Here is a 72,089-nt window from a genome sequence, read left to right as displayed (position 1 = left end):
CAATTTGTTTTTTGAAACTTTTACTTGAGTTTGACATTGAGATTTTATCTTCTGCAAACTAGAATCACCATGGACACTATTTTATATGTTGTATTTATTATCAATTACTTTTATTTAAAAAGAAGTAATAACAACATCAATGTATTAATAATTTGCATTCAATTTTAAGAAATGTAATCTTAAGCATGATAATAAATTTCTTTTATTTTTGTCTTTTAAAGTAGTGAAATATTATTAGTTACGTAAACAATTTCATTGTATTCAGAGTCCAAAGCTTTAACATATTTTCTATCTTAAGTATTTGTTGCTGTTATAAACGTACAATTAGAACTTTGTTTTGTTGTCCTTTGATTGGTTCATATCTTGACCTTCAGTTCTTTTTTTTTTTAAACACATCTTTGTTTTTTTATTTTTATTACTTTTTTTAATTTTTATTTTTCATTCCATGAGTCTGTATCAGTTGAATTGATGACTTTCATGACACATTGTTTAGAGAAGTTAAGATTGAAAGTTTTCATCAGACCTGCCGCCAGATTATATACAATAGTTCATGAAGGAAAGTCACCAGAGTTTGTCTCTACATTGATTGGAATAATGTCAGTAAACTCTAGGGCTCTCAATAGTGTGTCATTATGTGAGAGGTAGAAAAGTGTTTTATACTGCTGCTTTGTTTCTTCTTGTTTTTGTTTTTTTTTAAGGACAAAAATGAATGTCTAATATTTAATTAAGTCTCAAGAGGCAATGGCTGGCCCTTACAGCTGTTCATGTGGCCTTGTAGAGCTGATTCTATTGATTGGTCTAACTTTTAGAACATGTGTAATTAGATTTTTTTTTCTCAACTCTCGTGAGACATGATGTCATTTTTTGTTTGATATCTCATTAAGTCTGGACTAATTTCATACACAAATACTTTGTACATTTTTGATTGCCGAATCTCCAAATGACCTCAGATTTTATGACATGATCATTTTGTAACACCACCATTTAATAAATATTTTTATTTCAAGAATTTCTAACCCGTGTTATTCCTATTTTGCTGATTACTCAATCTTTTTAGTTTGGCTTTCAAAATCATGTTTATGTGAATTTAAAAAGCCTGATCAATAATATGTTTACTGTAATTCTAAACTATAAGAAAAAAAAGAAATGTAAAAGTTTCATCTATGCAGTAAAAACATTTTTTTAGTAATATGAAAAATTAGTAATATCACTGGAGATGTGTATCAGACTTGTAAAAACAACAGCAATGATAAAATCTAACAAATATGTAGCAATTTTCATTGTTCTATTGACACCCATTGCTTCAGTGATACTAAATGATATTAAAACTCTGACCTCTGAAAGGTTACTTTAACTAGGACATTGTTTAATTAAATTACAAATATAATAATTCAAACACCATGAAGTGTGACTATCACGTTGGGAAATAGTGACTGTGTAGGCCTACCATGAGTTTAAAATAAAACAACAGAACTCTGTCAGGTTCTCCAAAATAAAACAACAGAACTCTGTCAGGTTACCCAAAATAAAACAACAGAACTCTGTCAGGTTCTCCAAAATAAAACAACAGAACTCTGTCAGGTTCTCCAAAATAAAACAACAGAACTCTGTCAGGTTACCCAAAATAAAACAACAGAACTCTGTCAGGTTCTCCAAAATAAAACAACAGAACTCTGTCAGGTTCTCCAAAATAAAACAACAGAACTCTGTCAGGTTCTCCAAAATAAAACAACAGAACTCTGTCAGGTTACCCAAAATAAAACAACAGAACTCTGTCAGGTTCTCCAAAATAAAACAACAGAACTCTGTCAGGTTCTCCAAAATAAAACAACAGAACTCTGTCAGGTTCCCTAAAACTCAATTTAGCCAAACCTATTTTTTTTCCTGGTGTAACTTCATAGTATGCAACTCTTTGGAGACACCCATCTGTTGAAATTGGCCTGGGGGGGGGGCTCTCTTATTGAGTCTGTGCTTCCAGTTTTAAATCACACACAGTATCAATTACACGCCCTCCTTCCAAAGTCACATTAAGACACCCCCCCCCTTTTATTTGTATTGATTAGTTTCAAAATCTCTTGACAGAACCAGAACTGTGCCATCTCTGTGTAACGTTCTCACCTACTGACAGAACCAGAACTGTTTCATCTCTGTGTAACGTTCTCACCTACTGACAGAACCAGAACTGTGTCATCTCTGTGTAACTTTCTCTCCTACTGACAGAACCAGAACTGTGTCATCTCTGTGTAACTTTCTCTCCTACTGACAGAACCAGAACTGTGCCATCTCTATGTAACTTTCCGTCTGACAGAACAGCAGCTGGGCAATAGACCTTGTGTCAGCTTCACAGCTTCCTTGTTTGTTTTGGCCATTAAAATGTGATGAGCCTGTATTGTCATTCCATCATGGCTAATTAGATCGGACATTATTTAAAAAAAAAAAGTGGTAAATCTGAAAGAGTGAACGCCTTCCAAAATCACTTAGAGTCTTGTACAGAAGGCGATAGTTTGTCCAACATAATCTCATTGCGTTCTAAAGACCAAAGCAGGCTCAGAGCGAGTAAACTCCCGGGACAATGTAATTTCTTGACTAGGTCAGTTCTGTGCGACCAACTTGCAATGGAAGTGTTGCTTCATTTAGTGCTGAAGTAATTCACATATTAGTTTTGTACACATCATGTAGGAAGATATTTATTCACTGGGTCGGCCTTTGGCCGATTTGACGGACTGTCCAAATGGGGCCCGCACCATGTCTCTTGTCACAGGCTTTTAAAACCGATGAACCTGAGCGTTTAACAAAGTTAGTGTATTGTACGATTGACGTCACTTTAATTAAGACACTGGCGCCTATTGCGATTGAGTTGCTTCCTAAGCATGTTGTATAATAAATGTTGATATAATGAAATAATGAATAGTAATAGTTGTTATTGTACAAAAAAAATTTGAAGTGGGGCCTCGCAAGCATCCACTAAAATGGGTCCAGAAATTGGTAAGGCCGGCCCTTTTATGTACACAGATTGAAGGTAAATCTAGCCTTTTGAGACGTTTTTAATATTCGATATATCATAAGGTACGCTAAGATCTCTATGCTTATCAATGTTTAATCAAACGTGAGAATTATTGTTATAGCAGGTGGAGCAGAAAGAGGTTTACTGTAGTTTGCACAGACATAAATTATGTGTATAATTAACAAGACGCTCTAATTAGTGTTTAACGTTTAAGGTCAATTTGTTTACAAAAAAACTTCACGTATCGAATTGTTTTCTCGGCCCAGTGGAACAACACCAACAATTGACACAAACATTCTACTACACTGCATTGATTAGCTCTTCACTCTACTAATGCCTGTTATTGGAGTGTCCATTCGACCCTTCACTTTGATTGATACGAAGATTATGTTTACCCCAATGTTACACGACACCGGCTTATCGATGACCTCTGGGACTGGATCACAGAGTCGAACATGATCAGGAGAATCAATTGAGATATCACAGACACCCGCAGTGGACCCGCACACACATACAAACACATTCACTCAAACGCGAGTTATGTTTTATGTTGCAATGGGAATAATTTCTGGGCATGGCGACCTAATAACATCACGGTAAAATATTTGTTTAAAGCAATAGACAGATGGACAAACAAGAAATGAAAATGCTTTAAAAAAAAAAAAAGCTTTTATTAAGTTGTATTTGTATCAATTAGTTTGGATCAGTCCTGTATTTATATTTACCATTGACCTAGGCAGAATAAATCTATGCCATTAGAAATATTTTACCAATTGTTTTTGTTTATCTTAAAGCTTTCTCAGTGCGCAATGATCCTATCACTTGTCAGGACCAGTTGTGAATGGGGGAGGGAAGTAGGGGCTATCTTTGTGACTGTTAACATGATCGTTTTTTTTTTTATGTATTTAAAAAATGTTCAATCAGGGCTCAAGGGGACGAATTCAACTTATACCACCAGATCTGTCAAGTACAATTTCTTTCCCTTGTTCAAGATACCAAACAAAATAATTAATTACCAATAATTAATTTATTAATTGGTCAAGTTTTTTTTTATTAGCGGTCCCTGAAAGGGGAAAAGACGCTATTAGTTTTGTGTGGCATGTCTGTCCGTCCGTCCGCCCGTCCCTGTATAGATCTCAGAAACCTGCCTTTTTTCCTGCCTGGGTGGATCACTTCGGGGGCTGATTTTGAGTTTGTGTTTCCACACAAACTGTCTTTGTAATGTTGTTGATTTTTGTGTTGTCAGATAAAAGAAATAATTGTGCGAAATTCCAGCTTGATCCGAGATTGGGTGTGGGAGAAATAACGTGTACAAACTTTTTACCAGACAGACGGACAGAGTAAGTTGATATAGGCTTTGTAAAAAAAGGGGTCGGTGGTGGTGGGGGTAGTGAGGTAAGTATTGTGCTAAAAGTAAGATTAAAGAAGCTGAGATAAGCCAAGTGTGTAAAAGGTGCCATTTAGGCCAAACTATGAACCACTGAGTGTGTAATCTTGCGTTGCACTAGATACAACAAGTGTGTAACCTGATGACCGCCTGATGTTGAGCATACAATGGTGCAGCAGAAAACAATAGCTCCAAGTAAACATTGTCATTGCGTGCTGAGTTCTAGATCAAAACAACTCATGGCAAGAATCGTTGTTTTTTTTTTAATGAGGATCTTCTATCTATAACAAAATCTGTTTTTGCTAGCCTGATATCATGGGTTAAAATACTATTGATTTCGTTGTATGGACAACAGACCTCACATCACATAGCCCAAGCTTAAAGTTTGAGGTCCCGGAAACTGCCTGGTCGTGCGGTTTGCACGCTGGACTGTCGTTCGGACTTATCGATGGTCCCGGGTTCAAACCCTGCCCGCTCCCATCCCCCGCCGTCCTGCGGGAGGTTTGGACTAGGAAGTAATTATCTTCAACTCTGAAGGAACATCCGAAATAAGTAAAACATTTTACAAACAAACCTAATATATCTCTATTACTTGTCTGAAAGTTGCACGGTTGTAGACCTGACGTGTATTCAGTTTTTTTAGTCTATATGCCATTTTCGAAAGCTGCTAAATGCGATTGCCTTTAAACAAATGCATTCTTGTGCACGAACTGTGGCAAATTATATATATGATGCTTGACTTCGAGTCTGAAGATTAATGAGGAATGCAGTATTTCCCATGGCTACGCAGCCCCAGCTGTGACCTACATATTTTGCCACAATAGTGCAGCCATAACCATTGTGTCGGTGGTCGATTTAGATTTTTCTTTTCGCCGTCTACGTCTGTTCTCGGCAGCGGACTTTCTTTTGGTCTCAAATGTGTATCTCACGGCCTTTGTAAGTGATCTCCAGCTGTCTCGTTCCGAAGCCGCATGCAACCAGGTGCTCTCTTCTATGTTAGTTAAAGCAAGTTAGATTTTTTTTTGAAAAGGGCATAATACATTTAGCTCTATAGATTGATTAAACAAGCTCGTTTTAATGTAGTCTATTTCAAGCAAGAAAAACATGAAAGTATTGGCTAAAACACACAATCATATAGCAACTCAAAGCATCTTGCTCACTTTAAAGGAACTCTCAAAAAAGCTCCACTACAGTTGCCCAGGTCATGTCTGTAAGTTGTCATATATATATATACATCAGATACAGCTTGACTGTCACAAGAATTGTCGGACTAAAATTCACTCTAGTAAACTCTAATTTGATTAATAACATTAGGCTTGTGGAATCGCCTTCACATACAGTCGTGTCTATCAAGTCAGTCTATTCTTCCAGCATCCTCTTAGTGTCTTACTTAATTTAGATTTTAACATCCTAGTCCCGACTTAGTGGGAAGACATTTGAACTTTGCCCTTGAGAGTGATCCAAGAACTTGTCACTAAATCAGGTCAACGAGCATTGAAAACAAATACATAATCAGAGGTTTTTTTTTTACTTGTGAACATTTAAATCACGGTAGGAGTTATTCTAAGAAGAGGAAGGAACATACACCGCCTGGATGAGAAAGGAAAAAAAGTTTGGCAGGGTAGTTTAGTGGTAGAGCGCTTGCTTCCAAGTCTTGGGTCCCGAGTTCGAATTCTTGTGAAAGCTAGAATTTTGAACAAAAGTTATTTTAGGAAGCTTCTGAGTCCATTCCGTTAAAATAGGCTTATAGAAACAGTTGAACTGTACACAATAAATCACAGTCTGAAATGGTACCTTTACCTTTTAGATAGGAAAAAAAATGTAACTGGATAAAATTGTGAAGAAATTTTTTTTAAAAAAAAAGGAAGATCAAAGGAGGATGTCGGTAACATATTGACATTATTTACCACCAATAGTCTATCGTAAGCTGTTAGAGCAGGTAGCAACCAGACACCCAGTGACTGCATTTCAACCTTATATATATATATATAGTGCGTGTGTATGTGAAAGGTACATTGAAGCAAGTTATCGGAATACGTTTTGCAAGATTTTATTTTCCGTTGTATCAACACATTTTTTTTCAGCTCCCCCCCCCCTTTTTTTTTTTAATTGAACACTTTTTTTTTTCTACGACCAATCAGCTGGACATCACATTGACTTAGAAGTGTCCTTTGTTGTGTGTATCACATTGACTTAGAAGTGTCCTTTGTTGTGTGTATCACATTGACTTAGAAGTGTCCTTTGTTGTGTGTATCACATTGACTTAGAAGTGTCCTTTGTTGTGTGTATCACATTGACTTAGAAGTGTCCTTTGTTGTGTGTATCACATTGACTTAGAAGTGTCCTTTGTTGTGTGTATCACATTGACTTAGAAGTGTCCTTTGTTGTGTGTATCACATTGACTTAGAAGAAACTGTCCTTTGTTGTGTGTATCACATTGACTTAGAAGTGTCCTTTGTTGTGTGTATCACATTGACTTAGAAGTGTCCTTTGTTGTGTGTATCACATTGACTTAGAAGAAACTGTCCTTTGTTGTGTGTATCACATTGACTTAGAAGTGTCCTTTGTTGTGTGTATCACATTGACTTAGAAGTGTCCTTTGTTGTGTGTATCACATTGACTTAGAAGTGTCCTTTGTTGTGTGTATCACATTGACTTAGAAGAAACTGTCCTTTGTTGTGTGTATCACATTGACTTAGAAGAAACTGTCCTTTGTTGTGTGTATCACATTGACTTAGAAGAAACTGTCCTTTGTTGTGTGTATCACATTGACTTAGAAGTGTCCTTTGTTGTGTGTATCACATTGACTTAGAAGAAACTGTCCTTTGTTGTGTGTATCACATTGACTTAGAAGTGTCCTTTGTTGTGTGTATCACATTGACTTAGAAGTGTCCTTTGTTGTGTGTATCACATTGACTTAGAAGTGTCCTTTGTTGTGTGTATCACATTGACTTAGAAGAAACTGTCCTTTGTTGTGTGTATCACATTGACTTAGAAGAAACTGTCCTTTGTTGTGTGTATCACATTGACTTAGAAGAAACTGTCCTTTGTTGTGTGTATCACATTGACTTAGAAGAAACTGTCCTTTGTTGTGTGTATCACATTGACTTAGAAGAAACTGTCCTTTGTTGTGTGTATCACATTGACTTAGAAGAAACTGTCCTTTGTTGTGTGTATCACATTGACTTAGAAGAAACTGTCCTTTGTTGTGTGTATCACATTGACTTAGAAGAAACTGTCCTTTGTTGTGTGTATCACATTGACTTAGAAGAAACTGTCCTTTGTTGTGTGTATCACATTGACTTAGAAGAAACTGTCCTTTGTTGTGTGTATCACATTGACTTAGAAGAAACTGTCCTTTGTTGTGTGTATCACATTGACTTAGAAGAAACTGTCCTTTGTTGTGTGTATCACATTGACTTAGAAGTGTCCTTTGTTGTGTGTATCACATTGACTTAGAAGTGTCCTTTGTTGTGTGTATCACATTGACTTAGAAGAAACTGTCCTTTGTTGTGTGTATCACATTGACTTAGAAGAAACTGTCCTTTGTTGTGGGTATCACATTGACTTAGAAGAAACTGTCCTTTGTTGTGTGTATCACATTGACTTAGAAGAAACTGTCCTTTGTTGTGGGTATCACATTGACTTAGAAGAAACTGTCCTTTGTTGTGTGTATCACATTGACTTAGAAGAAACTGTCCTTTGTTGTGGGTATCACATTGACTTAGAAGAAACTGTCCTTTGTTGTGTGTATCACATTGACTTAGAAGAAACTGTCCTTTGTTGTGGGTATCACATTGACTTAGAAGAAACTGTCCTTTGTTGTGTGTATTATTAAAGTGTGACTTTGTGTACAATCAAATGAAAATGTCTTGAAGATAACTAGCACTAGAGTGCAGCGTTTACAGTAACACACACGTGATCATCTTCAACAATTTTAACATGTTCAATGGCTTCAATTAGACTACTGGTACTTCAAATTAAAAAAAGCCTGTTTAATTATGTAAAATTTGCTGATATGTGTTCATGTTGATTTGATGGCTGCCTAGTCGTGTGATATGTGCTCTGGACTGTCGCCTCAAAGTTCCAGGGTTCAAACCCTGCTCGTCCTGTGAGGAGTGTTGACTACGATGCATTTATCTTTAATTCTGGAGGAACATTGCGGCTTTACAAATGCCCTGTGGGTAAAAAAAAAGGTATTGAGGGGTCAGACGCCACGAGCCCGATATCGCCCGCGTGCCTTAGGCTGGCAACAATATTGTACAGTTTTAGAAATAAACTTTGAACTAGATTCTAGATCTATGTATTATTTCACGTCCCACTTGAAGCTTGGAAAATACTAACCACGATCCCACTTTATTTTCAACTTTCCAAAAATAAATTCAAGTTCAGGTGTCGGTAGCAGACGATTTGTTGGTTTGGCGCTAGAACTCGAGCTATTTAAAAGCCTCAACACATATCATTAACCCGAAAACACATTGCAAGATCAATAAATCTTGAGATATTTTAGCAGCACTTGACCTCATTAGTTGGCACTTTCAGGGCGACACCGTACACTATTCAGAGGTGTGCCAGGTATTAGATCCACTACCGGATATTGACTCTAAAATTCCAAACACAATCATTGTGTTAGCTTCATTCTTGGGACAGACTTTAAAAAAAAAAAGACTTCGCTAAAACAATTTTGCTCAAGCGACAACGAAAAATAACTTTTTTTTTTCTACCGAAGATGAAATGTGTGACTTGTGCGATGGTATAACATCATTTCTGGCCGTTATTACAAAAACAATTTTCATCTCTCTATTATTTATTTTTTATTTATTTTATTTATCTATCGTCTCTTGTTTGTTGTCCATGACGAGTAGCCTACTTTGTTCATCTGTACAGCATTCTAACAAGTTCAGTCTAAAAAATAGCGTTCACATTTTAGAGTGCTTGTTTTTCTCCCAACTCATTGTCAGTCTCGTAAGGATTGACCAAGTTGTCATCACGTTATCCTCGAAGACGTAAGAATTATGTAAATCTTCAACACATAAAGCCCTCCATCCCCCCTTTTTTTTTTTATCTAGTTGTATGTCAATAACTTCACTGAAAAAAGCAAACTTTTATAATACGATTATTTTATTTTATAGTTTTCTGATCTGTCATAACTGATGCTAAGAACGGCAAACGATCTACTAGAGACATACGTGTTGTTGGTGTGAGATTTTGTTTCAATATCAAATCATTTAATTTCTATTAGATCTCTATCTCATTTCAAGTAAAATCTGTGAATATTGTAATATAAGTTATATTGAGTTTTTGTTCACAAGACAAGCTTGTTCAAGCTATTTTAAATTTATGTATTAACAATCTAATACGTACATCGATTTAGTAGTACTAGAGTAGCTATAATTTAATTTTTCAGTTTGACTAGTTTGGAGCTACAAACCGATGGCTGCCTGGTCGTGCGGTTTGCGCGCTGGACTGTCGTTCACATTTATCGATGGTCGAGGGTTCAAACCCTGCCCGCTCCCATCCCCCGTCGTCCTGCGGGAGGTTTGGACTAGGAAGTAATTATCTTCAACTCTGAAGGAACATCCGAAACATGTAAAACATTTTACAAAACATTTTACAAACATTTTTTTCTCTTGCACTGTGGCTACTTCTGTCAGATTGTCCAATTCCTTGTCGACGCGATGAAGTCCAATAAAAAAAAAAAGGTATTTCATTAGTTAAGTGACAGATCTATTTGAAAGGTCGGTGGGCTCAAGTGTCCCGTAGGGAGTCGACCAAGTGACTTTCAATAATGTATTGTCACTGTTTCAACCAGTCTTGTAAGACTAAGATTGAACGATTGCCTTTAGACTTGCAATGTTTCACAAACCTTTTGTTCGTCCTGGCTCCTGCAAAAGACTTTACTAGCTTTCGAATCAAAAAGAATAATTAAAAATAATAATTTTTAGCTGGCCCCGGAAGAGGAAAATCACTATTAGTTGTGTGTCTGTCCATCCGTCCGTCCCATTTAGATCGCAGAAACTAGAGAAGATATTAAAAATTTAACATCTTGATATTTTAGATTTTAAATGTTACTAAGTTCTGATGCGACGGATACTTTTTGTTATCTAAAAGCAAACCGTTTAATTTTAACGAATTAACTTTGCAAGCAGTTTTTTTTTTCATACAAAATACACCATTTTTACAACTATTCACTATTAATACTGTTATGACTCCGCCATGCGCACCGCCATCCAGGCTAGTGCAGAGGTGCGCACTTCTAGTAACAAGACTAGAAAATGATGTTGACATTAGGAGAAAACGATTTCCTCCCAAGTTGAAAGCCTAGATAAAGATGTTTTGATCAATAGATGTTGCTCTACATGTATTTGTGATGTCCTGTAAATAAACATCGATGTGCCTCGTTGAGTTGCCTCACTTAAGTTATTACAATACTATAAAATACGGGAGACTATGTTAATAAGGAAAGTACATTTATAGTATATTTTTAAAATCTTCAAGCAAACGTTTTATTTTTTTCAAAATTATGTCGTAAGATATTTTATTTATAAGTTTATAGCTTTCTGTAATACAAGCTACTTACTTTTTCAATGATTTATTTCATTTTGATTTAAAAGAGAAAGAATGCATTTAGTGTTTGTATTGAAGTCAAACGTAATTTAAAACCACAAATCATAAGCAGTGTTTCATAGTATTCAAGTAAAGTGCAAATGTAATAGGCAAATATAGAAATTACACATTTAACGAATGGGAAAAGTTTCTTCCTTGAGGCCTTGAATTAGAGATAGGCCCTTTGTATAAGCATATAGTAGATGATTATTTAATAAAATTAGTTTGGCCAGGCTCACAATGAACAGTATCTTCATAACAATGAGTTCATGGTATACATACAAATACACATTGTAATAAAAATAAAAACATCAATATATCTCCGCACCCTATGGCATCATGCCGTCAAGAATAGCGTCAACATTGTCGACATTTTCAACATCCGCTATATAGAGTTAGCAGGTTTAACTCTCCAGGTTAAGAAACAGTAATATCTGCCTGTCTGCACATATTTAGACAGCTATTAATGATTGAAACGAAGAGGGAAAGGGCCAGACATGGATACAGATTGTGCTTGCTGTTATGACCACTGGAAAGAAAAATAAAAGGGCCGATCTTGTATTGCACGAAAACTGCCCTATTAGCCATATAGACTCGTACATTGACAGACAGGACATATAGACTCGTACATTGACAGACAGGAAATATAGACTGATACAGTGACAGACAGGACATATAGACTGATACATTGACAGACAGGACATATAGACTGATACATTGACAGACAGGACATATAGACTGGTACAGTGACAGACAGGACATATAGACTGGTACAGTGACAGACAGGACATATAGACTGGTACAGTGGCAGACAGGACATATAGACTGATACATTGACAGACAGGACATATAGACTGATACATTGACAGACAGGACATATAGACTGGTACAGTGACAGACAGGACATATAGACTCGTACATTGACAGACAGGACATATAGACTGATACAGTGACAGACAGGACATATAGACTGGTACATTGACAGACAGGACATATAGACTCGTACATTGACAGACAGGACATATAGACTGATACAGTGACAGACAGGACATATAGACTGGTACAGTGACAGATAGGACATATAGACTGATACAGTGACAGACAGGACATATAGACTGGTACATTGACAGACAGGACATATAGACTGATACATTGACAGACAGGACATATAGACTCGTACATTGACAGACAGAACATATAGACTGGTACATTGACAGACAGGACATATAGACTGATACATTGACAGACAGGACATATAGACTCGTACATTGACAGACAGGACATATAGACTGATACAGTGACAGACAGGACATATAGACTCGTACATTGACAGACAGGACATATAGACTGATACAGTGACAGACAGGACATATAGACTCGTACATTGACAGACAGGACATATAGACTGATACAGTGACAGACAGGACATATAGACTCGTACATTGACAGACAGGACATATAGACTGATACAGTGACAGACAGGACATATAGACTGGTACAGTGACAGACAGGACATATAGACTGGTACAGTGACAGACAGGACATATAGACTGGTACAGTGACAGACAGGACATATAGACTGGTACAGTGACAGACAGGACATATAGACTGATACATTGACAGACAGGACATATAGACTGGTACAGTGACAGACAGGACATATAGACTGGTACAGTGACAGACAGGACATATAGACTGGTACAGTGACAGACAGGACATATAGACTGATACATTGACAGACAGGAGATGCCAAAGACTGTTGATTGCTTAACGTTCCAAAGGTTGATTCTGAAACAATTTTCTGACATTGTAAAATGTTCTGCTCTTTTGATTCTAATCTAAGAGGGACAGGAGTTCTTTCTGCAAAACTGGTTTAATGGACCATTTGTTATTTCAAAAATAACATTCCAGTTTAAAACAATTTTCACCTTTCGATCTCAGCATGTCGCTCTGACATTTCCCTAACTGTACACATCCTTTAAACTGCCCAATCCATCACCACCCCCAGTGTCTCCGAGCTGGGTCAGACCAGACAGAAGACAGAATGACATGTACGATTTCTTGGGACTAAACATTGCACTTAGAAAGAAGCCATATTGTGAATAGATACCACGTGACACAAGCGCGTGTTTAGCTGACGTGTTACAAAGTTATCAGTTTTCTTAGTTTATTTTTTTTTCTTTCTTCGAATGTGGCAACGATTACAAGGAATTCAGACTTTACGAATACATGCACTAGAACACATTTTCTCTTCATGATTACAGGCTGTTTTTTTTTTTTTTGGTCTTTTTTTTGTGTGTCTTTTTTATGATTTGGTCAAAAAGACAAAATGACCTTGAATTGTGGTTCATTATGAAATGTGGCAAGCCTTTATAACTGAGGTCAGTGTGACAATACAAATGAATGTCAAACACACATATTTATATTGCAAAGTCCATGAGAGGATCCAAGCCCGAGTTCTAACCATTCCAGCAGTCATCCCTTGCTGTCCTGGAGGTTTGGGCTAGGATATAACAGTCTTTGTTTCCGAAGGATCGTTTGAGAAGTTAAAACGAAATCACTTGATGATTCGACATCGTGACCAAATAGTTTGTGGCCGCTGTGCGACGATCGAAGGCTTAGTTTACAATTTGGACATGCTGCTCGTTTCTGTAACAAAAAGCAAAGTGTTTCCTTTAGCACCAAGCTCTGGACGTGTTGCAAGTAGCAGGATCTATCAAGCTAAGAGAATAAAGGACGTCAAACTAATGACAAGAGAGAAGGAGGTAGAAGTAGTAACACAACAACATAGTGGCTCAATGAAATGTAGACAGAAATATGTGGAAAGATGTTGAACTGAAAGGAAATTGTACAAAATATTCGGCGTTCGGCTGTTTCTTAGTCTCGGCATCTATTTCAGTATCTGCCTTTCTTATCTCTTTCTTCTCTCAATAGCCTATCTTACTGTGATCATGTCAGCCGCTTTCAAAGTCTTTCTATCTATCTATCTATCTATCTATCTATCTATCTATCTATCTATCTATCTATCTATCTATCTATCTATCTGTCTATCTATCTATCTTATCTATCAATCAATCAATCAATCAATCAATCAATCAATCAATCTATCTATCTATCTATCTATCTATCTATCTATCTATCTATCTCTGTCACCGTATGTGCCCCTCCCTACCTATCCCTACCTTCTCTATCTCGCACTCTCCACAGTTTCATTTCTTCCACTAAGACCTCAATTCATTAGTAGATCTACATGAAACTAAGACCTCAATTCATTAGTAGATCTACATGAATCTAAGATCTCAATTCATTAGTAGATCTACATGAATCTAAGATCTCAATTCATTAGTAGATCTACATGAAACTAACATCTCAATTCATTGGTAGATCTACATGAATCTAAGATCTCAATTCATTAGTAGATCTACATGAAACTAACATCTCAATTCATTAGTAGATCTACATGAAACTAACATCTCAATTCATTAGTAGATCTACATGAATCTAACATCTCAATTCATTAGTAGATCTACATGAATCTAACATCTCAATTCATTAGTAGATCTACATGAATCTAACATCTCAATTCATTAGTAGATCTAGGCCTACATGAATCTAAGATCTCAATTCATTAGTAGATCTACATGAATCTAAGATCTCAATTCATTAGTAGATCTACATGAAACTAACATCTCAATTCATTAGTAGATCTACATGAAACTAACATCTCAATTCATTAGTAGATCTACATGAATTTAAGATCTCAATTCATTAGTAGATCTACATGAATCTAAGATCTCAATTCATTACTAGATCTACATGAATCTAAGATCTCAATTCATTAGTAGATCTACATGAATCTAAGATCTCAATTCATTAGTAGATCTACATGAATCTAAGATCTCAATTCATTAGTAGATCTACATGAATCTAAGATCTCAATTCATTAGTAGATCTACATGAATCTAACATCTCAATTCATTAGTACAGTGATGCCCAAACTACGGCCCGCGGGCCATATCCGGCCCGCGACGTGGTTTTATCCGGCCCGCCGAACATGGGAACAAAGTGTAGAGAATGAAAATGAAAAGGGTGAAACATTTATTTTCCCTACGTTAGAGATGAATGGATTTCATTCGAATCTAATATAGTTTAATAGTCATATTAGTTTTCTAAAGAACATAACGGTTTTTTTTTCGGCGATAATAGTTGACAGTTATTTGTATTCTTGGACAATGCCGCTGCTGTTGAGCTGGACGTGCCCTTGACATTTTGGGTGTGTAAAAGAGGGCATCATTAATGCCTTTTGGTTTATGTTCGTTTGGTGTAAATGCGAAAAGACTCTAATTGTTGAAGATTCAAGATAAAGTGGACAGATCTTTTCTTTTTTAAAATAAAAATCCAACATGTTCGAATTTGTTTTTAATTTTCTGGCTGCTTTTTAAGAGCATAACATAAAAAATCATTGTAAACCATAACATAAAAAATTATGCAGACATTGTTGGCTTGAGCCGCAGAGAAAAAGATTGACGCCTAGTTGCGTGATTTGAGCCATTGACGAAACTATTTAGCAAAAAAAGACAAGAAAATGAGTTGGTCGTAAGGGCAAACTACAGAGCTGTTCGCATCAGAGTTCAGAAATGAAGTGTCCAAGAAGTGCTTGCTAGCAGTGATAAAAGAACTTAATGCTAAAAGAAGTGCAGTTAAAGCCGTCAGTCTTTCTCGCATGACTATTGCAAAACGAATGGAAGACATGGTACAAATCGCCATTCCAAACTAAATGAGACAACGCTTGTTCCGACAGAGAAGCAGATTTTGAAATGTTTTTTACTGACTCTGAGGAGTGCCCCGACAGATCTCCAACTGAAACTGATTGACATACAAAGCCAGACACTTCTGCTTGAGAAATTTCGAGCGATGCAGACAGTTGTTTTCTACGTTGCGCTGCCTACTAGAGCCACGGGTTTGTAATAAGCTATTTAAAATAGTTTATTTCATTTTTTTATAATCTTTTTATTGATGTGGCCCGCGACACGAGTATCGGAAATTAAAATGGCCCGCTGACTGTACAAGGTTGGGCATCACTGCATTAGTAGATCTACATGAAACTAAGATGACAAGGATGCTATGTGTTTTCACACACACACACACACACATAAGCACACAAGCACACACACCCTCAATGTAAGCACAGACCTGACCAACTGACCCCACCCTTTATACCCACTCTAGAAATGAGTAAGTTTTCTCTCATTAAGAATATGTTATTTGCTCAATTCTCCTTAATGTCTAGCCAGAATTTGGAGCACTGAACATATTCCAGTAACCTACTGGTAACAAAATAATACGAAAAAAAAGGGCCAGGATAAAAAAAAAAATTGGGAGTTGAGCCAAAGGCTATTCTCGGGATGCACTAGACGGCTATCATGACCTTAAAACAAGCCGGTGGAAGGAAGAGGGGGGAATTCCATTGAAAAAAATAACTGCGTTGACATTCTCGTTCGTTCCAACGAGTTGAAGTCTCGGTTATCTAATGATAAAAAATGGATTTAGATTATTGCAGATTTTAATTGAAAAACACATTGTGACAAATAATTCTATACTGTATATTGAAAAAGCTAGGACTGCACAGCCTCGTGAAATACTGTACTCCTTCTAAATCTGTCAACTGGAAGACCAGCCTTAGTATTATCTAGTGTTGAAGATAGGGACAACATGCAAGTGGATCAATGCTCTGCAATTTCCTCTTTTCCCTGAATACAAATTAAAGAAACTTAGGGAACAAAAGAAAGTCTTGAGAGTTTAGAAATAACAATGACTCTTGTCAACAGGGGTAATTATTGAAAGAGCTTGTTTCTTCTTCTAGATTCTTGAAGTCTGACTTTATATTCCTTCATTTATAAAATGAATCCATCGTAAATCGTTACGGCTATATACAGGTGACTAGTTTCCTTCGGGCTTTAGTATTTCTTATTGGACAAATTAAAAAAAGGCTTCAGTTCTTTTTAGCGATTAAGATTTTCTTATATTATTTATTTTTAGTCGAAATACCCAGCGCGAAACGTGTTTCAAAGGTTGCTACCAATGTCACTTTTAGACCTTTGACTTCTGAAAGATACGGAAAATATTTTTTCTATCGAGATTTCTTTGTTGAGAGATAATAGTAAATTATTTCCCCTTAATTTAATTTCAAGAAAACCTCAGCTTCCTCAAACAAAGGCTTTCAACAATTTCTCTCTCTCTCTCTCTCTCTGACTCTCTCTCTCTCTCTCTCTTTCTTCTTAGATTGACACTTCGAATGTTTTTCTCTTCTCTTCAACTCTTTCTTTTTCTCACTTTTCGCTCTTTCAATCCTCAAACTATTTTGTTTTATTATTTATCAAACTTCACTTTCGAAAGTTTTAGCTTTTACTTTCTTTCGTTCCTTTTGTTGTTTTTTTTTTGTGTTTTTTTTTTTGTTAATCCAACTCTTGTTTTTGATTCTATCCTTGATGAGTTCATCTGCTTAAACACATTAATCATTGGGTGGTGGGATGGTAGGGGGGGGGGGAGTTCCAGAGTGACACATAAAACAAGGATTACCAAAATACACTCCTAACAGCACAATGTCAATCTAAACCCCTCAAGTAGAAGGGAAGAGTCATTGATCGAATCCTTTCTATTTGATCGTGCAGAGAATCTGAACCACCAAAGAAAAAGCGAGAGCTCTCAGTTTGTTAGGGGTGTCACTTAGTCACTATCAGCGCCCATGTGGTTACAGACTGTCATTGTGTGGGTATCGCACGGGTCAAAACTGTCTGTCAACACGTATGTCCGTCACTAGACATTGCAGTCACCATACATGTCAGTCACTACACAAGTCAGTCACTACACAAGTCAGTCATTACTCATGTAAGTAATCATACTTGCCAGTCACCAAACAGGTCTCATGGTCTACTACTATAATATTACACTGAATATTTGACAGAGCGTCTCAAACTGTTTCATCTGATGGCTCTTCAAGATTTGTACACTACCGTAAATCTTTCCCTTTATCATTCAGGCTGGATCATAATGATCTTCCATCCTGTCAAGGACCTCAAACTGTACAAGAAAGAACTCAAGCCCTATCAATGAGATCAACTGAAAAGAAAAAAACCTTTCCATTGATCAAACAAAGAGAAGTTGTCAATGAAAGATTTGGAGAACAAATCAAATGCAGGAAGAGAGGAAGAAACAAACTTTACTTTGGCCAGTCAGAGGACTTCTTGCATATAGTGTTACAAAGTTTGTCCGAAAGTTTTGAGCAGAAAGTTCCTTCCTAAATGTTCTTAAAACGAGAAAAGTCTTCTGCAGAATTAGCATACCAAGCAGTTTCAAGTCTGATCTACTACACATCCTTTAGTTCTGTGACAAATGTTGACTTCAGTTTTGCTGCACTTGGCAGCTGTCTAGTTGTACTATATGATTAAAACGTCCATGATGCCTTGTGTTTGAAATATTTACATTATAATGGACAATGTAGGCAAACATTTGGAGAATTTTGTTAGAAAATATTTGAATAAAACCTACAGTGAATGACATTACAGTTTCACGAACACATCATAGAAACTGACATTTTGTAGACTTTTACATTTTTACAGCAATGTTCTGTTATTAGTAATCTTATCATTTTTTTTCTGTTTTGCAGGCGGGGACATAAATAAAAGGTACTACTCAAGATTATAGATCTCTCAAAAGTGCTTGGCAGTGTGCTATGGCGGTTTTGTCCCTTTGTTTCTGTTAATCGTGCTAAGTGGACTTGTTCTCAGGGAAGATAACTAAGAGACTGCCAAAGAAAGCGGAAAAGAAAATAGATTTAAAAAAAAACGAGAGTCTTTGCTAAGTTTTGATGGAACCTGAAAAAAATAACACGTTTAAAAAAGCTAAATAAATTAATACAAGTTTAACAAACAACATATACATATAAACATAGACACAAAAGAAGAAAGATATTTAATAAAAATCTTGTGCGTGAGTTATTGAACTTCTGAAGAGGAGAGCAAGTGTTATAGGATTAGGAGAGAAAACAAAACATGAAAACAAACTGTTTCCATATGAATAAACAATAACAGCTTTTTTGTTTTTTGTTGACTTTTTCACTTTTTTATCCGGACCCTTATATTGCTATATAACTTTCCTAAAACAGTTTGTGGATTATGCTTTGATAGTGTGTGTGGTTTCATGCTGTGAATGTAGATCTGTGTGGCAGAAGAGAAAGAGTGTATTGTATTAAAGAAAACTTGAAACTTACTACTTGAACAAAACGTCACATAAACAAGCATCACGAGAGTACAATTGCTATTGAGAGATAATGGTGAGATATAAATAAGCCACTACCAGGATTCGAACTGGGTACTTCCGACTTGACAACACTGTTTAGTTTTATATTTAAAAATTATTTGTTTTGGTGTTGGGAGTAAGAAGAAGATCAGGCTAGTCATGTCAGACGTTAAGCTTGCTACCTGTGTCGCTGTTAGGTCAGGTTGACTTCATTGACCCGATGTGATCACATATGTGCCATACATTGCAAGAATTAAACCCACATCAATCACGGAGCTTTGGAAAAACTTTTCATTTTTGTAAAATGTGTTTCGTACAGAAGGTCTACCTTTTTTAAATTTCCCGCCACTTTGTTGGACTTCAAATCATACACAATAACATGCGAGTTTTCAGAAGAGATTTGAGAATGCAAACGTCTTCAAGTTTGTGGGGTTGTTGTCATAGTTCAACAGTCTCTAATAGTTTATACTTTTCTATTTGCAAGCCCTTTTACTACAGTTTTTTTTTACAAAGCTTTTATCAACTCACTCTGTCTGCCTGTCTCTATGGTAAAAGTTTTTACACGTTATTTCTCCCACACCCTATCTCGGATATAGCTGAAATTTTGCACAATTATTTCTTTAACATGCCAACACAAGAATCAATAAAATAAAATTAACCAATTAGTTAATTAGCTATTGGTAATTAATTTTTTTTTTGTATCTGGAACAAGGGAAAGAAATTTTCCTTGAATGATAAAGTGAGATAAGTTGAGATAATCCTCCTTATTGTTTGTAGCAAAAAAATTGTAAATAACTATAAATAATTATAAACCTAGTTTCATAAGCAGCTCGCTGGCACAGTGGTTAGTGTGTTGGCTTGTGGAAGCATTAGCTCTCGAGTTCGAATTCAAGTCGTTTTTTTTTAATACATTCATTTAAAAAGCGATCACCCAGGTACTCCCTTCTTTCTTCCCCTACCTCTTTCCAACTGGTCCAGACAAGTGATAGGATCATAGCGCATTGAGAAAGCTAAAAGCATGAAATTACACTAACAAAAAACAATTGGTAAAAAATATTTCTAATCGCACAGATTTCTTATTGTTAGTCTAGATCTATTACAAATTTAATGACATGGCTGATCCAAACTAATGGATGCAGTTACACTTAATATAAGCTTTGTGAGTCAAACAATGTTTGTATTTTGCTTGTTTTATTACTACTATATCCATCCCAGCGCCACTGTATACATAGAAGCTATTAGAAAGTCTATATTTGTAGACATGTTTAAGTATTGACTAGGACCAGGGAGTCTGAGGAAGACGTCTGTCACATCTGTTATTAACGAGGAGACGTACATGCCTCGTCCAGCCTGGTCCCTGGACACACGGATGCAGCAGCCCTTCTCTTTTGAACTGGCTTATGTGTATATTGTCCAGCTGTGTCCGATTGTTCTTTTCCCTCCTCGTCCCGCAGAGAGCAGAAGACTAAATGAAGGTCTTTATCTGACCTATTTGTTTCAGTCGAGGGTGTGGAACACAGTTAACTTTAAGAATTTTATTTGTATGCAAATTTTATTCATTTGATAAAAACAGAATATTTCTAATAGAATTTTTAAAAAGTTAAACAATAAATATAGCAAGTGAAACAGAAGGCTTACAGTATTTAATTTCTTTTTTCACAGTGTCACACAAAACCCTATAAAACTCTCAATATGTAATGTGTATGATAATTTACAACAATTTAGATCATTTCAACCAATATAAATAATACTGTTTTAAAAATAAAAACTATGTGCAACTTGGCAAGTGGGCACATCCCTCTCTTACCTGGCACATTTTAACAGTTTACTTATAAATATAAAGGTTTTTTTCTCTCCGTTAATCCCAGATTTACATCCACAGATTTACATCCGCAGATTTACATCCACAGATTTACATCCCCGGATTTAAATCCGCAGATTTACATCCGCAGATTTACATCCACAGATCAAAGAAATCGTTATGAAATTCGCCAGTGTCAAGGAATTACAATGATATTCGTTACCTTTGATGGAATCTTGATGTCAGCTGGTCCTGAGGAGGATCTTTAGCACATGCTTTCGTTTATACTAGAATGATAATTACAAGAACAGGTTTGAGCGTTGTGTGCAAGCCGAATTGTAATGCACTAAAACAACAAATAATCTTTTCAATTAATTTTTTAAGCGTAATCGGTCAACGTTCACAGTTCATTGATGAATTATCTCGTGCAAGGCACGTTCTCTTACAATTGGCTAATTGTTTTTATGCTCAAGTTGTTTGCCTTTCCTTTCAACGTGTCAGTAGTGTGTCAATGCTGTGTTCAGACGGAGGTCTACAAAACAGGTGCCTCCCGAAACAAGCCATCACAAATACATGTGGGATCCTTCTCTTTTATCTACTTTCCAAGTATGCGCAGGTCAAAGGTTAAACCTTAGTCTTGTTAGTACATGTCTTGAGAATCTAAAGAGTACTATTTTATAAGACATTATAATTATGTTATAAGTGAAAACACAATTTACAAATACTTACGTGACGTTAAATAATTGGTTGAGTACTATAGCAATTACTGATTAATCCCATTCTGTAAACAAACATGATTTTGTCAACTTATATATATATATATAAAGTAGCGTCTGTTGATTACAAATGTCCAACTTGTGACTGTGGGTGTGGATCGAGAATTTACTTCTATAGTCACTTTTTATCTTATGTTATAAAATACAAATGTAACTTCATAAAAGAAGATGATTACGTCCTACGCGTGTCCGTAGGTCAATCTAGTCATGCATGTTAATAATGATTTAAACTCTGCCAAGTTGATGGTTTTCCTGGCTGACTCAGGCAAACCATTCCATGCTCTAATAGCATTAAGGAAAAAGGAGCATTTGTACAAATTTGTCCTAGCATATGGAACAAGGAATGTGCCTTTATCTTTGTGTCTTTCTGAGTATTTTATTAGATTTTGTTTTCGTATTTGTTATGGTTCAGTTATTTATGTATAATTACGTCTTACTTTTTAATCTTCTGCCCTAAAGGTTTTCTACAGGATTTAGTGATTTTATTAATTGTTACTCTAATAAAATGTAACTATTTGTTTGTTATGAATCTCACTCTGCTTCTATGAGATGGTGCAAAAGGAATGGATTTCCTCTACAGCGTTAATGCCACAGACTGATACAAAAATCCTCGGACAAATTTTGAGGTGAGAAATCAATTGACATTGTGTGCACTGTGTGTCATCACGGTGTGAACGCTGTGGCATGTCCATTAATGAATCTGCTGGACGTGACCTTCAGAGCATCATGATACAATGACCCAGACATTATCAATTGTCTATCAACTGACAGTAAATGTTACACGTGGACTGGGAGGCGGGCGTGAGGTCAATGGATGGACATGACACTGAAGCATGACACTAATGTAGACTTAGTGTTGACAGACATCAGACTTGCAGAGCTGACAGCCATCTGGTTCATAGAGTGAGAAGTGACATTTGGTTGCGTGAGTAAATCAATTCATCGTCTCTTAAACATTGATCTGAAGAGTCTTGTTTTTGGTTTCCCAATGTCTAATTAATTTTATTTACAAAAAAGGGAGGGGTGGTATCAAGATGATAATGTTTATGTGAAGGTAACTTAGTAAATTAAATCTGTACATTTGTTTTAAATGAGATGAATGGCTTATTGAATTTAGTTTTATTGTTCTTGTTTTAAATCTAAAAAAAATCTTTTCCCCACTTCGCACAAAACAAATTGGTTGATACATTTATGTTTTGTCTCCCAGTACAATGGATGAATTGGCAATCATGAGTTCTAACACTTCAACAATTGTGTTATTTTCAAATACATATTTTTGTTTGTTGATTGTTCTTTAAATGGCGATCTGAATAATGAATACTAATGTCCGTAGCTTTTGTTGACCCTATGAGCAGGTTACAGGGAGTGAACAGAGAGATACGTGTAAGCTATTTGTTACTGAACTGAGAGACGTGTTTGTTACTGAACTGAAGAGCACATTGAAAAACAAAAACATTAACTGTTTCATGTCATTAACAAAGAAATGAAACAAAACACTTTTGGTTTACTCTGTAGGGAAATACTAGAAAGCAATAACAACTAAAAAAAAAAGTCAACAGACTAAATGTGTGTGTGTGTCTTATAGTGGCAGATTAAGTTACACACACACACAAATGTTAGGTCGAGATCCAATGGGTGTGGGAGATTAAGTTACACACACACAAATGTTAGGTCGAGATCGAATGGGTGTGGGAGATTAAGTTACACACACACAAATGTTAGGTCGAGATCGAATGGGTGTGGGAGAAATAACGTGCACAATTATTTACAGGGGCAAAACCCCACATATTTAGCAATATTGGTTAATACTGAAGGATTCAAATTTACCTTGTTTGTATCAAAGAAAATAAATAATTTTGATATTTTTTATTGATTCATGTTTTGTAAGGTACAAGAAATAATTGTGGAAAGTTTCAACTTGATCCCAGAATGGAAACTGTACGAAATAACGTGTTCTAAAATTTGTACCAGACAGACAGACAGACAGACAAAGTGAGTTGATATCAGCTTATTAAAAAAAGATTATGTCTGTCCGTCTTTCTGTTACCCATTCGAAGGTAGGATTTACTTTTAAACCCAATGTAACACTTACTTAATAAAATTTCTTTACCCCAAAACTCACTTTGTTTTCGCAATTTATACAAAACTCAGTAGTCAGAATCTCTTGTAGAACATCCTGCCATTGAAAAAAACAAAACAACTCGAAGCACTAAACACTAGACAGATACAAATGTTGACCTGCAAACAAAAGATCGATCACTTGAAACCAGAGCACGTGGACAATAGGAACCAAGTCACGTGATGTAAAAACAATTCGAACTGTGGTCAAGATTTGTATGAAACTTTGAATCAATTTCTTTTTTAAAAAAGTTAAATTAATATAATAAGCTCTTAGTTTTCTGGTTTCTCGTTTCAATATTCAAGAAATGTTTCGATTGTTTGATTCAATAACCCGTGTATGCATTGATGTATTAGAATTGAATTAAGGCCATTATCTGTTCTTTCATTTTCAGTTTCTTTCCTGTCTTGTTCTGTGGTGAAACACTCATTGAAACATCACTTTGTAGCATGAACTGAAACATCACTTTGTAGCATGAACTGAAACATCACTTTGTAGCATGAACTGAAACATCACTTTGTAGCATGAATTGAAACATCACTTTGTAGCATGAACTGAAACATCACTTTGTAGCATGAATTGAAACATCACTTTGTAGCATGAATTGAAACATCACTTTGTAGCATGAATTGAAACATCACTTTGTAGCATGAATTGAAACATCACTTTGTAGCATGAATTGAAACATCACTTTGTAGCATGAATTGAAACATCACTTTGTAGCATGAATTGAAACATCACTTTGTAGCATGAATTGAAACATCACTTTGTAGCATGAATTGAAACATCACTTTGTAGCATGAATTGAAACATCACTTTGTAGCATGAATTGAAACATCACTTTGTAGCATGAATTGAAACATCACTTTGTAGCATGAATTGAAACATCACTTTGTAGCATGAATTGAAACATCACTTTGTAGCATGAATTGAAACATCACTTTGTAGCATGAACATCTATGGCCTCCTTCAGCCCGCGAAGTGACAGTAGATCCTCTCATGGAAATGGCATGAAAGTTTGGGCATTAGCTGTGGTCGAAAGATGTCGCTCTCACAGACGCTCCATTCTCTCCGCGTTGCTGATCTATCCAAAGGAACGGCAAGTGCCGATACAGTTTGCTTTCAGCGGCATCACACGCTCTGTTAGGGAGTAGTGCTGCGAATCGTCTAACGGTCGCCGACTCCTGATTTTTCTTCACGGTTGACTTCCGAAGCATTTTCCATGTTTAGTTTAACTGGAAAGCAACAGATGTTTGAATTCAGAGTTTTCCTTCTGTCAGAGGGTTACCAGCCAAGGCTGATGAGCCCCATCTGCCCCAAACTGGTTGAGGCGCCAGTTACTCGCCTTTGCCCCTTCTCTTGTTAGTGTTTAACAGCTCCACCAGGCACAATATCTGTGCCACATTTGAAGGCTAGAGGTTGGACTGGTTGTCAGAGACTGTTTGAGATGGTAGCATTAGAAAGGAAGTGGAGGGCTTAATCTCATTACCATTTCCAGCAATGAAAACCTTACAGTTACAGAACTAACAGCTAGATGTACTTCACATCACTTTGTAGCAATAACATCTGTATCTACTTTAAACCTATAAATATTTCAAAGCCCTTGAAAAATCAGTTTTGCTGTATACCGAACATTAACATTACGAAGAATAGTAGTGTAAAAGTAGTGTACGTCATGTAAAGCCTCCAACCCACACGTGTAAATTGTCCATAGTCATTAACTTCTTAGCATTCGTTCAGTAACACAGTTCTACCCACCTACCCAAACACCACAAAATCTAATAGAATGGACATATGTAACCAGCTCAATCGTTATTAGACAACATTTTCTCAATTACTCCAAGTTTTCGCCACTATTCGTTGAGTACATTGAAAACAATGGTTCTTAATTAATCAGTTGCCTCCCATTTAGACTGGAGTATAATCCTCCTGTCTCCTGAAAACAGGCACAACTTCTTAGACTAGATGATGTGTAATATTTGGATTTAGCATAATGCTAATTGTTTTTGTCTAAATCGATTTTGTATTTGTCCGCTGGAAGCCGTACAAAATACGTCCAACAACAAATGAAGGGGAAACTGTTCCAAGATGGAGACTTCCCATTGATTTGTTTATTGTATTCTTCTAAATTTGGCTCCTCGCCATCAGATTGAAAACACGACAATGTATTAATTCCGTAATGTTTACTTCAGGGATGAGGAGTTGGTCCGGAGGAATTGATTTTTTATAAGGGTCTTTAATTGGAGAAACCAAGGCAAGGCTGGGCGTGAAATGTCTGAATGGAGACATTCAGTGAGTGAGACTCAGTTTGTAAATGAAATGTTCCACTGTTCCCCAGATGTCAGTACACGACTCATTACATTGAAGTAGGCCTATATACAAATAGGCATAATATTCACCAAATGTTTGTAGATCTATAAATTAGTCTAGAAGTAGATGGACGAACCTAGATAAAAAAAAAATTACCCACAGACATTGATACTAATTGAGTTTTGTTTTGCCTTCTAAAAGATAAGCAGGATGATCAGAAGACTGAATCATGTAAACCTTGCCTGTGTGGTGGACACCACAAAATAATCTTCTATTTCTTAAAGCATGCATCCTTGGAAGGGAAACAAGCTTCAATATAGACATCTTAAAGATATCCTATATTTGAGCTGAAAACACGATAGATCAGGAATCTATTTGTTTAGACTTGGACGTCGGTTCTATGATGAGCTCAATTCTTCCAAGAAATGAAAGTATCAAACGCTGTGCTGGATACGTGGACGTGGAATGTTGGACACATGAAACACGGACTCTAAATAGTGTGCAATGACTACGGAGTACCCGGTACTGAAATGGTTTAGAAGTTTCGAGGAACATGGATAAGGCTAAAAAGAAAAAAAAAGTTTAGTTGAACAAAACGTGATGAATATATTTTGCCAAACAATGTTCTCTTAAAAATATTTTAGTTTCTTATAAATAATTTTAAAAATGTATATAGGTTTTTTTTAGAATGCATGAATTTTTTTGAAAACAATAACTGCAGTCTGATCAAATGACATTTGGATTCAGTTTTTATTTCTGATTTACTTTATTTAAAATTTTGGTTCAGTTTAACTGTTTTAACAAAATTGTTCACATGAGTGCAGTGAATTTCATTTCTCTTTAGTTTTCGACCCCCCCCCCCCCCGCTTATAAAACGCAATGTTTTATCACGCCCCCGTCGTCTGCTGCTTTGAAAGCAAACAACGTTTAGCCCACTTACAAGTCAGTGCCCACCCGTGCCACCCCCAACCCCCACACTCCGAGGATGCATCATTAAGAAGTGCCAAAGGGTTAGTCTTCAACGGCTTATTGAATCAATGCGAAACATAGGCCAGTGATTCTTTCGCTACAGAGCATGCGCAAGTAGAAACATTTCAATAGAGAAACAAGCTGGTGACATTAAGCAAACATTTCATTTCACTGACATCCTCCCTTGGAGCTCTATATAGAACAGGTTCACTATAAACAAAGTTAAAACACATATCATAAAGTGGTTAAAAAAATGCTTGTAGAAACCAGCCTTAAATGCCAATAGAGTTACCTTGGAAAATCTGTATTGGCATTATTTTAACCAATAATAATGGTGAAAGTGCCTGGTGGCTGAACCTCGCTCTGTTGAATGATTTCTTATGTAAATTGTTCACACTTAAATTGCGGAGTGTAGATGGCTTTTTCTTTGGTGCAAATGCTATTGCGGCCTCCATAAGAGTGGCGCGCAAATATTTAATTAGGCTTGTTTATGGAGGCATCAAAACCCTCACATGTTTGCAAAGAAATGTTTTAGTCTGGTGACGTAAGCAAAAAGACAGCGGTCTCTAGTTGTTGTTGTTTTTTCCATATGACGTTATTTTGGAACAATGTCCTTCTCAAAAGATTTAAAGCCAAAATTAATTTTTCGTAAATGAACGATTTTAAAATCAATATAACAGTCGACCTCGAGTTTATCCGATGTGACCAAATAGCTGATATTTTTGTTTCTCATTGAAATACATACCACTTGTAATTGGAAAGAAAATCGTTAGAGCATTCTTCGAAATGGTATAAATAAATAAATAAATATATATATATATATATATATAAATGGCTGGTAATAGAGTATAGGATGTATGACATGTCTGTGAGACATCACTCAAGGGACAGTACTTAGATATTTATATCTGAAAATAAATGGGAAGAAAGTCCAATGAGAAGTCACGTGATCCATTGGACTGAAAGAAAATCTGTAACATTCACGTCATGATATTGAATGAGACCTATTTTTAGAACTTTCCCGAACCTGTAGGATAGTTAACACGGGAAAACAAAACTCATGCCATTAGCGCAATGCAATGACAGAATCTCATCAAGAGGTTACTCAATAACTTATGGTAGTTGCAGGCTCTAGAAATGTCTGCACTGGTGTGTCGGGTTTTACCTTTAAAGTCAAAGTCAAGGTAACATCAATCATCCATTCGTTCTTTTGACATCTTTTTTTTTTTTTTGATCTTCTTGAAATCTTTTCCAGCTCCCCCACCCCCCTTTCTCTCTTCAAATGGATTTTTGTTCTCACTCTTTCATCTTCTACTAAAGTATTCTAAAGTATTAAATAAATCCATTTCCTGTTTTCAATTCTCTTACTCTCTCTCTCTCTCTCTCTCTCTCTCTCTCTCTCTCATTGTCTCTCACATTTCTTTTTTTAGTATAACTCCCCCAGCTCTCTCTCTTTCTCTCTTCTGCTTTATCTCTCTCTCTTTCTCTCTCGCTTTATCTCTCTCTTTCTCTCTCTCTCGCTTTATCTCTCTTTCTTTCTCTCGCTTTATCTCTCTCTCTCGCGTTATCGCGTTCACTTTCTCTCTCTCGCTTTCTCTCGCTCTCTTTCTCTCTCTCTCGCACTTTATCTCTCTCTCTCTTTCTTTTCAATATTTCCACATCTTGTTTCTATTTGTCTCAAATGCCTTATTTTGTTCTCCAAGTCTCCCATGTTTCCTTTCTTCTTCTGACACATTTTCCTATTCTTTGAAACTTGTTTTCTCTCATTCTTTAAGTAGGCCTACTTCTTCTTTACATTCTCTTCTTTCTTTCTAGTTCATTCCTCTTTCTCTTTCTTTCTCTCTCAGACAATCTATCGCTGTCTCTCTTTTTCTCTCTCTTTTTATAGCAATATGTTTTAATTAAAACTAGATTTGCCACCACCTCAAAAAAAAAAAGCAAACACACACACACACAACAATAACAACATAAAGACAGAGACTGTAATAATTACAGGAAATAGTTTTATGATCTTACACGAGTGATCTCTTTGATAATGTCAGCCGACCTGACAGACACCGCCAGCTATTTCCAGCCTTGACGATACTCCTACAGGTGTAGCTAAATCTAAGTGTAGGCCTAATTGTTTCCAGCCTTGACGAGACTCCTACCTCTGGCTACCTCTACATCTATCACTTACTGAGTGTGATTGTTACTCTCACCCTGCCACCAATAAAACTGTTTTGGGCTAGAAGGAAAGAAAATGTGTCTCCAAATAGTCGCCCTACTTTCTATAGCTATAAATGAAACAATTTATCTTTAAATTTCTTTTAATTAAAAGTAAAGATTATCTGGAAAATGTAGGCCTACAGTTTATGTGGAATTTGTAAAAAAGAAACATCTTTTGAACGTCCATATATCTATCATAAAGCTACAACTAGACATTTTATATGTGAAGAAAGGAAAGATAACTTTACGAGAAAAAAAATTGAATAGGTTTTAAGAGTTTTTTTTTTTCTTCTGTTACTTCAGTTTTGCCAGTCAAGTCATTTCAGAAGTATGTGAATATTTCCTGGAGCTACCTAACCTGATTGAACTTGTTTGTATCTAAACTATTCAGAACAGACCAGGGGACTACATTCACTTACTTTACAAGAGAAGGGTTGTCGTGGGTGACGTTGGAAACACATGGAGACTAAAAAGAAGCAAAAGATTTACTTAGATCTAAGTATCTGAAGCAATGTTGTTCTGCTCAATAAAATATTGCCTTGATCTTGATCATTCTAAAAGAATCACTTTAATAGAATAGTTCATAAGCGAGTTATTCAACAATTTTGTCAAGTCCCATCCACTCTTCAAAATGTTAATCTCAGAGCGTGAAGCAGAGATACAAGACATAAAGTGAAAAGATCTACAAGAAAAAAAATTAAAAGTTCTAAATAAAATACATTGAAAAGATCTATAAGAAATAAATTTAAAAGTTCTAAATGGAATACATTGAAAAGGTCTATAAGAAATAAATTTAAAAGTTCTAAATGAAATACATTGAAAAGGTCTATAAGAAAAAAATTTAAAAGTTCTAAATGAAATACATTGAAAAGGTCTATAAGAAATAAATTTAAAAGTTCTAAATGAAATACATTGAAAAGGTCTATAAGAAATACATTGAAAAGTTCTAAATGAAATACATTGAAAAGGTCTATAAGAAATAAATTTAAAAGTTCTAAATGAAATACATTGAAAAGGTCTATAAGAAATAAATTTAAAAGTTCTAAAGGAAATACATTGAAAAGGTCTATAAGAAATAAATTTAAAAGTTCTAAATGAAATACATTGAAAAGGTCTATAAGAAATAAATTTAAAAGTTCTAAATGAAATACATTGAAAAGGTCTATAAGAAATAAATTTAAAAGTTCTAAATGTAATACATTGAAAAGGTCTATAAGAAATAAATTTAAAAGTTCTAAATGAAATACATTGAAAAGGTCTATAAGAAATACATTGAAAAGGTCTATAAGAAATAAATTTAAAAGTTCTAAATAAAATACATTGAAAAGGTCTATAAGAAATAAATTTAAAAGTTCTAAATGAAATACAATGAAAAGGTCTATAAGAAATAAATTTAAAAGTTCTAAATGAAATACATTGAAAAGGTCTATACCTGGTACATTGAAAAGTTCTAAATGAAATACATTGAAAAGTTCTAAATGATATACATTGAAAAGGTCTACAAGAAATACATTGAAAAGGTCTATAAGAAATAAATTTAAAAGTTCTATATGTAATACATTGAAAAGGTCTATAAGAAATAAATTTAAAAGTTCTAAATGATATACATTGAAAAGGTCTACAAGAAATACATTGAAAAGGTCTATAAGAAATACATTGAAAAGTTCTAAACTATATACATTGAAAAGGTCTATAAGAAATAAATTTAAAAGTTCTAAATAATATACATTGAAAAGGTCTACAAGAAATACATTGAAAAGGTCTATAAGAAATACATTGAAAAGTTCTAAATGAAATACATTGAAAAGGTCTATAAGAAATACATTGAAAAGGTCTATAAGAAATACATTGAAAAGTTCTAAATGAAATACATTGAAAAGGTCTATAAGAAATACATTGAAAAGGTCTATAAGAAATAATAGCGTTAAGGTCGACAGAGATAAAAATAAATGAACCATTATAGATATAAAAACAAACTCTAACGTTTCCACTCGCTTCACCCCTCCCCTCCCTTTCTCGTGACCTAATGAGTATGATGATGACCCCCCTCTCTCTCGTGACCTAATGAGTATGATGATGACCCCCCTCTCTCTCGTGACCTAATGAGTATGATGATGACCCCCCTCTCTCTCGTGACCTAATGAGTATGATGATGACCCCCCTCTCTCTCGTGACCTAATGAGTATGATGATGACCCCCCTCTCTCGTGACCTAATGAGTATGATGATGACCTCCCTCTCTCGTGACCTAATGAGTATGATGATAACCCCCATCTCTCTCGTGACCTAATGAGTATGATGATGACCCCCCTCTCTCTCGTGACCTAATGAGTATGATGATGACCCCCCTCTCTCTCGTGACCTAATGAGTATGATGATGACCTCCCTCTCTCGTGAACTAATGAGTATGATGATGACCTCCCTCTCTCGTGACCTAATGAGTATGATGATGACCCCCCTCTCTCTCGTGACCTAATGAGTATGATGATGACCCCCCTCTCTCTCGTGACCTAATGAGTATGATGATGACCCCCCTCTCTCTCGTGACCTAATGAGTATGATGATGACCCCCCTCTCTCGTGACCTAATGAGTATGATGATGACCTCCCTCTCTCGTGACCTAATGAGTATGATGATGACCCCCATCTCTCTCGTGACCTAATGAGTATGATGATGACCCCCCTCTCTCTCGTGACCTAATGAGTATGATGATGACCCCCCTCTCTCTCGTGACCTAATGAGTATGATGATGACCTCCCTCTCTCGTGACCTAATGAGTATGATGATGACCTCCTTCTCTCGTGACCTAATGAGTATGATGATGACCTCCCTCTCTCGTGACCTAATGAGTATGATGATGACCCCCCTCTCTCTCGTGACCTAATGAGTATGATGATGACCCCCCTCTCTCTCGTGAACTAATGAGTATGATGATGACCCCCCTCTCTCGTGACCTAATGAGTATGATGATGACCTTCCTCTCTCGTGACCTAATGAGTATGATGATGACCCCCCTCTCTCGTGACCTAATGAGTATGATGATGACCCCCTCTCTCGTGACCTAATGAGTATGATGATGACCCCCCCCTTTATCGCGACCTAATGAGTATGATGATGACCTCCCTCTCTCGTGACCTAATGAGTATGATGATGACCTCCCTCTCTAGTGACCTAATGAGTATGATGATGACCCCCCTCTCTCGTGACCTAATGAGTATGATGATGACCCCCCTCTCTCGTGACCTAATGAGTATGATGATGACCTCCCTCTCTCGTGACCTAATGAGTATGATGATGACCCCCCTCTCTCGTGACCTAATGAGTATGATGATGACCTCCCTCTCTAGTGACCTAATGAGTATGATGATGACCCCCCTCTCTCGTGACCTAATGAGTATGATGATGACCTCCCTCTCTCGTGACCTAATGAATATGATGATGACCCCCTCTCTCGTGACCTAATGAGTATGATGATGACCTCCCTCTCTCGTGACCTAATGAGTATGATGATGACCTCCTTCTCTCGTGACCTAATGAGTATGATGATGACCTCCCTCTCTCGTGACCTAATGAGTATGATGATGACCCCCCTCTCTCTCGTGACCTAATGAGTATGATGATGACCCCCCTCTCTCTCGTGAACTAATGAGTATGATGATGACCCCCCTCTCTCGTGACCTAATGAGTATGATGATGACCTTCCTCTCTCGTGACCTAATGAGTATGATGATGACCCCCCTCTCTCGTGACCTAATGAGTATGATGATGACCCCCTCTCTCGTGACCTAATGAGTATGATGATGACCCCCCCCCTTTATCGCGACCTAATGAGTATGATGATGACCTCCCTCTCTCGTGACCTAATGAGTATGATGATGACCTCCCTCTCTAGTGACCTAATGAGTATGATGATGACCCCCCTCTCTCGTGACCTAATGAGTATGATGATGACCCCCCTCTCTCGTGACCTAATGAGTATGATGATGACCTCCCTCTCTCGTGACCTAATGAGTATGATGATGACCCCCCTCTCTCGTGACCTAATGAGTATGATGATGACCTCCCTCTCTAGTGACCTAATGAGTATGATGATGACCCCCCTCTCTCGTGACCTAATGAGTATGATGATGACCTCCCTCTCTCGTGACCTAATGAATATGATGATGACCCCCTCTCTCGTGACCTAATGAGTATGATGATGACCTCCCTCTCTCGTGACCTAATGAGTATGTTGTTGACCCCCCTCTCTCGTGACCTAATGAGTATGATGATGACCCCCCTTTCTCGTGACCTAATGAGTATGATGATGACCCCCCTCTCTCGTGACCTAATGAGTATGATGATGACCTCCCTCTCTCGTGACCTAATGAGTATGATGATGACCTTGTCGCAGAGGGAACTAGAGAGACGAAAGTATCAGAAAAGAAAATGTGTTCATTTATTTATAGTTCGTCTGTGTTACTTTGACTTGTGTTACTTTGACTTGTGTTACTTTGACTTGTGTTACTTTGACTTGTGATGTGCAAAATATTTTCAGATTATTTTTTAATCCTTGGAATCCTGTGTAATGAATTCATTCAGAAATTGTGTCCCGAACAAATCACACATTGAAATTCACTCTTTGTATGACATTGGAAATGACCTTGAGTTTAGGGCAATTTTTTTTCCCAATGCCCTTTGTTAACTTACATGGTCAAACATGCTCAGTGAGCGCTCTGGTCTAATCTCTTTTTTTAAAATCTGTGTAGGGAGGGTCGCATCTTTTATAAAAAATGAAGATAGACTAAAATAATAATATTAGAGCTTTGTGGGAGAGGGAGATTGTCTCCCTTTCATAACTCGGGCACATGATTGTACGGATATACTAGTTATGACCTAAGTCCTGCTATAACTAAGCCATGTAACACGCGAACACGCAATGAAATACCATGATGGAAATATCAGATGTGTAGATCTTATACATGTTGCTGACACCAGCAATTGATGTGTTTTAACTTGACATCCACGCCTGCCATGATAGAATATGGCGGCATGTTTTTTTTCGTATCATGTTAGGAGAGATTTTATCCATGGTAAAAGACAGAGAGGAATGTAGAAACACGCTCAACAGATCTTGTGTGGCGCCCCAACGGCCCAACAGGATAGGAGAGTGAGGTTAGTTAGGAGTAGAGGACAGATCATGATATCAAAGAAAAGGACGCAGAATGACAGAATACCCAAAAACGATGAGTATAGGAAATATGAAAAAAAAATATAGTACACATTTTTTAAGGAGAGAAAATAAAACAGGTTCTAAATACGAAATATAGTTCAGTGATTCTAGCAATACAAATTGTAAATATTTGATTAAGATTATAGGATTCAGTTTAAACTGTAGAGCGAGAAGATCCTAAAGTTGATAGATATTAAGATATTTCTACCACAAAGCCTGTCGATGATAACAATAGTCTCATAAGTAACAAAGTCAAGGTGATTTAAGCGTGAGTTTGTGTAATGTTATGCGTGAGTACAACTGATTATATGACAGCCCGATTTCTTCTTAAAAATGGATTTCAGTTTTTTTCTTTACTTGTCAAACATCGATTGAGGGTGAGGTCGTAATTAATAATAATAATTATAAGGATAATCATTTTTTTTTTCACTTCTAAGGAGCAACTAGTATTTCGTCTGTAGAGCGCCGGAAGCCCTGATTAACAAATCTAAAACCATCCTGTGGACGTCACGTGACTTTGTTCAATCGTAAACCAACCAAACATTCAGCCTCACCAACATGCAATGTTTACATCTGTCCCATGCAGTGGCACAGGAAAACAATTGCTAAGGGATCATTGCGTCCGTACTGATGACTGTATAGCATGTACAGCAAGAGTCACCATTGAAAGAGAGTTGTTGATTACTTTTAAGAAGTCCTCCAACTTTGAGTGTCACGGCAGAATGACTCTTTTTTTTTCGTCTGTTTTAATTTGCATCTATATCGATATTAACATAGTGGTAATTCTGAGGTGGACAATTGTAGTCAAAATGAGTTGTCATTTGTTAAATCAATAAAATTATTGTATCTGATCTAATCTTTTATTAAGAAGTCGTTACAGAATTGAATGCAAGGACATAATGCATGTAAAACTTTGTACAAACAGAGAGACTTGATATTTTTGTGTGTTCGCTTTCAATCTTCTAGTTTCTTGGTGAAGGAGTAGGGCTCATCATCTTTTTCTTGAACCCTGGGCGACTAGTACCTTGCTACGCCCCTGGGTGAAGCAATAAGGATGTTCATGTTATTCTTGAACTAGGCCTACAGGTACCCAGATACGCCAGTGGAGGAAAATTATTAACTGCCAGATATGTTTCAAACAATGCATTGATCCACTCACTAGATCAAGACATAAGTTTTGACCAAATAAACATTGTGTATCTTCCGCCATCTCGTTTATTTCGTTCCTAAGTATTCATTTTTAAAAAACTCTAAAAGCTTTTTTTTTTAATTTTGTTTCTCCAAGTTGGCACATGACCCTACAGCCACGTTTTTCCAACGTCTGGGACAAACGAAACTGGACCTTATCTTCCCCAACCTAATTATAGCTTGCAATTTCTTAAAAGTAAGGTTTCCCTGACAATAGAGTCTTGTGATTAGCGCCCTAATGCCAGCACTCGTTAGCGTGAGTTCATACAGGTTTTTTTCCGTAACAATAGATGAGCATAAAGATTACTCTCTCTCTCTCTCTCTCTCTCTCTCGCTCTCTCCGAACCTTTCTGTCTGTCTGTCTCTCCGTATCTCTCACTCTCTTTCCTGTCGCTATCTGTGTGTTGTGCCTGGAGCCTATGGCAGCCACTATTTGGGAGAGAGGCAGACGATATGGGGCTGGTGGAAGGAAGTAAATGGTATCGTTAGACAAGGTCATGTCTTAGAGAGTTGAAGGTCATCTGTTTAGAAGCATTCGTATTCTGTTTAAGCTTCATTAATAAAAAGCGAACCTCCTTTGGGCGTTTGTGTACAGTCCAATGTGTTACAACTAGTGTTACAACAGGCGTGTCGTGGCATATCAATTCTCTACCTTACAGTTTAAAACGCTATTCACGATCGACATACTTTTAGTTTGCCTCGGCTTTATTTCAAAGTATGCAACGGTTGGATTATATTACTAATCATGATTATGTTGCAATCTGATTGTAGGGGCCTCGCATGGAATTCACAAGAATTTTTTTAGGAAAGAAATAGCGAAACTTGTCTTCAATGTTATTGTTTGGGTACACCAGGTCTTAAATAAATTGTGTAATTAAATTTTTTCGCTGTTTATTTTATTTTTTTTTTCTATTTTATTTGGGGTCACCATGTTTACTTCGCATAGGACCTCCAATTATCTAAAGATAAGACCGGCCCTGATCTATTTCAAATTATGCAAAATTCTATATTATGAATGTTTAAATTCGTTACGATGTTAATGCACTTGCAAAAGTAATTTTATTCACTGTCAAAGCTTGTTTAGCTCACGTCATTTTCAAATCTATGTGGCTGTGATAAATATATAGAGAGAGAGGGGGGGGGGAGAAAGAGCACGACTCTATGTGGTTGGGATAGAGAGAGAGAGAAAGAGAGAGAGAGAGAAAGAGAGAGAGAGCACGACTCTATGTGGTTGGGATAGAGAGAGAGAGAGCACGACTCTATGTGGTTGTGATAGAGAGAGAGAGAGAGAGAGAGAGCACGACTCTACGTGGTTGGGATAGAGAGAGAGAGAGAGAGAGAGAGAGAGAGCACGAGTACGGGGTGAGAGAGGGAGACGGGTTTATGCACGTGACAGAGATAGAAGGAAAGAGGGGGGGGGGTCATGGGGGTTACAAAAAAAATAAAGCAAACTAAAGTCTACAATTTCCAGGTGTGAGATTGAGGTAAAAAAACAACAGAGCACCTCCTATCATACGTATTATATTTGTGTAGGTAGGTATGTGTGTGTGTATATTTGTGTGCATGGAATAAACTGAAAATTACTCCCCCCCCCCCCCCCCCCGTTTTTTTTTTAAAGTTGCATGAGGAGAAGACGGTACCACGTGACGTTCTACAGGATTCACTTTACGATCTCCGGAGTTTTAATGAGTCTATATCTACAGTTTAACGATTTCTTCTATTGGGTTCACTTGGCTAATGGATAAGTGGGTCAATTGTAATAAAATCGTTAGACACGATTACAAAACAACACTATTCCTGACTCGCTGGCACATTTGTGTACAGCGCGCTACACACGTTGGTTGACACACTTTAAAAAACAACACATTCAGACCAGTGTTCAGGAACAGACTCATCAATTAATTTAGTTTTGTGTGGTCTATCCGTCCGTCCGTCCGTCCCGTTTAGATCTCATAAACTAGACAAGATGGAAAATCCAACATCAAAAAATTAGTAGTTGTATAATTTTTTTAAAGAGAAAAAATCTATTTAATATGTATATAAGTGGAAATATAAGAAAAAGTCCTGAAATTATTAAAATTTCATGAAAACTCATAAAATCTCCTGAAATATAGACAAAATTGTCATTTTGGGGTGTTATTCAATAAGAAAAACGTCAATAATAAGCGCGATAAAAAAACGGCTGTATACAATACCGTAACATTGGCATCTGGTGAAAGAATCTTCTCGCGCCTCAAACTAATCAAGAATTACCTGAGGAGAATAATTCACGAAGATAGATTGAACAATTTGGCAATTCTTGCTATTGAGCGTGATCTATGTAGGAATTAGAATTTGATAATATACCGTATGATTTCGCTACACGCAAGGCTCGTCAAGTAAAGTTAATTTGATCGTGATTTTGACTTAGTGAAGAATGAATAAAATACGAAGACGAATTTATTTTCTAATACAAAATCTTAATTTTCACTTATTTTCCTTATTCCCACCCAGACTAGGCCCCTGGCAATCTTATTGCGTAGGGCCCCGCAATTGTTAGGGCCGGCCCTGTCCATCGACATTCTTTATTTTATAATCTCTTGCGGTAGTCTCGGTATTTAACCTTCATTTGAGTCTAGTCAAATGTTTATGTATATTAAGAGAGAAGGAAATCTCGACAGGAGAAGTATTCTGGAAAACAGAAGCTTGAGAAACGTAGAGTGAATACATTTCAAAATATTGTCCATCAATTTGTCTTCAATTAACTCTGAATTTAATTAGATGGCCAACATTTTACACTACATAATTACATTATAACAGCTACTGTACTATATATAGTACTACTAAATAAATAAAACTAAAAAACAAAAATGTAATTAATTTGATACTTGGGATTATTTCCAATGTTCTTTCTTTAAAAAAAACCTTTTGTTGAAAACCTCTTGTTGAAATTGTTGCTATTCTATAAACAGTGTCTAGTAAAAGACAAACATTTGTTTTTAATTCTACAAGAAAAACAATGTGGAGATAATTAGTCGTGACTTTCTCTTATTTCTTTTAGTTTGTGTCTTGATCAATTTCTCTCTCTCTCTCTCTCTTTCTCTCTTTCCGCAGAACTTCACTACACGAGTTACAACGAGTTTTCCATTTGAAACATTCTATTTACCGAGAGATATTTAGCCTGAACTGAAATCACGAGGTCACACGATCTTTCAAGATGTGGGCGTCCACTAATGAAGTCGCGTTGGGGTAATTAGTTTTCTTTTTGGCTCTTTCAATGTCGAAATGACGAAAAAACTTGAGACCATTCTTCCTGGGACAATGCTCTCTTCAGCTCACGCTTAAGCAGGAGTTTAAAATCATTAGAAATCAGTTCTTACTATTGCTTTGATGATTATGTGAACACACTATGGACATGGTCAATGACCCGTGTGTATAGATACATTCTACATTTCAATGAGGATCATTTTTTTTTTCGTCTTATAAGTTTAGCAATTGTCACTCCGCATGTCATTCTGAGGTCACTTCCATGACCGCATTCACCTATACATCATTCGTTTTCAACGTCTGTTATGTCTGAATGCAGATTCATGGGAAATACTTTACACTTATTTGTATAGTGTATAGATATATAAATGTAGTTATTAAACAAATTAATGACTAGAACAGCGATAATGCCGAAGGTTTATATCTAGTGTTGTAACTCTGCTCCCGCGCCACACTGATGATGTGCATCAGAGCACCCTGCAACACAAGCAGTGTGAGACATGTTGATACTAGGAAGAAGGACTGTTGTAGATCCGGCTGGAGTGATCTGCAAGTTATTGAAGGCTGAGCTGTCTTCACTCGAGAGAACGTCCTTTGTGCTATCTGTGTTGTGGACCTTGGGCGGCACTGGGAAGTGTGCCGGTGGTCTGTACTGGTATTTAGGTAGAAAAGAAATGGTGTCACTTAAGATATTAAGACACTCTGGGATTTGATGGCTGAAGTCCAACCCTTTTTGTACTGTAAACAAATACCTCGGCTATTATTATCTCATGCCTTTCGCTGAGTGCTTGCCTTAGATTTACAATATATATTGGGCTTAGAGGGCCTCTTTAGTCACATAGAGGGCCTCTTTAGTCACACAGAGGGCTTCTTTAGTCACATAGAGGGCCACTTTAGTCACACAGAGGGCCTTTTTAGTCACACAGAGGGCTTCTTTAGTCACATAGAGGGCCTCTTTAGTCACACAGAGGGCCTCTTTAGTCACATAGAGGGCCTCTTTAGTCACATAGAGGGCCTCTTTAGTCACATAGAGGGCCTCTTTAGTCACACAGAGGGCTTCTTTAGTCACATAGAGGGCCTCTTTAGTCACAGAGGGCCTCTTTAGTCACATAGAGGGCCTCTTTAGTCACATAGAGGGCCTCTTTAGTCACATATGATTTTGCACATCTAAAAGATCGTCTCTCGATCAAAGTAAAGGGTTAGTACCTTTGATGGTCCGGCATGCTGCACCTTTAGGTGGACGGCCTCACTGGTCCCCTTCCAACCCCTAAATCTCGCACATGTGGCTCCAGCTGGCGGACTAAACCATGTGAGGGGGGAGGAGGGTGATAACATGGCAGCACTGGGCGAAAGACCCCTTAGACTAAGGTCACCGGCCAGAGCGGAAGAATCCCACGATGGACTACAACGGCCACATGTTCAGGACAAAGGCGAACCATCTATTTTAGGTACTCGGCTGTGGTCAAGCATGGAGAGGAATGGACGCCGCCTTGCAAGTATCTAGCCCTCGTTACACCAAAATGAGACATTGATAGAGGTTCTAGTTGAGCAAAGATGTTCCAAAGACTTGATTCTTGTTACATCTGAGCTCTCCAAGATTATAGGAAGTATTATTTCCCTTTCAGACCATGTGATCTCTAGGGCAAATGATGTTAAGGTCATGTGTTTCTTTGGCCAACTGTTAACGAGCAAGGTTGTCTTGTGGCCAGCAGAACGACCAACCGCCCTTTACTTTCCCCAACTAAAGTCAGTTACCCATTGGAGTTGGTTAGACTCAGGGGCACCCTAAAAATCCCAAATTCAAAATTCAAATCTTCATCGAGATTCAAACACAGGAACCCAGATTCGTAAGCCAAGCGATTAACCACTCAGCCACCGCACCCTCAATCTCCAATGCCTTTATTAAAAAATGTAAGATTTGATTTATTGTACTTTTTATCTTCCGTCACCACTCGATGGTCTGGATCCAAGATATTCAGCTACGTCCTTATCTGTAGGCATATAGTAATGTTGTCCTATGTAGTCATGGCAACAAGGTGGTACAGAAAGCTTACATCTGGAGACATATTTTTTCCCTTCATTTTTCAGTTGCAGGATTTTAAGTAGAGTATAATACAAGGACTATATGTAAAGTATCATATAAGGACTATATGTAAAGTATAATACAAGGACTACATGTAAAGTATAATACAAGGACTATATGTAAAGTATAATACAAGGACTACATGTAAAGTATAATACAAGGACTACATGTAAAGTATAATACAAGGACTATATGTAAAGTATAATACAAGGACTATATGTAAAGTATAATACAAGGACTACATGTAAAGTATAATACAAGGACTATATGTAAAGTATAATACAAGGACTACATGTAAAGTATAATACAAGGACTACATGTAAAGTATAATACAAGGACTATATGTAAAGTATAATACAAGGACTATATGTAAAGTATAATACAAGGACTACATGTAAAGTATAATACAAGGACTATATGTAAAGTATAATACAAGGACTACATGTAAAGTATAATACAAGGACTACATGTAAAGTATAATACAAGGACTACATGTAAATATAATACAAGGACTATATGTAAAGTATAATACAAGGACTACATGTAAAGTATAATATAAGGACTACATGTAAAGTATAATACAATGACTATATGTAAAGTATAATACAAGGACTACATGTAAAGTATAATACAAGGACTATATATAAAGTATAATACACGGACTATATGTAAAGTATAATACACGGACTATATATATAGTATAATACAAGGACTATATGTATAGTATAATACAAGGACTATATGTATAGTATAATACCAGGACTATATGTATAGTATAATACAAGGACTATATGTATAGTATAATACAAGGACTATATGTATAGTATAATACAAGGACTATATGTATAGTATAATACAAGGACTATATGTATAGTATAATACAAGGACTATATGTATAGTATAATACAAGGACTATATGTATAGTATAATACAAGGACTATATGTATAGTATAATACCAGGACTATATGTATAGTATAATACAAGGACTATATGTATAGTATAATACAAGGACTATATGTATATTATAATACCAGGACTATATGTATAGTAAAATACAAGGACTATATGTATAGTATAATACAAGGACTATATGTATAGTATAATACCAGGACTATATGTAAAGTATAATACCAGGACTATATGTATAATATAATACAAGGACTATATGTATAGTATAATACAAGGACTATATGTATAGTATAATACCAGGACTATATGTATAGTATAATACCAGGACTATATGTATAGTATAATACCAGGACTATATGTATAGTATAATACAAGGACTATATGTATAGTATAATACCAGGACTATATGTATAGTATAATACAAGGACTATATGTATAGTATAATACCAGGACTATATGTATAGTATAACACAAGGAGATGTTGATCTAAAATGATATCATCGTCAGTGTTTCTCTCCTTTTCTCTCTCTTTTTCTTTCTCTCTTTTTTTTTTCTCTCTCTCTTCTCCTCGCGTTCTCTTTTTATTTATCTCTCACGTTCTCTTTCTCTCCCTCTGCCTCTTGTGTTGTCTCTCTTTGCCTCTCTCATGTTACCTCTTTCTCTCTCGTGTCCTCTTTTTTTTTTAGCTTTAAAATATTATTTACAAAATAACACACACATACACAAATACATCAACGAAAAAAACAACAACCTGGTCTACAAAAGTTCATCAAAAAGACTCCATTGTGCTAGCTGTATGGTTAGGTCAACAGAAAGCTCAGTGTTTTATCTCTTGTTTCATTCAATTAGTAGACTGGGTCGTAATGGAATGGTCTCCCTTTACGATATCGACACACTGACCTTTACATTAAGAGGACCAGAAACTGTGACACATTTGTTCTTTCCAGGTCATGGTTCCAGTCGCTAGAAGAGAATCAACATAGTCACCATAACCAACACGTGGCTGGCTACACTTCCAGTAGCTTTATTGTTAGACATTGGCCCATATTTACAATTAAGTACGAAATAATCAGTTATATTTTATATTTTGTTTTAAGGACTGATGGAATAACCGGTGCTGCTTTAGAAAAGTGTACATAGTAAATACACATTTAAATAAGGCTTAAACATTCTCCGATACCAGTTTTTATTTAAAATGCTCAATAAGATCTACAACTTGGCCTGCTCTAAACTCAACTAAAGGTCTACAACTTGGCCTGCTCTAAACTCAACTAAAGGTCTACAACTTGGCCTGCTCTAAACTCAACTAAAGATCTACAACTTGGCCTGCTCTAAACTCAACTAAAGGTCTACAACTTGGCCTGCTCTAAACTCAACTAAAGGTCTACAACTTGGCCTGCTCTAAACTCAACTAAAGGTCTACAACTTGGCCTGCTCTAAACTCAACTAAAGGTCTACAACTTGGCCTGCTCTAAACTCAACTAAAGGTCTACAACTTGGCCTGCTCTAAACTCAACTAAAGGTCTACAACTTGGCCTGCTCTAAACTCAACTAAAGGTCTACAACTTGGCCTGCTCTAAACTCAACTAAAGATCTACAACTTGGCCTGCTCTAAACTCAACTAAAGGTCTACAACTTGGCCTGCTCTAAACTCAACTAAAGGTCTACAACTTGGCCTGCTCTAAACTCAACTAAAGATCTACAACTTGGCCTGCTCTAAACTCAACTAAAGGTCTACAACTTGGCCTGCTCTAAACTCAACTAAAGGTCTACAACTTGGCCTGCTCTAAACTCAACTAAAGGTCTACAACTTGGCCTGCTCTAAACTCAACTAAAGGTCTACAACTTGGCCTGCTCTAAACTCAACTAAAGGTCTACAACTTGGCCTGCTCTAAACTCAACTAAAGGTCTACAACTTGGCCTGCTCTAAACTCAACTAAAGATCTACAACTTGGCCTGCTCTAAACTCAACTAAAGGTCTACAACTTGGCCTGCTCTAAACTCAACTAAAGATCTACAACTTGGCCTGCTCTAAACTCAACTAAAGGTCTACAACTTGGCCTGCTCTAAACTCAACTAAAGGTCTACAACTTGGCCTGCTCTAAACTCAACTAAAGATCTACAACTTGGCCTGCTCTAAACTCAACTAAAGGTCTACAACTTGGCCTGCTCTAAACTCAACTAAAGATCTACAACTTGGCCTGCTCTAAACTCAACTAAAGGTCTACAACTTGGCCTGCTCTAAACTCAACTAAAGGTCTACAACTTGGCCTGCTCTAAACTCAACTAAAGGTCTGCAACTTGGCCTGCTCTAAACTCAACTAAAGGTCTACAACTTGGCCTGCTCTAAACTCAACTAAAGGTCTACAACTTGGCCTGCTCTAAACTCAACTAAAGATCTACAACTTGGCCTGCTCTAAACTCAACTAAAGGTCTACAACTTGGCCTGCTCTAAACTCAACTAAAGGTCTACAACTTGGCCTGCTCTAAACTCAACTAAAGGTCTACAACTTGGCCTGCTCTAAACTCAACTAAAGGTCTACAACTTGGCCTGCTCTAAACTCAACTAAAGGTCTACAACTTGGCCTGCTCTAAACTCAACTAAAGGTCTACAACTTGGCCTGCTCTAAACTCAACTAAAGATCTACAACTTGGCCTGCTCTAAACTCAACTAAAGGTCTACAACTTGGCCTGCTCTAAACTCAACTAAAGATCTCCTGCTCAAGACTCCAGGTATACTTTATTGTTTAGAATTCCCTCCATTATTTGCATACAAACACTTCATGCAGTCCAAGTGAAAACTGGGTGGAACCTGAACAATGGACGAGTATTTGGAAAAGACTCTGACGATTTTTATGACAGTTATGTCCATTTTTGTTTTAAAAAAACAACTACTACTAATTGAGCAGACATTGAAAACTCTGGTAACCTTTACAATCTTTCACTGGGAAAGACTCCTCGCACTAATGAATTTTATAAGAGATAAGTAGATAAATAGAATGATGAACTTAGAGTTTAATAAAGGTGTCATTGATTTTTGTTGAAACATTTTATGCCATACGTTTCACATTCACATGAAGTTTAATAATGAAAAAAACACAAATAAACACATACACACACGCGCGCACACACCTATCTTTGATCATTAATATTATATATATATATATATATATACACACACTCACACAAACACACATAGATTCCACATTGGCGTAGCTAGGAATTCGCTATCATTCGTGGGCCCTGGGGGGGGGGGGGGCTTGACTACTTTCGGGACCCCTATATTTTGGCAATATTTAATGTTTAATGTAAAAAAGACTCATTTGGGGGCCCCCACAAGCCGGGGGGGGGGGGATTTTCAAATTTTCCCCCACCTCCCCCCACCCTAGCTACGCCACTGACTTGGTGTAAAGAAGAGTGTCAGTATAAAGAATTCAGGCCAGGAGTTAACGCGTGTTAAGTTTTCTTGAAGTTTTACATATGAAATATTAATTTTTACATTAAGCTTAAGCAGAGGGTAAATGTAGGACAAATACATTTTATATAGATGCACATTTTGATAAAAGTTAATAGCTAGAGCAGAGAGAGAGAGAGAGGAACCTCGAAGGGGCTATAGTCGTGTTGGCCAAAGGCGTGGTTTTCTCTGTGAATTGAGTACCGTATAAATCGTGGCTGAAGGTGTCACTAATTCATTCTGTGAGATGTAAAAAGTCATTCAAAAAATAACAAAATGCACGATAGTTACAAAGTGTGTAAACAGATTTATTAGATACATAGAATCGAACTAAAGTTGGTAAAGCCTTTGTTGTTCTGAATTCAAGATAAGAGAATTCAGTTATTCAAGCCTACACTAATCTTGTAGGATAAAAAAAAAGGACATACGTAAATTGGTAAAGAGCTAACGATAATTCTATGTGTTTACTATACACGTAGTTTGAACTTATACCTATTCTACTATAGGAAACGTTCTTCCCTTATCAGACTTGGCTCCTAACACATTCGCTGGTTTTAAAATAACAAAATTACTCCCTATTTCAAACCACTCTCAAACCTGAGACAGAAATAGATCAGTGATTTTTTTTTTTACCTTCAACATTGACTTCAAATACCTGAGTTTGAAAAGTACGTAGAAATTTTCTTTGGCACACACCAGCAACAGCATATGCAAAGGGAAGTAACCGTTAAATTATTAACACAGACCCAGCCCTTGGAGTGCTATTAGTGCACGACTATTTTACATTTTTTTTTTTTTTTTGCGTTGCTTCTTATCTCAGTGACCTTGAAAAGATTTTGTTTACTACCAAGAGGTCACGACTTGTTCAAAACGTAGCTACGACATTGTAGTGACATATTAATGTCACGTGACGGAAGACTCAGCTCCATCAGTTTCTTTGATTCATGACGCACTCGTTCCACGTCAGAGACTTTAGGCGAACAGAAAGTCACAAACAGGCTTGGAGAGTTGTAAAGTTTTTTTTTATGGAAACATCTCGGATAAATTTATGATGTTTGTAGCCTCGCTTTTTTGAAAAAAAGACACATTATTATTGTTATTATTATTATTATTATCATCATTATTATTATTGAGCTATCGAAATTCTTTTTTTTTTCATTATCAACATAGGGACGTTCCAACCATTCGCTGTTTTTATTTTATTTCATTGTCTAAATCAAAGAAAAGTAGATGAAGAAAAAGAGTCTCTTAATTTATGAAATGATCTATGTAAAGAATTTGAAATTGAAAAACAAGAAAAGAGACCAACTAATGTTTGCAAACACTGAACAGTGAGAAAGAAAGGCACGTGGGGAATGAGAGATGTCCCTCCCCCCCAAACACATACACATTGAATCTCTATTTAGGTGTCCAGTAATATAAGAACGTGGAAATAATAAAAAATAAACAAAACGAGGAAGCAGGGGCGTAGCTAGGAAATTTCCATCGTTTGGGGGCCTGGAGGGCTAGACCTCTTTGGGGGCCCTGCATTTTGCGTAATTTCTAATTTTTAATTTAATAAAACACTCATTTGGAGGCCCCCTCAAATGGGGGACGGGGGGATTTTCAGATTCTCCCCCTCCTCCCCCACCCTAGCTACGCCACTGCGAGGAAGTACTGGAGATAATTGCACATATCACCTACAACACGGGGAAACGCGTAGAGGACGTAATCATCATCTTATTTGAAGTAACGTCTGTAATTTCTAAGATAAGATAACTTATGTTTTTGAGCGAATAAATGTGATATATTTTTCCTCGATTTTAATTTGAGGTTTTCATTGCGCCACTTTCACAGCCAAGATTCGCAACCTCTTTACTTTCAACAAAACTTGTATCCTTATCTCCACTTACAAACTCAATTCTATTTAACATTTATCAATTATATTTACTATTCAATAGCTCCATTTAGGAAAACATCAAGGTATTTTAAAAATCAAAAGTTGTGTTTCTTCTAAGTCTTTGTTTACTTCAAGGAAGCTAATTAAATTCCGTCAACAAATATAGTTGCATCATGATAGACGTATTGAACTTAATCCAAAATTACGTTGACAACTTTAACTTTAACTTATAGATTTAAATCTTTTTTGTCTGAAGAACGACGCTATCTAGCACAAGACAAATATATTATATAAATTAGTAGTCGGCCCCTGCGGGCCAGATGTACTCACAAATAACATTATACCAAACACGTTCCTAAATCGTATTCACAACATTAATCTGAAACTTAACAATGCGAGACTAATGTTATTACTGGGATTGTATGGAAGACCGCTAAGGCTAGTTATAATCTTCTTTGAAGTAAGGATAGTTTCGATCCCACGCAGCTATTCAATAAAGGCAACTGCATTTGTTGATCATTTCAAACAAGAATATTGTGAACATACATAATGTTACAGCTTTCCTATTCTATAACTCTATCTGCTTATAACTCGGTTTGAACCACAGACTGACTCGATGGGTCTAGATGTCCCTGGTCCAGCTGTATTTACAAATAAACAAGTGATACTCGATCAAACACATTCACTTTAATCATCTTTACGGCATCTCACACCAGCTGGACACTGGTGTCTGACCACTCTCTGACAACAAACACACTTCCGGTCATTCGCGCAGAGCGTAAATAGATTATACTTACATACACACACATGGGCGTAGCCAGGATTTTTTTTCGGGGGGGGGGGTTTGGAGGGGGATTCCCCCCCCCCCCTTCCCCGCGCGAAAAATAATTATATATATATATATATATATATATATATATATATATATATATATATGAGTGTGTGTGCGTACATAATTAATCTTTATTACATTTTGACCCTTTCGGAAGACGTTTATTATGCCCTAGAATAGATTCTTCCTGGAATTAGTGGAAAACTTGTTGACTCCCCGCCCTTGCTAGCAAGGGGGTCTGGGGGAGCTCGCAGCGCTCCCCCAGCGCGGGGCGAAGCCCCGCCGCCGAGCACTATTTCTGGTATTGAAAGCCAATAAAATGCATATTCTAAGGTATCTACAGAGCATTATCTTGCTATTAAAAAGTTTTATTTCAAAAACCTAATGTGCTATTCTTACTGACTTAGACCCTCTCGCGCCGTTCGGCGCATTTTCTGACAAGCTGTTTCCGCAACTCTTATTTTGCGTAATTCATTTTGTCGGCCCGCAATACCTCATGCGACGCTGTCACAACCTTACTAAGGGTTCGACTCACAGTTCGGGATATGATTTCTTTGATTTAGACCCGATCTCTATAACTGACTCCTAAAATCTGCCTTAGCCATTTTTGTTGAGCCACATTTAGTGTTTTTCAATTTCGGCAGAAGACTACTCACACTTTATCAATGGAGCCCAAGCCACTGGTAGAAATTTGTAACCTTTTTTGACTACGCTTTTGGAATTATATGCCTGTATTTCACTTTAGATTGTATATCGAAAAGGAAAGTTTTTTTTCGTCAAAATCATCTGTTGAGAGGTTTTAAACTAAAAAATCTCTGGAGTTGTTTTTTTTTTTTAATTCAAAACCCCATTTAGCTACGATCATAGAATTTGGTGACTGTAGTTTGCTTAAAAAAAATATTTAAGAGAGAGGTTTTCTACTCTTAAACGCTCTGTAGGGGAATTTTAAACTCAAAACCATCTGGAGGGGTTTTAAACTTTAAAGAAAAAGCCATCTGGAGGAGGGGGATTTAAACTCAAAACCCCCTTTGGCTACGCACATAGCATTTTGAGTGCGTAATTTGCTTTTTTTTTAATATTGAAGAGGTAGTTTTCAGCTTCAAACCCCGCTGGCAGGGGGTTTTAAACTCGAAACCCCTTTGGCTACGCTAATTGATTTTTTGTGTGTAATTTGCTTTTTTTTATATTGGATAGGTACTTTTTAGCTTCAAACCCCAACTGGAGGGGTGGGGTTTAAACTCAAAACCCCTTTGGCTACGCTCATAGAATTTTGAGTGTGTAATTTGCTTTTTTTATAATGGAGAGAGGGGTTATCGTAAATTTTGGAGGGGGGTTTAAAATCAAAATCTTCCTTAACTGTGCTGATGGAATTGGGGGATTGTTGTTTGCATTTTTTTGTTTTCTTTTATAGAAGAGGGGGATTTAACTGCAAAAAGCTCTGGTAGGGGGTTTTAAACTCAAAACCCCCTGGTAGAGGGATTTGTATCACAAAACCCCCTGTTAGGGGTTTTTTAAACTCAAAACCCCCTGGTAGAGGGTTTTTAACTCAAAACCCCCTCGGCTGTGCTGTGGTAAGTGATGATTTAGTATTAAAATCTCACCTAAAATAAACAAAATGAATAAAAAATCAGTCACTTAATTCCGTTCCCCCCCCCCGGGGGGGGGGATCTCATTTCGGGGGGGGGGGGGTTTGAACCCCAAACCCCCCCCCCCCGGCTACGCCCATGTACACACATTCATCCGTGACACATAATAAATGTTTGTAAGGACTATAAATTCAAAGTGATGCATTAGTAATACGTCAAGTGGACTACATAATACATGCAGATACTGTACTGTACGTATCTTAACTTCACTTGTAGTGATTTTTTTTTTCTGGATGGGAGGGGGATCTTAAAACTATCTTTGTTCTGAAATGCTTGCTAAAATGATACATATCCATATACATTCCAAAACGGAATAAAATCATTAATAACCGATGGTATCACCCTTGGTTAACTTTCCAGGCCATAAAAACCAGGTAAAATGACAAGGGAGAGCAATGGGTTTCGTTTCGCTGTTATTGTTATTTTATTTGTAGCTTCCCCTAGACATCAGGCGCGCCCCCCCCCCCCCCCCATAAGAATTTTTTATTGATTATTTTGGACTTCTCTGTAAACCAGAGAAGGGAGGCGCTGTAAATTCACATGGATATGAAGATCTTTTTTTTTTTTTTTTGTTAAATGGGTTTGAACTATGTAGAAAAAAGAAGTGCTAACCCTATCATCCTAATAACTTGTTCGTTCGATATAATTTGAAACATATTCCTAGTCCACTTAGTAGAGTAATTCCAGACCATCTGTGAAAATCTACGAACTGGTTTTTAAGTGGCTACCACGTGGACATGTTCATATAGACTAGGCAGGGCCTGGATGATGATGTTGTGATAAAGATGATGATGTTGTGATAGAGATAATGATGTTGTGATAGAGATGATGATGTTGTGATAGAGATAATGATGTTGGGATAGAGATGATGATGTTGGGATAGAGATGATGATGTTGTGATAGAGATAATGATGTTGTGATAGAGATAATGATGTTGTGATAGAGATAATGATGTTGTGATAGAGATGATGATGTTGTGATAGAGATAATGATGTTGGGATAGAGATGATGATGTTGGGATAGAGATAATGATGTTAGGATAGAGATGATGATGTTGTGATAGAGATGTTGATGTTTGACCAAGTACAAGGTAAAATTGAGAAATAAAAAAAAAACAAAATTAAAATAAGCAAATAATTTAAAAAAAAAATATTTTATTGATAAGTCAATAGTTGTTCCTAGGAGAAGAAATAAGATTTGTATCTCACTCTTTGTTGCATAAATCAGAACGGAATGAATTAGTTGCAAACAAGAAATCGTTCCAAACTGTACAAATAACATTGTCAGTACATCCTTGACAATAATCAATATGTTTAAATTATGAAATACTTAAAAATAAAATTAGTTTATAATTAACATGACAAGAGACTAAGAAGGATGAACTATTTAAAAAATATCCCCGAGCAACGCAGGACGCTATCATTTCTCGTCCCAGTTGTCTGGCCTTGATTACAACAGACGTCTTGCTTGATGTTGAAGTTGTCTTACTCCTAACATGACCTATAAAGCGAACGTTTAGCACGTGACCCATAAAGATTGGAAGAAATTCTTTTTCTTACAAATTAAAACAGACACATTTATTTTTCTACTTTATTTTCCCGCTAATATCACTGTAGGAGATAAGGGGCGACAAGAAGGTTGAGATGTCCTGGGCAGACGTCCAAGACGGAGTGCAAGAACCAACGGCACAAAAGACTTCTACTTTTTTTTTCCATTGAATGACCAAAACATTCTCTATTAAGAAACGTCCGAGTATTTCATGTATCTCAAATGGTAAATCTAATTCCTGCTAACATGCATGCTAACCTCCCAGTGACATCATAGGACTTCCAAGCTGACTTCCCATGACACCATGTGACTTCCAAGCTGTTATCCAGTGACACCTTGTGACTTCCAAGCTATGTTATCCAGTGACACCATGTGACTTCCAAGCTGTGTTATCCAGTGACACCATGTGACTTCCAAGCTGTGTTATCCAGTGACACCTTGTGACTTCCAAGCTGTGTTATCCAGTGACACCTTGTGACTTCCAAGCTGTGTTATCCAGTGACACCATGTGACTTCCAAGCTGTGTTATCCAGTGACACCATGTGACTTCCAAGCTGTGTCATCCAGTGACACCATGTGACTTCCAAGCTGTGTTATCCAGTGACACCATGTGACTTCCAAGCTGTGTTATCCAGTGACACCTTGTGACTTCCAAGCTGTGTTATCCAGTGACACCATGTGACTTCCAAGCTGTGTTATCCAGTGACACCATGTGACTTCCAAGCTGTGTTATCCAGTGACACCTTGTGACTTCCAAGCTGTGTTATCCAGTGACACCTTGTGACTTCCAAGCTGTGTTATCCAGTGACACCATGTGACTTCCAAGCTGTTATCCAGTGACACCATGTGACTTCCAAGCTGTTATCCAGTGACACCTTGTGACTTCCAAGCTGTTATCCAGTGACACCTTGTGACTTCCAAGCTGTTATCCAGTGACACCTTGTGATTTCAAGCTGTGTTATCCAGTGACACCATGTGACTTCCAAGCTGTGTTATCCAGTGACACCTTGTGACTTCCAAGCTGTTATCCAGTGACACCATGTGACTTCCAAGCTGTGTTATCCAGTGACACCATGTGACTTCCAAGCTGTGTTATCCAGTGACACCATGTGACTTCCAAGCTGTGTTATCCAGTGACACCTTGTGAGCTGTTGGTCTCCACAGCCCACACGCTGTGACGTTGCAGGTCAGTGTTGAGGCCTTCTATCACGATTAGTCTCGCACTTCCCATGTTTTTATTACCTTCTACTATATCTCTGTACAAAGGAAAGTTTTGCTGTAAGAGCAATTAAAATGTACTCTTTTAGTTTTTTAGCGGCTCCCAAAAGGGGAAAAGACGCTATAGTTTTGAGTGGTTTGTCTGTCCGTCCGTCTGTCCCATTTGGGTCTCGTAAACTAGAAAAGATAGGGAAAATCCGACTTCATAATATTTTAGACTTTAGACTATTCAAAGTTCTGATACAACGGATACTTTTTTTCTTTTCTGAAAGCGAAAAATTTAATTTTTTAAATCAAGTATGCAAGCAGTTTTTTAATAAAAATACACCCTTTTTTTATAACTATTCACTATTAATAGTAACAAACACTGGAGGCTATTTAGAAAGGGAGAAGACTATTTAACATATTTTTATTCATTTATGCAGACGATTTAAGATTTTAAAAAAAAAAAAAAATTTTTTTACAATTTTATTACAAAGTTAACTAAGTTCTGTCATACCAACTACTTCATTTAAGTTAAAGAGAGAAAATCTATTTAGTGTGCATATAAGTGGAACAAAATGTAAAACAACAATTAATAAGTAGTTTTTTATATTATCGCGTAAACCAGTGATGCCCAACCTTTTTTGGCCGGCGGGCAATTTTAATTTCCGACACTAGTGTCGCGGGCCTCATCATCGAATAGATTTAAAAAAATGAAATAGAGCATTTTAAATAGTTTTATTAGAAACCTGTAGCACTACTAGGCCTGGTTTGTCTACTCAATGAAGTGCTTGTAAACATTGTGATCGTCCTTAACACTTAATTTCGGAAATTTGAAAAGTTTCATCAGGCAACACGGCGAAGAAATAAATTGTCTGCATCGCTCTAAATTTCTCAAGCACTGAGGTCTGGCTTTGTAAGTCAATTAGTTCCAGTTGCAGATCTGTAGGACCAATGCTCAGTGGCAATAGAAAGCATTTCAAAATCTGCTGCTCTGTTATTTAGTTTTGAATGGAAACGTGTACTCATATCTTCCACTCGTTTTGCAATGCTTTAACTGCGTTTTTCCCCAGGACAAATTCTCTTACAACTGCTACAAAGTAGTTTTTTACGCTTCATTCCTCATAATTTGAGCAACTCTGTAGCTTGCCCTAACCGTGGACTCATTTTCTTGTTTCCCTTTTTTCTCTTATATCGCTCAACTCACTCAAGCAGGCATAACTTTGCGATTTTTTTTTGCGCTCAAACCATCAATGCCTCCATATTTTTAAAAATGTTTTGTTTTACAAATGACTTTTTGTTATATTTTATTTTTTTTAAAGCCACATTTCTGTGCAAATCATGTTAGCTTATTATCATGTTCCACAAAAGCAAAGTTGTGTCCATTTTTACCGGAAGTTTCTACATTCAGAATGCAGTTTTCATTTTTAATTCTCTCCCATTTCATGAACGCACAAATATTAAATGGTACATACCATTCTCATTGATATCAAAAGAACATTACCGGAAAATGATGCAAAACTGATGCCCTGTGTTAAACAAAACATGTTTAGAACACGACTAGCTCAAGACAGCACCGGAATTATCCAAGAACCTAAAACAACTGTCAACTGAAAACACTTGTCAGCGAAAAAATAAACGTCTTCTTCTTATCTTATATAATACAGACGTTACTTCAAAAAAGAAGATGATTACGTCCTACGCGTCATGCATTTAGTCATGCATATTAACCAATGACTTAAATTCTGCCAAGTCACTGGTTTTCCTGGCTAGCTCAGGCAACCCATTCCATGCTCTAATAGCACTAGGGAAGAAGGAGTATAATGTTATGCCGATTATTTTTCGATAGTTCAATGTGCCTGAATCTTTTTCGGTTAGCTAGACCAAGACCACAAAGTTCATTGCTCATGTCTTCAGTGAACTAAAAAGCAAACAAAAAGCCAATCAATAAAAGGATTAAACAAAACACACACAACACACGACACACACTTTGTTAAAACAACATGACCGTGTGTGTGAATGTAGACGTGAGTGTATGTGAATGCGTGTGTGTAAATGCGTGTGTGTGAATGCGTGTGTGTGAATGAGTGTATGTGAATGAGTGTATGTGAATGCGTGTGTGTGAATGCGTGTGTGTGAGCGTGTCAGTGTAGTATTACAAAAATATTTTTTGTTCTAAAAACCTTGCAAGATAAAAATGTCATTTTTCAATGTCAGACACTAGATCTTCATACCTTTTTTTTAAATTCACAAACTTTTCTATTCAATCCTAACACCCTACCATTCACCTGGATATCTGTTTTTGCCCGTCAGTAACTTGTCTTAAATGTGTTGGAACGGAAAAAGTAGGCGGGATAAACAAACAATCCAGCACACCTTATCCACTTGTGTCAGTTTTAGTGGTCCCCGATAGGGAAAAAGCCGCTATTTAGCTTTGTGTAGTCTCTCCGTCGTGTCTGTCTGTCACGATCAGATGTGTGTTCTAGGTTTGTTTCCTTAAAACTTTTACTTTTGTCTTTAAAAAAAATTTAAAAAATGTGCAAATATATATATTTCTACACAATTTTATAGAGACTCCTCGTTCTTTAATAATGGCACGTGGGCTGCCAAGAGTTTCTATCAATATGGTCATCTCTTTGTCTACCTGTATTTTCCTTTCGAAACATCGCAATATTTTAAGTATCTATAATAGATTGTACCTGATGTTTGTATATATAGTGAGAGAAAAGGAGAATTCTAGATAAACCTAATACTGTTAATTACATTTTTGGAATGGTCTCGTATGAAAATTAGATGTACCATAGCCTTGGGAAGAGATTTTTATACCATATTTTGGTGTTAGGAAGTTTTTTCCGTTAAAAATCGGAACATAATATTAACGATAATTAGATTTTAAAACGTTTAGCTAGAAAATTAGATGTAATGTACGACAGAAGTGCATAAATAGAGTTGGAATAGTATTCATAAAAATCCGGAACAACCGAAAGTTGTACATGAGAAGAAGATTATTTGTTTTATTGATTAGAAGAGGGATTTCAAACACTTATTTGTGTTAGTAGATTTTTCATATAAAATTCGGAACAATTTTGGCGACGATTTGTAAGAAAATTTAAGTAATGTAGGTTGATTTCTTTTTCAAAACCAAATTTGGAACATTCTTTAAAGATAAAAAAAAATTCTGTTATGTTAAAGCAAGAAAATTCAATGTAAAGTAAGTCTAAAAAGTGTTTTGCAATAATCGTTTCTAGTCAATTACGTTCTTATTTTAAAATCCTGAACAACCTATTGTCGATATTTAAAAAAAAAAGTTATTTGACATAAATTTGTTTTAAGTTCAAAATACGGAACAATTGGATATCGATAATTAAACTATGGTGTCCAAGAATATAAGGGTAATGTAAGTCAATGATGATTTCTCAAATAATAATTTGACATAATTTTTTTTATATAAAACAACTTCCGAAACAACTACATAGTTCTTCATAGTTCATAGGAAGGAAAGTACATGTAATATAAGTTAGAAGAGCAAACAAACATTCGTTGCCATTGATTTATTTTTCACAAAAATATCCAGAACAATTTATTATAGATACTTAAAACTATTCCAATGTTTTGGAAGGAACATTGAAGGATAAATCAGATTTTCAATAACGTTTAGTGTTGTTATTGTTTTTTATATAAACGTGAAGGACAGACCGACCAACAAACAAAACGCACAAAAATAAGCAGCTTTTATCCTGATGGGGGCACTAAACAAAAAATAAATGAAATCTGATTATTTAACAATTTTTAAGGAATTAGTTAAATACCACATCATCCTGCGGCGTTACGCTACTGCACGAAATTCGCTGCATAAAAAGTCCATTTTACAAAATGTGCGTGATATTTACATACAAAGTGCATTCCTAGCCTTTATAAACAAACATAAATGTTTTCTTTTAATTTTAGCAGCCAATTGACCAGAAAAAACATCCTTAACTAACATTTATATTTGTTGTGAACATTTGTAATACATTTTATAAATATATTCGACTTAGTGATACTTAAAATAAACAAAATTGTTGTACTTTGTTAACATTATATAACATTGCCTCCCTTACGTAATTGTTTTAGAATTGGTGTATTTTAATGAAAAAATCGCTTGCATAATTAATTTTATAAATTAAACGGTTTGCTTTTAGAAAACCAAAAGTTTTCAAGCCGCATCGCATGGCGAAATAATATTTTTTTTATATCTCTTCTAGTTTTGAGTGTGACAGACGGACAGACGGAATTTTGCACAAACCTAATAGCGGCTTTTCCCCTTACGGGGGCCGCTTAAAAAAACGTCATTACTCTTTCAAATCTCTGGGTCGTCTGCCGTTTTTAACATCAATTATGACAGACATCTTTCTCCAAGACTAACAATTAATGCTCCCTTTCTACATCATCACCTTGGCAACACACGAAAGAAACCCACTCTCCATAAAAAGAATACAGTTTATTTTTACATCAGTGAATATTTTATTTATATCTTTTATAATTTACTTAGACACGCCAAAACCATTTCACGTGTCTTAAATTAACTGTCTGTAACTTGCTTTCTAGTCTAGTTGTTTTTTTTAAAGCACAATTGTTGATAGAATTGAGCTAACTTTGTCACCATAGAAACTAAACAAAATACATCCTGGAGATTATTTTCATGTCTACGATTTGTTAATTTGTAAACTCTTTCAACTGTTCACATATTAAACACCTGTATCTTTATCTGTATCTTTATCTGTATCTTTATCTGTATCTTTATCTGTATCTTTATTTGTATCTTTATCTGTATCTTTATCTGTATCTTTATCTCGGATGACCGCCTGCTCGCATCATATGCGTTCTGCGTTCGAACCGCGCCCGTCGCCACCCCGTCCTGTGGGAGGTGTGAGCTAGGAAATATATTATTCAAATCTGAAGGAACGATTGAAAGGTGTAAAGTATTCCTGTGATTCAAGTCAGATGTTTTCATAACAAAGTGTAGCCTACTGTTTCTAATGTCAGCACGGATATTGGCAGCCTGATTGACATATTTAGTTGATATTAAAAGTGCTTAATATAGCGCTTGATATGCATGTTGTTTTATAAAGATACTTATCCATCGTTGTATTATATTTTACAATCTATGCATCTTTTTTGTTCCGCCATTCTCCAGATTACACTTGTTCCACTAGCCTCTGTGTAGCGACCACATTTTTAATTTCAGGTTTCACGTCAGCTATAAATAACACCGGAGATTTTCTGGAAAAAAAATGTTATGGACCGACCACAGAGAGAAAAACAACTTCCGGTTATTTTTGTGTCAACAGAAATTTCAATCTGAAAACCTAATTCTTCACTGCAAAGGAAATCGTAAAAAATATCCTGAAACTCTTTGTTACAAATTTTCTGGATCTTTGGAACTGAAAAGACAATAATGTTCCAATTTAATCAACCACATCACACTGTGATTTATTTGAGTTCCCTAAAATATAGCATTAAATACACGGTTTACTTCATGAAGACTTCTGTAAATTACAATTTAAAAACAAACTTATTAAAGAACAATGACACAGTGGACATTTGCACATTTAATGTCGACTCAGTTCTCGTCTAATTATGTTAGGTTATTATATTTTTTTAATGGTTAAGGACTCATCAAGGAGCCCCCTGCTACCCTAGCGAAACCCTTCCAACCATGGAGGCCGTAAGTGATCGCCCTTTCCGTTCATCTTGAAATCTGGCACTTGCCCAAAACAATTTATTGACACAGACTACGCATTAACGAAGTGTCCAGGGCCTGGAGTTGTAGCAGTGGCTCGCAATCTAGTTTGTCAGCTTTTAAATAGTGTCTGTGTTAAGACATGAAGATATACTTTGAACTCTATCTCTATCTTTCTTTCTCTCTATCTCTCTCTTCATATCCTCGAACTGCCTTTATTTCTATATTTTTCAGTTGACCGACTGTACCTGTTCAAGACTTTATGAAGTTCTATACAGGCCAGAAGAGCCACTGATTTAGTCACAGATACCATCACATGGGTAGCTAAGACAGGAGAATATAGGAAATGGATGTTCATCAATTTTGATTTTGATTTCAAACTCTTTAAATGGTGCACACAAATAGGGAAGGGGAGTAATAACAACGCTTCTATCAACTCAAATGTCTGTCTGGTCAAAGTTTGTACACGTTATTTCTACCACACCCAATTTAAGATTATTATTAAATATTTGACACAATTATTTCTTTTGCCTGACAAAACAAGAAGCAATACAAAAATAACAAATTAGTTCATTAACTATTGCTGGTACACGTGTCAGCTTGGAAAGGCTGGCGCCCAGAATTTGAACTCAAGTATTTCGACCTTTTTTTATAAATGCATTTAAAGAGCGATCACTATAACATGCACATAGATACTCCTTTCTTTCTTCCCCAGCCCTTTCCCAACTGGTCCAGACAAGTGATAAGATCGTAGCGTATTGAGAAAGTAGGAAGTTGCGATAAACAAAAACAATAATTGGTAAAATATTTCTAATCGCTGATTTATTATTCTTAGCCTAGATCTATTACAAATTTAATTACATGACTGATCCAAACTAATTGATATAACTACGCTTAATATAAGCTTTTTTAAAAGTATTTTTTAAAATATTTCTCTTGTTTTAATTCTATGGTAATTGTTTTTTATTTTTTTTTATTCCTTCCATTTAATTTTAAAAAATTATTTTTTTTACAATTTGTCCTAAATAGAAGAAAAAATGTTCATATATTTTTTAAGTCAAAGTTCTAAATGTCAGCTTCTCAGCCTTCTTTATTTTCATTTTTTAAAATAAGGTTTCGCTGTTTTTTTTAAATTTTGTTTGATTTCTTAACTACTAATTAAAGCTTGTAATTACATATGCAGCTTTCGGCTTCGCTTGTTCATTTCTTCTGTGAGGGAAGAGCAATGGGACAATAGTCAGTCCCGGTCAGCTGGGGGGATCTAGGTTTTAATTCAAAACGTTGTTCTGGGTGCTGTGTGCATTTTAAATGTGCTTGACAATATGTGACTGTATGTGTCATTACATTAGTGAATTTGCGTAGTTCTTATAATACAAATCGAACGTTATATACATGGTAGTATACTAACTGAAGGAATAGAACAAGTCAAAGACATGAGCCACGCATCAACATGTGCGGAATAGACTTCGTCTTGTGATCGGTCTCTATGTATTCGATCTGTTTATGTCCAAGCCATTTCTACTTTTTCAGTAAACAAACATTACCCAATATGTTTTGTATTCACTCATTCTCTCAGCCTCTCTCTCTCTCTCTCTTCTGTCTGGATCACAGCAGTGAGGTTGCCCTTATTATCTCCCTTGACCTATCCCACTGCTCTCCCCTTGCCTATCTAATGCACTTTGACGCTGAGCGATTCATACCTACTTTAATGTACAGACGCATGCAGAGAGAACATTGAGATCTCAAGCATTGCCATGATGATCCCCAGACAAAGATATTCACGTTCATTTTAGTTCTTTACGTAAACATGTCCCGTCATCTAGAAAGCAAGGAAACATCTCATTATTGACCTAGGTAAACATCTCATTACTGACCTAGGTAAACATCTCATTACTGACCTAGGTAAACATCTCATTACTGACCTAGGTAAACATTTCATTACTGACCTAGGTAAACATTTCATTACTGACCTAGGTAAACATCTCATTACTGACCTAGGTAAACATTTCATTACTGACCTAGGTAAACATTTCATTACTGACCTAGGTAAACATCTCATTACTGAACTAGGTAAACATTTCATTACTGACCTAGGTAAACATCTCATTACTGACCTAGGTAAACATTTCATTACTGACCTAGGTAAACATCTCATTACTGACCTAGGTAAACATTTCATTACTGACCTAGGTAAACATCTCATTACTAATCTAGGTAAACATCTCATTATTGACCTAGGTAAACATCTCATTATTGACCTAGGTAAACATTTCATTACTGACCTAGGTAAACATCTCATTATTGACCTAGGTAAACATCTCATTATTGACCTAGGTAAACATCTCATTATTGACCTAGGTAAACATCTCATTATTGACCTAGGTAAACATCTCATTACTGACCTAGGTAAACATTTCATTATTGACCTAGGTAAACATCTCATTACTGGGGTAAGTAAACCTTCTATCTGAGGTAATTAAACATCTCATCTCTGATTAAACATCAAATCCCAGAGGTAATTAGACATCTCATCTCTGAGGTAATTAAACATCTCATCTCTGAAATAACTTAACAAATAATCTCTTAGGTAACTAAACATCTCTGAAACAACTAAACATTTAATCTCTGAGGTAAGTAAACATCTAATCTAGAAAACAGCAAAACATCTTATTCTGATGTAGGGGCGCGGTGGCTGAGTTGTTAGAGCGCTCGGCTTCTTAGCCTGGGGTACTAGGCTCGAATCTCGGTGAAGACTGAGATTTTGAATTTCGGGATTCTTAGGGCGCCCCTAAGTCCACCCAACCTTAATGGGTACCTGACTTTAATTGCGGAAAGTAAAGGCGGTTGGTCGTTGTGCTGGCCACATGACACCCTGAACGTTAACCGGTGGCCATAGAAACAGATGAGCTTAACATCAATAATCTCTGAGATAATTAGACATTTTATCTTTGAAGTAACTGAAGATCTCAAAGCTGAAGCAGCTCCGGTTACTACGAACACTCCTGCTATTATTGGTTAAGGTGGAGGAGATGGTGTGGTGTCCACATCTGATATAAACTGACACATAAATCTGTTGTGGCTCCTTGTGGATCGCGTATGGAGGGGTACACATTTGTTGACTGATATCATTGCGCTGTGTCTAAGATAATCAAAGGATTGCTAGTGGCCAACCTTATCACGCTTTCTTGACTTTCCCAGCAAATGTCAGCAACAAAACTAATGTCAGTTACAACAAATGTCAGGAAACTACTAATGTCAGATACAATAGATGTCATGTATAACAAATATCAGATGCAACAAATGTCAAGTGAAACTACAAATGTCAGATACAATAGATGTCATGTATAACAAAAGTCAGATGCAACAAATGTCAAGTGAAACTACAAATGTCAGATACAATAGATGTCATGTATTACAAATATCAGATATAACAAATGTCAAGTGAAACTACAAATGTCAGATACAATAGATATCATGTATAACAAGTGTCAGATACAACAAATGTCAAGTGAAACTACAAATGTCAAGTGAAACTACAAATGTCAGATACAATAGATGCCATGTATAACAAGTGTCAGATACAACAAATGTCAAGTGAAGCTACAAATGTCAGATACAATAGATGTCATGTATAACTAGTGTCAGATACAACAAATGTCAAGTGAAGCTACAAATGTCAGATACAATAGATGTCATGTATAACAAGTGTCAGATACAACAAATGTCAAGTGAAACTACAAATGTCAGATACAATAGATGTCATGTATAACAAGTGTCAGATACAACAAATGTCAAGTGAAACTACAAATGTCAGATACAATAGATGTCGTGTATAACAAGTGTCAGATACAACAAATGTCAAGTGAAACTACAAATGTCAGATACAATAGATGTCATGTATAACAAGTGTCAGATACAACAAATGTCAAGTGAAACTACAAATGTCAAGTGAAACAACAAATGTCAAGTGAAACTACAAATGTCAAGTGAAACTACAAATGTCAAGTGAAACTACAACTATATACCCCAAAAAACGGGACGTTCTGTATGTTTAGAAATTTAATTCTCTGTTTTCACTGTGATTCCAAGGGAGGCCACTCATAGTACCAGAGTATCATCACATGGATGTATGTAAGATTTGCTGAGAAAAAAAAAATAAAGTGTTTTCTCCTCTACATTTAAAGTCAGCCTGTCATTATAATGTTCCGTAGCACATTGATACAAGTCTAATGTATGCTGGTTTTAAGAAATTAAAAAAAAATAGTTTTACATTACATTGTTACAAGATAGAAAAAAACTTTGTTGTTTTTTTAAATTTAACTGCCGTCAAGATAGTGAGCTGTAAATCTATAATTTAGATCTGGGCAGTCACTTCCAATGTTAGCATAGTCAAAATGATGATCAGTTTCATATGACTTATACAACACCAATTGCTTTCTAATCGGAAAACTGTTGAAGACACCCATTGAATGGAAGGTGGGGGTGGGAGGAGAATCAACCGTAGCTTCCCCTGACATCAATTATTATATTGGCGGAGGGAAGGCAGATGAACCTGAGGATGGAAATGAGCTTGTCGTCCAATGATTAAACATCAGATTATACGGAGACACCATTGTAATGATTTCAGGTGTTAAAACGTACAGTTCTCTTTCAGGCTCCTCCATCGCAGTACAAAATATTTTTAAATGCAAGGGAGGTCAGCAGAACAGACTTTCAGAATGAACTTGTCGCCCTTGGCTATCCAACTGATCTGGTAGTGTCTCATTTTCTCTGAACTTAACGGAAATCGATGCTTCTCGGGACAGATTCCTCCCAACGTGCCTGACCAACCAGTGAAGACGACAAATTTAGTCCATGGTATTGCTGTCATTTACGCTATTATCTACTCTTTCATCTTCATTGTCGTCAACTACAATATAAAACTTTGGGGGCATTGGCTATGCTCGAGCTGGGAATCGACCACTGATTTCTATTTACATAAGTTGACCACGAAGACTAAACAAATTTGGATAATAAATGATTGGACAATATTAAGATCGCATTGATTTTATTTATTTATTTATTTTTTAAAGAAGAACTCAAAGTTGAGTCAATTTAATAGACTGTGATTTGAGTTTTTTCTACGCCACTTTCAACCCTAAAGAATAAAGTCATCTACAAGTCTGAAGACATACACCGGAGGCGCAGTGAGCAAAACGATTCCCCGGGCGCAACCCTCATGGGCGCGCCACAAGTAGCCTAGATTTCTATGTGATGTTCATGGAAAATGGGAAGGGGCGCCAATAACGTACATCCCTTGCCCTCTCACTTGCATTTATTTGATCACTTCAAACTAATTTTGCAGTTCAACAAGAGTATATTTATATCGAAAGCTCACATTTTTACATTCAGATTGAAACTTAAAAAAAAAAAAACAGTGCTCACATATTTAATTATATTCGTTTGACACATTGAAAAAGAAAATACTGACCACTTTGTAGCTATATTAGTCCATACAACCAACCTCTTAGAATAGTTAGCACTTTTATTTGTCTGTGTTTAGAGCGTCTTTATGTCGCGTGGTGTTCGCGTCAACTTGCCAGTGAAGTGCATAATCAAGATGCTTTTTAAACTTTGGCTTCTAGTAGCTTCGAGTTTCTACTCAGAAGAATAACTAATGTAGGGGAGATAATTAGAAATGAAACATTTTTATTTACATTTCACTACTAAACTTTCGATTTTAAAAACTATAAATAGAAGAGAAAAGCTTAAATCAGGGTTTGTTCAGTCCATAAGTCTTTATGTCATGATTATGACTTTATCATTGAATTTGAATCATAAAGTGTATTTGGCCTGTCTTCGATCGATTCTTGATGTCTACTTGAAATATTACATTATTCTATTTCGTAAAGAGGAATTCTACGTCTTCTGTACAGCGGGCATGAGCACCATAACCCAATATTAAGTCTTCAAATTTAAATTCTGAAACTATAAAAGTGTATTCAACAACAAAATCATTACAGCACTTTGCGTTATCTACCAAAATGATATTACCAATATTTCCTAAAGTGTCGGGACTTTTATATGATTCATGACTTTGTCATGTAATGCTTCTGTGTGATCGAGAAAACATCCTTTCACTTCACAACTTGTCATGTGACTAAAGAGGCCAATCCTTGATTATCAGCTATGGTCACTGGCTGTATCACCAGGCGCTGCTGCACGTTCACCCTTCCTTCTACTTCTGGTGTGTATGCCATCTGCAATCCTGCAATGCTTGCTCTCCAAGTGGACTTATCATGTGCATCCTTTTCCCAATTGTTTGCATCTCTCCTGCCTTCTATCAGATCACCATACAAAATTTACGTGCTGTAATTTCGATACTTTTCGCTTCTTGCAGCCAATCATTTTTAGTTCCCTTTCAAATAGCCATGAGTCCAGGAGCCATTAGCCCCATCACACCTTTGTTGCTACGCCACTGCATTGAACATTTTTGAGACACGTATATTGCTCGAAGTAAATGATGGCGGATTTTATGTGTTTATTTTTTGACAGTATATCATTTGTGATGTGGTTGCGCTTACTGCTGAAACCGGAAAGTTTTTGGGTTCAAATCTTGGTGAAAACCAAACGTAATCAGTATATGAAGTCGTTTCTGAGCTGATACTGCTCAGATTGGTTGATTTAATTTGAAGAGGTTGAAAGGCATTGTACTGTCTCGTAACTCCATCGTAAACTTTCACAGGGAAAAGTTACATTGTGTGATTTGTGATCACTTCAACACATGAATCTGTCAGACTGACACAGCACATTTTCTTCATATTAAACTGTTGGAAAATCAGAAACTTGTGTCTGCATAGAGCTATGAAGAGACAAAGACACAAGAAGTTTGTTCTGGAAAGAAAACAAAGAGGAAGTAGAGGAAAAACTGGCTACTCATATGACCTTGACATTTAAACTGTTGTGTCCAGAAGGTAGGGAGACATTTGTTTCCAAGAAAAACTGGAGAATCGAATTTAGCTTGACATCTAGAAAATTGCTTAGTCTCAAACTAGTCAAGATGAAGGTCAAGATGAAGGTCATGTTTTAGTGAAAGCGACGAAACTAGATAATGAGTAATGCACGATGTATTACCATACTGGTACACTAATCAATTACATTGGTTACCACTTACCTGCTTCCGTCACCATTTATCCTGAAGTAATCTTTTTTCTCAGTGGACTCACCATTTTCTTCAATGTCATTATTTCAAATGGTAGCTCTGGTCAGGTGTAATTATACTTTTGTTTGATTGGTGTAGTCCCCTGTGCAAGCCCTCATCAGGTGTGTCAAACATTGATTCAACAAGCTATGTTGGGTCCTGAAATGACAATTTGGGGAGGGGTACTTCGAGATATTCCCAAACTTCATTATTTATAAATGTCATTAAATGCCATGTTGTTTTTTCCTCTGGTTTCCAAATAAGTTTTTTTTTGATAACGTCTGAAAGGGTCAAGGACACTTATTACTATTATATAAGAAGAATATCTTCTTTAGCCTGTAACTCAAACTATCACACAGAATGGTGAAGAACAGCGTTGCAGACTATGGTTCTGTATGATAAATCATGATACATGAATAGACCACGTGATCAGATGACGAGGTTTTATAGAAGAAAAAAAATATTTAAGAAAGAAAAAAAAATCTCCTTTCTTGCGACGTTACCTGCGTGTTTCAATGCAATGTATATTAGCCATCAACTGGCACATATCTTCACATAGAGTGGCCTGGATTAAAATGTTCATGATTAAACACATGTGAGCGATGTCATTAGATTTAAGAATGGCAAGATTTGAATTAAATTATCAGATAAAAATTATTTTACAAATTTTTAAAAAATTTGAAGATTTTGAGAACATTTTAGAATTTTTTAAGCATTTCCAAGAGTAAATATGACCTATATCAACAAAAGAAACAGTGCTAAAATTAATAATTGTCACATTTCATAAGTTGTCTTCTGCAATGTATCTATAGCTCCTCTCTCTCTCACTCTCTCTCTGTCTCTCCATTTGTCATTTATTTTCTCTTTGATAATTGAAATGATTTAAACGCTGACTTGCTTGACACTGACATGACCAAAAGGAAACAATTTCTTCCATTTCTCTCAGTAAATAAACGTTCTGTCAGACCAACACGTAACGATCACGTGACGATCATTGTCTTCAGTGAACAAAAAATCGCAATTCATTTCTTCTTCTCATCCGCCTTTTCATTTCTTCCTATGACACATGTACCGACTCACAGCTCCCCCCCCCTCTACCATACAGGCACACCCCCCCCCCCCCACCTTACTAGTGTTGCCTTCACGGTGGAGCTGACAAGATAGCTTCATTGATCTGCTGAAATAAAAGACAAATAGAGCAAGATAGACCGAGAGAGAGAAAAAGAGTGAGAGAGAGAGAAAGGAATAAAATACAAATAGTAGAGGAATAAACAGAAAATAGAGAGAGAGAGAATGTGAGAGAGAAAGAGAGAGAGAGAGAATGTGAGAGAAAGAAAAGAAAGAAAGAAAATCAAGAAGAGGAAGAGCGAAGTGGAAGTTAGAAAAAAAAAAGAATAAAAGAAAGATAAAGAAACAGGGACCGAAGAGAAAGAAAAGAGAAAAAAAAGTCAATAAGTGAAAGCTGTAAATGGAAAAAAAAAACAGTTAAAGGAAGAGACGAAAAGAAAAAAAAACAGTGTGAGGACGAATAAAAGAAAGAGGAGGAGCAAAATGAGGGAGAGAGAGAGAGAGAGAGATAGCTCTTGGAAAAATAACAACATTTTGGTATCAAAAGTAAAGCTGTCTAAATTGAATTGCATCCTCCATCATCTTGACCTTTATCTCAGTCGGATCAAATACTTTACATTTTGAGAATTACATGAGAGACAACAACAAAAAAAACCCACAACAAATAATTTCAACTTTTTAATAATCCCAAAACTCTCAAAGAGCGGAAATGGCAACATTTCAAAGACGTTTTCCCTTGGGGCAGTCGTGTCGCGGATTGCTGGGTCCATGATATAGTTGAAAGGTCCCTAGACTGGGCAGCCATATTTAGAACAAGTGATAACGGAAGTCAATACTAGCGGCAGACGTCTGTGTCTAGAATGTCCACTAATGCTTAGCCAGCTAATAACTGACTAGATTTATTGATTTCGATTGCTAGAACTACTTTCGAATCGAGCTCGTGAAATTTGTGAAGCTGAAGATATGTACACTGTAAGAACATATATATTATATATATATTATATTATATATATATATATATATATATATATATATATATATATATATATATATATATATATATATATATATATATATATATATATATTATATTATTACTTATATCTCGTACAAGTAATATATCATATAGTGTTGGAGATGTTCATAAAATGGAGGCCAACCCATAACTAACAAGTTTATTTTTTGGTATATCCGGTAAACAAAATACGGAAGTAGTGATAAAAAAAAACATTCTTAAAACTATACAATAAGATTTTATGACTGTAGAACCAAATTCAAATGCGTTAACAAAGGGTAGATTACTGGGAATAACGTTTAATATGGACATCTCCATTATAGAAGAGTATACAACTAACCAGAGGATATTAATATATGTATATTTTACTATATACGTTGATGTTTCCGAAATAAACATTATTAGCTCAAACTTTCTGCAGAAGGGCACATTCTGGCACTGGGCGCCACTGGCAATTGTTTGAACTAGTCGAATTGTATACCGCACGACCAGACATCCGCCGTAAGTTGTCTGCAGGAGGTCTTAATTTCTTTGTTCTTTGCCACGTTTTCTAAATGCTATCATATCTGTGTCATGGTCTCTGTGTCATGGTCTCTGTGTCATGATCTTTGTATCATGGTCTCTGAGTCATGGTCTCTGTGTCATCGTCATTGTGTCATGGTCTCTGTGTCATGGTCTCTGTGTCATGTTCTCTGTGTCATGGTCTTTGTGTCATGGTCTTTGTGTCATGGTCTCTGTGTCATGGTCTCTGTCTAATGGTATTTGTGTCACGGTCTTTGTGTCATGGTCTTTGTGTCATGGTCATTGTGTCATGGTCTCTGTGTCATGGTCTCTGTGTCATGGTCTCTGTGTCATGGTCTTTGTGTCATGGTCTCTGTGTCATGGTCTTTGTGTCATGGTCTCTGTGTTATGGTCTTTGTGTCATGGTCTCTGTGTCATGGTCTCTGTGTAATGGTCTTTGTGTCATGGTCTTTGTGTCATGGTCTTTGTGTCATGGTCATTGTGTCATGGTCTCTGTGTCATGGTCTCTGTGTTATGGTATATGTGTCATGGTCTCTGTGTCATGGTCTCTGTGTCATGGTCATTGTGTCATGGTCTCTGTGTCATGATCTTTGTGTCATGGTCTCTGTGTCATGATCTCTGTGTCATGGTCTCTGTGTCATGGTCATTGTGTCACGTTCTCTGTGTCATGGTCTCTGTGTCATGGTCTTTGTGTCATGGTCTCTGTGTCATTGTCTTTGTGTCATGGTCTTTGTGTCATTGTCATTGTGTCATGGTCTCTGTGTCATGGTTTCTATGTCATGGTCTCTGTGTCATGGTTTCTGTGTCATGGTCTCTGTGTCATGGTCTTTGTGTTAGGCAACTTCCAGAAATGTGTGAAAAAAGTTTGTACTAAATATGCTGCTATTTATGAGTCTTCCAGTTGTAAAAAAAGAAGAACAAAAAAGTGACGGTATCCCACTCAGAGCTTGCGGTCTTGGAGAGCACAAGATGTAAAGCTCATCTGTTATTATGGTTGACGTTAGTAGTCCCTAATAAAATGAACGTATGTGAGCCCCCACTTCCGTTACTCTGATATGATCAAATCAGTGAACATTGGTACTGACCATTGGAAGACATAGCCTTAGACCCGCACTAGTCGGAGATAGACAGTGACCAAGAAAGCTATGAAAACATGGGCCTCAGCTCTTAAAAAAAAGCGTGCCACACGGAAAATGGCCAGCTCCTCTACCACCAAAGTAAAAGCCACCTTGACCTGCAATAGATGTGGATGGGAGTGTTTCTCCAAAACAGGGCTCCACAGCCATATGGAAAAGTGTTCGAGATGAACCATAGTCGTTCTACGACTGAAAAAGGCCAATATAATATATATGAGTGTAGTATAGCACTTCATTTCATTGCTACGGTATAAAATAGATCTAGTATTGTATAAAAAGAGATCAGAGTTAGTAGTAACATATATTAAATTAATTTAGCATAGTGTGGGTTACTCCAGTATAGATTAGTATAGAATATTAGTATATGTATTAAACATGATACTATTAAAATAAGTCATTAAATGATGTTTAAATAGCAAAGAATTGTATAATGTTTAACTCCCTTAAGTTCATCGTCTAACATTCACTTAAGTTATGTGTCGGCCACAATCGTCTCAGTATCGTCCAGTCAATATAATATATATGAGTGTAGTATAGCACTTCATTTCATTGCTACGGTATAAAATAGATCTAGTATTGTATAAAAAGAGATCAGAGTTAGTAGTAACATATATTAAATTAATTTAGCATAGTGTGGGTTACTCCAGTATAGATTAGTATAGAATATTAGTATATGTATTAAACATGATACTATTAAAATAAGTCATTAAATGATGTTTAAATAGCAAAGAATTGTATAATGTTTAACTCCCTTAAGTTCATCGTCTAACATTCACTTAAGTTATGTGTCGGCCACAATCGTCTCAGTATCGTCCAGTCAACTGTAGAAGCAAATCTTTCCTGCACTCTGCCTTCCAGGTGACCTCAAGTTCTTAGAGTCCTTTCCCTGTTATAGGATCTTCAGGAGACTGCAGCCTTGATGTGTTTCTATCCTGTATTGGTGCAGTAACCTAACCAATGTACTCATGATATACAAAATACAATCGTTAGGTCTTAATCAAAATATTAAATTATGCAGGTCCGCCACTAGGGAAGCCGGGATCCCAACAGCAAAATTATTATCTAGTCTTGGGTCATGGTCCCAAGGGGCGCCGCTTACATTTGTTACGTCATTCAGATCTTTGTAAAGAACGTGATGAGAAAGACGTCACTCGGTGTTTGTTGCGTCATAACCTAGAGACATATCTCTCTCCAGGTCTAATCGCGAGCACCATCACATGGTCAGTGTCAACTGGTCACTGCCCGGCGACATTACTTGAAATGTCACGACACCGGGTGACGTCTGGGCACAAACCTGAAATAATGATGTTTCCACAAATAGAAACTGGTGACGTCCAACGAATGAAACTTTATCGCCTCTTTATTTTTACACCTCAGTTTCTAGAAATGCAAATCTGTAGGTTTTGTTTCTAAAACATTTTGTCCGGTGTGCACACAATTTGTTGCTGGTCAAATTAATCGACAACTTTGTGCTGTGGTGCAGTTTGTTCACTTCTGTTGTTTTTACTGCTACTGTCTGTTGTGGTGGTGGTCGTTATTTTCGTTTAGGTTTTTATTTTATTTCTGAGTCCATATGACCAGGAGCGGATGTACACTTGATATGGCCCTAAGCTATTTGAGATATGGGGCCCCTTGTAATCAACATAATGAAATTCATTCCTTTGCTTTTTCTTCAAAATAATTATTTTGGGCCTCTTAGGCAAGTGGGGGCCCTTAGCTATAGCTTATGTTGCCTTTAGCACTTAGGTCAATCCAGCACTGACATAGGTAGGACGTATTCAATTCAATGCGTTTCTACGTTCAATTCTAAAAGGCTGGTATCTTTAGATCTTATATGGGTGTGCTTTCTTCAGTGTCTTTGTGTGTGTGTGTGTGTATGTGCGTGTGTGTGTGTTGCCGTGCTTGTCTGAGTGTTGGTGTTTATTTATGTTTGTGTGATTTAGTTATTTATTTCGTTTATTGAATTATAAAAAAAAAATAATTTAAAAAATAAATGTGTTAATAGTTTTAAGTGTTTTAAAGGTGTGCGTGTAGGCGTGAGTATATGTTAATGTATTTGTATATGTAGGTCACAGCTGGGAAATACTGCATTCCTCACTGATCTTCGGACTCGAAGCCTAGCCTTATTATTCACGTATCTACACAAGGATTTGATATTGTTACACTTACAAACACAGGCCAATCAATTTGCAAAAGAATTAAAGGAATTTTTTTTTTTAAATATATGCAAAAAATACGATTTAAAAAAAAACAAAGCTTATGTTGCATGAAATCCAATCAATTTTTAAATCAATCATGTTATATATTTTCTTAAAGATCTTGAGTAACAAAAATAAATGTATGGGAATTAAATATTTGTATCAATTCTTTTTGTTAAGCGTAACTTTCATTCTTATAGAATGCTCAGTGTGCAATTAGTCCAATCATTTTTGTGGAACCGTTTGGAAAAGCAGGTGGGGAGGTGGGGGGGGGGAAAGGGGGATATCTGGGAGAAGTTTGTCGTGCTACTTTTTTACAAGCGATTTTGTTTAAGTCTCTCCAGTCTGTCTGAAATCATGCTGGATGTCTTGTGCCTCCATAATGGAAAGACGACGAGTTAGCCACTTGGCCATTCAAGTTCTTATAAAAATGGAAGGTTAAAGGATCTATAAAAAAGTCTATAATTACTGGTAGTTAATTATTCAGCACGATACCAACAAGGGAAATTAATCCTTCGATTTTCACATGTCAAAATATTTTGTCCGCTTAAATATATGTACACGTTATTTCTC

General features: G+C 36.5%; 1 protein-coding gene across 4 annotated transcripts in view; it reads left to right on the top strand.

Annotated features, from left to right (window-relative positions):
• The window catches only part of LOC106073359 (UPF0687 protein C20orf27 homolog), a 9,696-nt gene extending 8,680 nt beyond the window's left edge, over positions 1–1,016 (top strand). For all 4 annotated transcript variants that reach the window (XM_056028743.1, XM_056028754.1, XM_056028750.1 and 1 more), the window contains exon 6: positions 1–1,016. This exon is cut by the window's left edge and continues 129 nt beyond it. The gene's annotated coding sequence lies outside the window, so the exon portion shown is untranslated.
• The last annotated feature ends 71,073 nt before the right edge of the window (positions 1,017–72,089 follow it).

This window comes from Biomphalaria glabrata, chromosome 1 (assembly GCF_947242115.1).
Source record: "Biomphalaria glabrata chromosome 1, xgBioGlab47.1, whole genome shotgun sequence".
Lineage (NCBI taxonomy): Eukaryota > Metazoa > Mollusca > Gastropoda > Planorbidae > Biomphalaria > Biomphalaria glabrata.
This window is presented reverse-complemented; position numbering and strand designations above follow the sequence as displayed.